Source organism: Meriones unguiculatus, chromosome 2, assembly GCF_030254825.1.
Source record: "Meriones unguiculatus strain TT.TT164.6M chromosome 2, Bangor_MerUng_6.1, whole genome shotgun sequence".
NCBI lineage: Eukaryota > Metazoa > Chordata > Mammalia > Rodentia > Muridae > Meriones > Meriones unguiculatus.
In genome coordinates, this window is record NC_083350.1 from 190,575,921 (window position 1) to 190,648,009 (window position 72,089).

At 44.0% G+C, this 72,089-nt stretch overlaps 1 protein-coding gene and 1 long non-coding RNA gene across 3 annotated transcripts; one reads left to right on the forward strand and one right to left on the reverse strand.

Moving 5' to 3' along the window:
- The first annotated feature begins 7,959 nt into the window (after positions 1–7,959).
- Positions 7,960–27,243, forward strand: LOC110559543 (Fc receptor-like protein 5). The gene is made up of 12 exons (XM_060378539.1): positions 7,960–8,084; positions 11,962–11,982; positions 13,796–14,041; positions 15,241–15,498; positions 17,403–17,687; positions 19,117–19,398; positions 20,014–20,292; positions 24,421–24,528; positions 25,169–25,196; positions 26,541–26,623; positions 26,820–26,882; positions 27,197–27,243. Exons 1-12 carry the CDS (start codon positions 8,015–8,017, stop codon positions 27,241–27,243), a joined length of 1,770 nt encoding a protein of 589 aa, XP_060234522.1. The 5' UTR covers positions 7,960–8,014.
- Positions 27,244–53,556: 26,313 nt separating this feature from the next.
- Positions 53,557–69,264, reverse strand: LOC132652496 (uncharacterized). 2 transcript variants are annotated; one of them, XR_009590139.1, is made up of 4 exons: positions 69,078–69,264; positions 68,534–68,749; positions 67,394–67,455; positions 53,557–53,834 (listed from the first exon to the last, which is right to left on the reverse strand). It is a non-coding gene; the product is annotated as an uncharacterized LOC132652496 (long non-coding RNA). The 2 variants fall into 2 exon arrangements; XR_009590140.1 differs by lacking the exon at positions 53,557–53,834 and adding an exon at positions 66,922–67,037.
- Positions 69,265–72,089: the final 2,825 nt, after the last annotated feature.

Sequence of the window (72,089 nt, forward strand, 5' to 3'; positions counted from 1 at the left end):
AGCAGTGAATGAAATACAAAGACATAAATATTAAAATATAAAATACCACTGAGAACACAAGCAACAATACCAAAAATAAACAACATCATACCCATGGCTAATATACACACTTCAGTAATAATTTCAAATTTCAATGGCTTCCATTTGTCAACCAAAAGATACATACTGACCAAATAGATTAAGAAACAACATCTATCTTGTCTACATGTTTTCTATATGAAACACATCTTAGTTCTAAAGAGAGGTACCAACTTCAAGAAAAAGGATGGATAAAACTTTCCAATCAGAGAGGCTGCAGAGGGAAGGAGACAAAGGCCCACCAGCCACTGTGTGGCCTGCCTGCAGCTGGGGTCACTGTGACGTGCAAGTATGTAGGGGAGAGATGGGAGAGAAAGAGAAGAGAGAAGGTTTGAACACTCTGAAGAGAGTCAGAGCTGGAGAGGCAAGGGTGGAAAGGAACTCATGCTCATAGGGTGGTAGAAATAACATTGTGAAAATTACCGTTTTCCTGAAAGCTATCTACAGATTCGAGGCATGCCAAATAAAACTCCTATCTCGCTCTTCACACCAACAGAAAAAATTGTCATAAAATTCATACAGAACAATAGAAGACCTCAAACAAACAAAACAATCCTAACCAAAAAGAACAATGCTGGTGAGATTACCGCCCCAGATCTTAGTATATATTACAGAACCAAAGTAGTAAAAATGCTGTAGTACTGGCAAAAAGCAGACGGTAGGGAAAAATCAGAGTTATAATCATAAGTACACATAATTTATAATTAAAAAAGATGCCAAAAACATAAGCCAAAGAAAAGAAAGCATCTTCAACAAATGGTGCTGGAAAAACTGGATGTTCACATGTAGAAAAATAAAATAAAACTAGACCATGCATAAAAACTAACAGTAAATGTTTCAAAGACCTAAACATGAAACCTGAAACATTGAAACTGCTAGAATAAAGCATAAGTAATAACCTGTGTTGGAGAGGACTTCCTGAACAGGCCTCATTTGCTTTAGAATTAAAGCCAACAAATGACATTTGGGACTTCATGAAACTAAAAAAGAGCTGCACAGCTAAAGAAGCAATCAACTGGGTGAAGAGGAAGCCCACAGAATGGGAGAGAATGATGGTTATTCATCTGGCAGTGTTAATGTCCAGAATATACAAATAACAACAACAACAACAACAAAAAAAAAAAACCCACGTTCACCATCCCTAGAAGATGCAGAAAAAAGGAAACGTTCACTCACTGTTGGTGGTGTTGCAAACTGGGGCAGCTACTCTAGAAATCAATGTGGAAAGTTCTCAAAAGTCACCACATGACCCAGCTAGATCGCTTCTTGGCCCAGAGGACTCCCAGCCTACTTCACAGATACTTGCTCATTTGTGTTCCTAGCTACTCAAATGCTAGGAAATGGAAACCATGTAGGTGTCCTACGACTGATTAATGGATAACAAAACTGTGGTACACATTCACTATGAAATACTAGTCACAGGTAAATAAAAATGAAATAATGAATTGTTCAGGTAAGTCTATGGAACTAGAAAGATCATATTGAGTAAGATAATCTAGACCCCAAAAGACAAACATCAAATGTTCTATCTTATTGGAGGCTCCAAATCTTCAGAGGTGATTTTTACATAGCCTGTAGTAATTACAGAAGCCAGGGAAGAAAAACTGGACCATTGCCAGGATAGGGGGCTTCAAGAACAACAGAGAGTGGGCCATAGGGTGTTAGTGACCAGATCAGGGAAATGGGAAGAGAAAGGGCTCTTAGGGAAGGGGAGGGAGGTAAACACAGAGAAGAGAGGTAGGTAAAATAACAATATGGCCATCTGAAAAAGCCACAAGGTTTTATACTATTAACCATTTACCTATTAAGTAAAGCCTTATAATGCATGTAATTCAGTGTATAAATATAGATATATAGTTTTAGTAAACTTTTCTCATCTGGGATGATGTTGCTCCCTCCAGGATCCAAAGATCATGTAACAAAACCCACATTACCAGAAGCCCCTCTCCCTTTGTTTGGTTTGGTTGGTTGGCTAGTTTTTTGAGACAGGGTTTCTCTGTGTAGCCTTGTCTGTTCTGGACTCACTTTGTAGAACAGGCTGGCCTTGAACTCACAGCGATCCACCTGCCTCTGCCTCCCGAATGCCGAGATTACAGGTGCCCACACAGGCTCAGAAGCCCTCGGTTGTAGGTGACTATTAATATTTATTGTTGATATCTTTTAGTAAAGTTGCTGTTAGTCCTAAACAGCTGTATAACCAAGTCACCACACAGAGACTATGATTTATTTAATTTACCTAGAACACAATGCTGGGCAATAGTTACTCCATCCTAAACCTCCAAGCCCTCATAGTTTCCTAACATTTAGATTCATCCATTGTACTTGCTTTTTGTGATATATTAGATCCAGTCCATCTCTCCACGTCCATTCCAAGATCTCTCTCTCTCAGCTCTGCTCTCCCACTTTTTCCTCTGCCTCCCACCTTCCTGTCCTCTGGCTCCTCCCTCTCTTCCTGCTTCCTTTCCCTTGCTCAACATTGTGGCTGGTTGTTTTATTTTGTCATGTTTACACAAAGTTGAGACAGGTGATGCTTAGAATAAGTTTCAGGATGCAATGTCCAGATTGAAACCAGAGAGTGGGGGAGAGAAATCAGCATTTGAATGAACAAGGGTAAGGTGTCTACATTCCAAAAGAACGTTCTACCAGCAGCCCTCTTTTCAGCTGTTGTCCAGGATGCCGGAGATTCCCAAAGTGTGCAGCCTACTGTCATTGCCCTTGGTTGCCTCCCAGAGGTAGATGTTAAGCTCCTGTTGCTGAAGAAACCGTGTCTTCAGACACAGGTTTGATCTCTAACTAACCTGATGTCTGCGACATCATGGTACCACAAACCACCATACAAACTTCTGAAGGAGGGAGGCAACCAACAGCTGTGATCAGCATGACACACTCTTGTTTGCCAGCAAGATTGGCACATACACCTACAGCTATGATCAGCATGACACAGTCTTGTATGGCTGCAAGATTGGCACATATACCTACAGCTATGATCAGCATGACACAGTCTTGTATGGCTGCAAGATCGGCACATACACTCTGGCAGTAATCAATAGTTCTCTCATTGGACTTGAGACCTACACAAGAAGGTATACCGTGCCTAGTAGTACTGAAAACCTAGCTCACCACTCAGTACAGGTGAAATCATGGTTATTGGAGGAGAATCCACAGCCACTGATTTACTAACCAGCACAACTGCTAACAATAATCTTTAAATATTTGTCTTTTATACCCACAGATACGTGTAGTCTTTACTCCCCACCAAGGAACTTTCTCTCTGTAACAGATGGAGATCACTACAGAAAACCACAACCACTCAAAGTGCAGTGTTGGTGAGCCCAGTCCCGGTGAACACATCTGCAAAACACTCCCCCAGCAGAAAGTGGGACAGAAGGACTGTAAGGGCCAGAGGACCAGGGACTTTGCTGTGAGACTGTGTCTCTACTAATAGCAGAAGCCTGCACCCATAGGTCTCCCAACCTGACCAGACACACCCACATGGATGGGGAAAGCCCAGGAGCTACAGGCAAGTGAGTAAAGCTGGGAGCAGAGACATGGTCTCAGAGACAAGGCTCAATGGGCTCTACTTTGGAATATATACATGTATACATATATGCATACAGTAACAATTAATGAAAAAGGAGACTGAATTTGAAGGAGAGTGAGGAGGGCCTGGAGAAAGGAAAGGAAAGGGAGAAATGATTTGATTAAATTATAATCTCAAAAATAACAACAAAAAAATACATGTCAAACCTCCAGGAAAAGTAACTATTTTAAGTGTTTCACATTTAACAAATAACTCCAAATTTTAAAACAAGGAAGACTTATAAACAAAAGGAAAGCAGAAAAATTCACAATTATGGTGAGAAGCTTTAACATAATTTTCTCAATAATTGACTGATAGTAAAAAAAAAAAAAAACTGAGCACAGGATATTGGAACAATGCCATATACAATAGAGGATAACATGATTGACAAATAAAAATCTGTCCCAATGATTAACCCATATTCCTCTAAAGAAAATACAGACTATTTTAGAAAATCTGACTGTATGCTAGTCTATAAAGCAAACTTTGATAAATTCATAAGTTGAAATTATAAAATGTTTTCTCAGACCACAGTAGAACTGAACTAGAGATCAATAATAAAAGGAAAAGTCCTGTGTTATAAAATGTAACAATATGTTCAAATTATCCCATTGACTAGAGAAGAAATCTGAATGAAATTTAAAGTATTTTGAAGAAAATGACTAAAGAAATATGACATCTCAAAACTGGTAAATTGTAATTTAAAGCCACAGTCAGACAAAAATGTATAGCATGAGCACATATATTAGAAAAAGAAAATTGATTTAAAAAAACAAAGACATGTCTCTATATGAAGTTCTTTAAGAATAAATTAAAATTTAAAATGAAGAATTAGGAAAACAACAAAGATCAGAAATTAATGAAACAGAAAATGAATACTAATAGAGTAAAACCACAAAGCCAAAGGTTCTTTATGAAAATCTAATTCAACTGATGAGTCCCTACAGAGACTGATAAGAGAGATTTTTAGCAGACAGCTAATCAAATGAATGAAAAGGAAAATCCTGATGTGTCCTGTGGAAGGCTGTGGACGTCGTAGACACTGAGGACACAACATGACAGTGAAAACTGCGTTGTGATTCAGAAACACAGTCAAGCAAATTCCTGTAACATGATTTACCAAACCTACACAAAATGAAATAAAGTATCTGAATAAATACATATTACTTTTCAGATTCAAATCTGTAAAAAACTATTTTCTACCTCAATACCAAGAAAATAAAAGTCTAGTTAGGTGAAACAGTAAAATCTTCCAAATATTTAAGGGATAAGCACAAAAACTCTTCAAGAGAATACAAGAAGTATCTGTTTTATGAGACCTCTATACTTTTGATATAGAAATTAATACAGAAAGAAGTATAGGTTCATCTTTCTCATGGGCACAAATGGCAAAACCCAAAACCAAACTTAAAAACCAAGGTCAGTAGACATATCCCACACAAGTTAATTGCAGAGTTGACCTTACATTTGTAATTATCAATGTAATTTGCCATATTGACAAAACAGGAGAATTGTATAGCCATAACGTAAGTGTGAACCTGGTGGGTGTTAACGAAAACTCAATGTCCATTATTGAGGAGAAACTAGTGAACTAAAAACAGAAGTCGATGTTCTTCATTTGATGGAGAATATTTATCGAAACGCCGTGGTCTGAATGTGAAATGTCTCACTGGTCCAGGTGTTTGGACATTCATCCCTGGCTGGTAGCTAGTTTTGGAATGGATGTGGAAACCTCTGATGTGGGTGACACAGCGGAGGGAGGTGAGTCACTTGTGCGACACATGTCTGAGGACTGTGAAGCTCCACTGTATGCACTCTCCGAAGTGCCTGGCCCAGGCCGCGCAGCTTCTTCCCCCCAAGCTGTCCACCCACCCAGGTGAAGCTGTGCTGCCACTTCTATGCACTAAAAATAAATAAACTTGGTACACACAAAATTTAACTATAGTGATACAACAGATGTCTAGAGACGAGCGGAGAATACCCTCATGACCTTGGAGTATACAAAGTTTATGTAAGAATCCCTAGGCATAAATGGAAAGACTGATGGATTGTTCTATTCCTAATCTGAAATGATAATTCACAAAAAGGCACTGCAATGACCAAGAAGGGAAGCCAGAGTAAAAAAGGACATTTCATGCATGTGTCCAAAAATTTTACATCCAGAACTGAAACACCTACAAAACAGGCTGAGAAAGGCTGAGAGATTTGAATAAACATTTCACTTTTTTTTTAAAGTGACCTAAGATACCATTTAAAATATGAAAAAGTCTTCTAGGCATAGTGGGTCACACTTTTAATCCCAGCACTTGGGAGGGAAAGACAGGCAAAGCTCTGTGAGCTCAAGGCCAGCCTTGTCTGCACAGTGAACACCAGTCTTTCATACAATATGAAGAAGTTAGAATCCCATACTTCAAGAGAATGGCTACACCATACAAGATGAGCGTACTTCTGAAGGTGAAGGGCAATGAGGCCCCTGTGCTGCTCGGTGGGATTCCAACTGACTCAGTCACGTCAGCGCTTTCCAAACTGGATACAGTATTGCACAGTCTACAAGCCAGAATTCTCCCCCAAGTGTTTGCCCAATAGAAACGTGTGTGCCTATCCACAGGAGACATGAGGATATCCTCAGCAATGCTGTCTGTCTCCTCTCCGAAAGCATACTAACACACTTCCTTTGAGAGTCTCCTCCTGAGCTGTGACAGATTGATCTGTTTATCCTGTATGTTTTTCTGAGGGCTATTGATATTGATGTGACATAAATTGCCACGGACTGGCCCAGTCGGGCTCCTGGCATCCGCGGGAGAACAAGGCTTTGGACAGGCAGACACGGATTCGGCGATGGCTAGTATTTTTATAATGATTTCACAAAAGGCACCTTAAAGTTGACATACTTCCCAGAACATTCAGACTTTTACCAAGAATACAAAGTTTATATTTTAACTCAAAATGCAGTCAAACATAAAGCAGTACCCACAAGTAATCTTGGCCTAAAAACTTTTTGATCAGAGCAAACAATGAAAAAGAAACCTCAAATGTAGTTTCATTATTGCTAACCAGTGAAGAGGAAAGTCATGAGCTAAGTCAGATGCCTGCCAAAATCTTTCTCTGTATCAAAATCTAACTACACCTTTGTTAACCATCCTCCCATATGTCCTGCTAAAGATTTATAATCTTCCTTAGAAACAAGGCACTGAAGGGAGGGGAAACTCCCGCCAGCTGCACCTCTCATGCTATTTTTTCTTAAGAAGGAGCCTATTATTTTTTCACTATTCTTAATGCCTATTAATACTAAATCTAATTCAATACTTTTCTTAAACTTATTCCTTTTACATTTTATTTTTATTAAAGCCTTTAATAATCTACTAATAATAAATTTCTTTATAAAATTAGTTGTGCTGTTTCAGGAGTCACAGAGAAAGATCAAAGAATTCAAAATTCCATTCCCAAGACCGTGCCCGAAAAGCACAGAAATCTCAGAATACGTCTCTTTTTCAAGTGGGATGAATCTGCCAGGGACCTTCCAGGGAGCGAATTTCCGAAGAAAGTGTGTTTCCCGCCCTGTAGCACATGCTACTATGGCGACACTGGCGTGGGTGTGGCAATAAATACCCAAGGCACTGACAAATATAAAATTAAATATCTCTTTGGAAAGACCAAAGTCTGAGTATAGAAAGAAACCATGGGGAAAGTTGTCTGTAAGTAAGAAACCATCACTTCTCATTACAGGGAATTTGGTTGACACATTGTCAGAATAAAAACTCTACTTTTAGAAAATTAAAATTAAATTTATAAGCAATCCACTCACATAGTAATTTGAAGGGGGAAAACAGTACAGAAAGACAGTGAAATGTCTATTTCCACCTTAACTTCTCAAATACAGCTGTTGATTAGTACCTGCTCTAGGGGAAAACGTTTCTTACCTCTTCTCCGTAAACTGCAATTCACACCTCACTTTCTTTTTCCCACCAGCTGAAATGGTCTTTCCCTTTGCACATGTGTAGCTTCACCTCATCATTAATGGTGTCATTGCACAATCCCACAGCCATGATCTTATATGATGCTTATGTGTTCCTGACAAACATCTTTTATATCTCGTAGTTTCTAAGGGTAATTTCCCCAACAGCGAAAATGTGTGTTTGGGAGCATGTGATTTTTAAAACCCTGACTTTTTCACTCTGGCTGTAGGGGAGAAAACTAATTAATAGTTAAATATAAGTACTCCTACTTCCTTTTTTCTGGTTCAGGGTACACTCTGCTGTTTTAGAAGAGCAATTTCCTAGGCATTCTCATTGGCGCTGGCACAAGCTGCATGCTGAGCCCTGTCAGAGGAAAAGCAAACTTCTGCTAAGTGAGGAAATGCCGGGTCTAGACTCAGCCTGGGTGGTCTTCACGCTGCTGTGGCCGACGCAGATGCTGCTGGCTGTGGGTGAGTAGAGGGCCCCACGCAGGTCTGGAGTGAGTTGGGCAGCATCTCTCTCCACCATGTCCTGGTCCTCTCGGCTCCTCGAGGGAGGCTGTGTTCCCCAACTTTGCTACACAGCTCAGGATTTCCTCTCCTGAACCCAAGATAGTGGCAGGTTGAAAAATCCTTCAATGGACAGAGGAGGAAACTATAACAACAGAAATAATCCAGCTTCACTCACTTTTTTCTTTAACAGATACTTTATGAAGCAGAGAAAGCAAATCACACTTGCTTGTTCACACCCTTTTACTAACATAAGAGCTCTGTTTTAATTCTTTGTATGGCAGCCTATGCCCTGGGCCTTGTGCCCAGGATGACAAGGGCTCTACATAGATAGTCCTCTGCACATTAGCGCAGCCATAAGAGGGTCTGGGCCCCACGAGAACACACGTGAAAGGCATAAAGTAAAGGCACTCACAGCAGGTGACTGTGTCACTGCCCACAGATATGAATGCATTTCATCAGTTCACACCTACAAAGTGCTTGCTTTTACTACGTTTCAAATATTAGAGTTAAGTGTGGGTCCACCTATTCAAAAAAAATATTGTAGAGCCATCTCTGCACAGCATTGTACCCAGGGCTGAGGGTAGTGGGCTGTTTTGTGCCTACAATGGGAGCTACAAAAGAGCTCTCAGCAAAGCCAGTGTGCATGAAACAGCTGGGAAGCACAATTCCGGTTAAACAGACCCCAGTGGACGGCACAGACAGATAGTTATCTACACACAGGACAGCTGGCAGATAGCTGCTTGAGACTCGAGTTCTGAACAGCAGGTGGGGCAATGTCCCCATAGCTGCAATGAACTGTTAGCTCAGAAACAGAGGTACATCCAAGTATAGTATACAAGAGGAACAGGGGAGGGGGAGGAGGGGAGGGAAGAAGAGAAGAGGGGAGAGGAAGAGAGAAGAGAGGAGGGGAGGGTGTCAATATGGGGCACTGAGTGTGAGGTTGGAGTTTAGATTCAAAACTGTGTGCTACCTACTAGCCACTTAATCAGCTTTCTTCCTTCCCTCCCTCCTTCCTTCCCTCCTTCCCTCTTTCCCTCCTTCCTTCCTTCCCTCCCTCCTTCCTTCCTTCCTTCCCTCCTTCCTTTCTTCCCTTCTTTCTTCCTTCCCTCCTTCCTTCCTTTTTTCTTTCCTTCTTTTTTCCTTTCATTCTCTTTATTGGAAATAAATTCTCTTCTCACATAATATACCCTGATTATGGTTTCCTTCTCTCTACTCCTCCGGTCCCTCCCCACCTCCCCTATCATGTGAACATATTCTCTTTCTGATTCTCATTAGAAAAGAACTGGCTTGTAAGAGATAATGAAATACAACAAAATACAATAAGATAAAACAAAAACTATCATAACCAAGTTGAACAAGGCAAACCAGCAGAGGAAAGAGCCCCAAGGGCATGCACAAGAATCAGAGACCCACTCATTGACATACTCAGGAGTCCCATAAAGACACTAAGCTGGAAGCCATCCTGTACACTCACTATGGCTCAGTGTGACCTGGTGCAGAGCCATGTAGGCTCTAGCTTGCCGCTTCCGTCTTTGTGAGTTCACACAAGCCCTGCTGGTGTTGATTCAGAGGGCCTTGTTTTCCTGAGGTCCTCCCTCTGGGCTCTTACACTCTTTGGCCTCCTTTTCTTCAGGGTTCCCAGAGCTCTGAGGAGGGGTATTTGATGGAGACATCCTATTTAAAGCCAAGCATCCCAAAGTCTGCCTGTCTGTATCTCTCTGTCTATCTCTGTCTTTCTCTGTATATCTCTGTCTCTGTGGATCTGTCTGTCTCTATCTCTTTTTCTCTGTGTATATCTCTGTCTCTGTATTTTTTCCCATCTACTGCAGGTGGAAACGTCTCTGATAATAGCTAAACAATGCCCTTATCTAAGAGTATAGCAGAATATCATTAGGAGTCAAGCACTCTATTTTGTTTGTTCTTTAAGACCAGAAAGACTTGGCTTTCAGTCTCTGAGCTGTCTATTCTCTGGCTCACGGTCACCCAAGTAGTGTTGGGTACGGGTTCCATCTTGTGAAGTGGGTTACTCCAAGCTCTGTGCCACCATTGCCCTAGTGTATCTTGCAGGCAGGACATATTGTAGATCAGAAGGTTTGTGGCCAGCTTGATATATGGTTCTCTTTTGGTAGCACGCAGAGTACCTTCCTGGACCAAGGACACTAGAACATGGGAATAAAAACTCCATGCAGGCAGCAGCTTGACCTCTCCATGTTCAGTGAGCTGTCTAGTGTTGTCTTAATCAACGGAGCCTTGCTGTTAGCTTGTGGAGAGCAAACTATGTACAGTCTTGGCAGCAGCCTGGGTTGTTTGGGGATTCCCACAGGACCCCTTTAGCAACAGCTCAATTAGATGTAACCCAATCCAGTACTGGAAGCTGCTTGGTGACAAGAGATGGCTGTGGGACTGACCCTGCCTCCCCCATTATTTGGTGACTTCATTTAGATTTCCTCCATATATGTATACATATTGTTTCCATACTGCCCTTCAAATACCCCCTTAATTTTAGCTGTCTCTCGCTGTATTTCTTCCCTCAATCCCCTCCCCACTTGATCCTTCCATCCCAGCCCCCCTCCATCCATCCACAATTATATATTCTATTTTCCTTTTCTAAGGAGATCTGTCTGTCTGTCTAGCCCCTTGCTCTATACCTACGCTCTGTGCTTCTGTGGATTGTAGCCTGGTTATCATTGACTTAACAGCTAATATCCACATATTAGTGAATACATACTAGATTTGTCTTTCTGGGTTCAGGTTACCTTACTCAAGATGATTTTTTTTTGAAGTGTCATTTATTTGCCTGCAAATTTCAAAATGTGGTTTTGTTTTGTTTTTGTTTTTAATGTCTGAGTAATACCCAATGTATAAGGGTACCACATTTTCTTTATCCATTCTTCTGCTGAGGGACATCTGTTGTTTCAAATGTCTGGCTATTATGAATAGAGCAGTACTGAATATGGTTAAACAAGTATCTTTGCGGTAGGCAGAAGTACCCTTGGGTGTCTGTCCAAGAGCGCTGTAGCTGGATCTATAGACAGGCCGGCCCGTCTTTCTGAAGAACAGCGCACTGGTTTCCATAGTGGCTGTCTGTGTTTGTGCTCCAACCAGCAGTGGAGGCTTCTTCCTCTTATTCAACATCCTCGACAGCATGAGCTGCCACTTGTTTTATTGCTCTTAGCCATTCTGACATTCTGACAGGTGCAAGATGAGCTGGCTAGCCTATGTGTCTCTCTTTCTCTCTCCCTCTCCATCGGGCTGGCTAGCCCATGTGTCTCTCTCTCTTTCTCTCTCTCCATCAAGCTGGCTAGCCTATGTGTCTCTCTGTCTCTCTCTCTCCATTGAGCTGGCTAGCCTTTGTGTCTCACTATCATTGCATCTCCCTCCCTCCCTTTCTCCCTCGCTCTCTGTGTCTGTCTCTCTGTCTCTTTCTCTCTCTCTCCACATTGAGCTGGCTAGCCTGTCTCTCTCTCTTTCCATGCTGAGCTGGCTAGCCTATCTATCTCTCTCTCTTTCCACACTGAGCTGGCTAGCGTGTCTATCTCTCTCTCTCCACATTGAGCTGGCTAGCCTATGTGTCTCACTATCATTGCATCTCCCTCCAGCATTATACTTTTTTGTTAGAAAGTAACATATTAAAATTTATCTTTAAAGTCCCTGGGTAATGTTTTCATACTTAGAGACATTTGACAAACAATTGTGAACATTTTTATAAATGAATTTTAATGAAAAGTAAATGGTAAATGGATATGGAAATATCTTTTTGAATAAGAAAAAGTCCGTACTCTGTGCTCTCATTGTAACTTTTAGGTTTTTTTGTTTTGTTTTGTTTTGTTTCCAGATGCTGCCAATGGACAATATGGTGAGTCCTTTCTTCTGCTTTGGGAGTCCTTGGTCAGGGTTTCTCTCTAATGTCTAAAATTTTCTACTGAGGCCACCAGTAGAATTATCACACATTTTCTCAGTCCTGGCTCATTACCAGTGAAAGTGATGGTTGGCCCCTTGGCACTGCTCCAAGCCGGAGCAACCTCATGCTACCCTCTATCACTCCCTGGGTGAGATGGTGAATGCACAGCAGGCCCGCCGTTCTGAGACTCTGAACTGAATCCTATGGCCACTGGACACCACTGAGCAATGAAAATCATCTTTGTCTCTGTGGTAAATGTGAAGGACTCAGGATGGGAACTTTTCCAATCCATCAACTAGGCAAACTGTAAACCATTACACTAACAGATGCCAACAGTAACATTGTTTACCCGGATATAACATACCCCAGGAAGTGCCTGAGAAGTAAGAGGGTGTCCAGCAGTTGGAGCCTGAAAAGGCAAAGTGTAGAGTATTTTAGTCAGGGTTCTCTGGAGGAACAGAGCTATGTAACTAGATATAAATTCACCTAGTTACATAGTTCTGTATATATGCATATTCATATAGATCTCAAAACTTATTGTGAGCTTTAAAATAGTAACAGCAGCTAAATCACACCTGAGAAGCTGAGAACCCGTAAGTTCTACAGTCAGAGTAGTACTAGGATGGCTGTCTCTCACTAGGGTGAGGCAGGAGTGACTCAATCCACAAGGCAGGGTGCCTCAGCATCCCCAATCTGGCACCCAAGGTCTATAAGGTTCCTAGAGCCTCTGGTGTCTAGTCCATGACGAAATCTTGGGACACTGATTCCTCTGTCAGTGGTGGAAGCAGCAAGAAGCAGCTACAGGGAAGATCACCTCAGAGAGAGGGCCAAAGAGCCAAAGGCAGGATCATCCCCTCTGGGTTGGTGCCCACAACCAAAGTGGGCATTCTTATACCAATCAGGACAATCTGGGCAGCTCTTCAGGGGACACCCCCACTCAGGTGATTCCAATTTGTGGCAAGTTCACACTAAATCAAAGAGGAATTATCACACATTTTCTCAGTCCTGACTCATTACCAGTTTCCTGGGTCAGAGGGGTTTTAGATATTTGAGGATCCAAAGTAATATCAAGAACTGCCCCCTTTCTGTTCCCAGCTAGCCACAGAGTCATGAGTGCGTCTAGCTCCCCTGGGGATGTCAGCAGATGAGCTACCCATTTCTTGTTCTGACATGACTAATGATGGCGGGTTTTCCAGTCACTGAAATCATCATCTATGAAACAAATCATTTAAGAACATTTAAGTACATCTCTCAAGATTTTCCAGTGTCAACGCCTGATGATAAAATTATTCATTATTTTAGGGAAAATGGGAAGTTGTGGTGTTAATGATTCTGGGGTTCTTTGAGGGTTAATGAATGATGAGATGGCAAAGGAATCAGAGGTGACTTTTTTAGGACCCAGGGCAGACTCACCAACCTTTCAGTACTACAGGAAATCCTGCTGGCACCTTGCAGCATTGTCTTGCTCGTTGCCATCCCCGAGCAATCACTTGCCTGTGGTGAGTGCTCCCAGATGATGTGCAGCCTTCGTCCATCAGTGAGCCTCTGGGTGGGACGGGGTGGGGTAGATGGGCCAGGAGACACAGGACAACATGGGGGTGGGGGTGGGACAGGACGGACACAGACATGGCACAGGGGGACAAGGAAGGGACACTGGGCTCTTGGGAACTAGCCAAAGTGAGGTCCTTCCTATCTGTCTATCCCACAGGGTTCTTCTGGATTTGAAACTGTGGGCACCTCTGCTACAAACTTTTTTTTTTCTCCTCAGAAACTGCACCCAAATCTGTGATTTCCCTTCAGCCTCCATGGACTACTTTCTTTCAAGGAGAGACAGTCACTCTGTCTTGCTATAGATTTGGGTTCTCCTTACCCCTGAAAACAAAATGGTACCAGAAGAGAAAACCACTAAAGGAAATCCAAGAGAACACCTTAAGGGTCCATGAGTCTGGAGAGTACTGGTGCCAAGCCGACAGCTCTCCTCCCAGCATTCATGTGCACGTAGAGTTTTCTGAAGGTGAGACAGAAGTGAAAGAACTAATGCTTCAGGCACCATCTCAGTCCAGTTTTTTCTCTAGATTTAATTGCTATGCACCACAGACAATTCATAAACAATCCATTCTGTTCACAGTACAATTACACAGAGATTAAAAATCCCTATGTAAAACCAGATATGGAACAGAATTAGCTTATACTTAAACATAAATTTAATAACATTTGAATAGTCTGATGCACTCACCGCAGTAGCAGTGACTTCAGCCAGTGCATACAGAAGCTCAGGAGTGCGACTAGTGGCTAAGTTCTGGGTGAGTCAAATGCACTCACTGCTATCGCTGTGCTCCTGAAAGTCTGGCCTGAATCAGACTTAGGCAGCACTGACCACACAGAGACTTGGGCTCCACCCTCTATTTACAGACTCAAAACTTGAACCCCAAGAAAAGGTAGTGTTTACCAACTGCTCATCTAAATGAAATTTGAGAAGCAATTTATTTGAATGGTTTTGAATCCATTTTGTTTATTAGAAACAATAAGTTCCATGAGGAGTTTCGTGCATGCGTGTGTGTGTGTGTAAATGCTAGATAAATAGAAATAAATAGGTTGATTTTTATGAATACACAAAGATAAGAAGAAAGGGAGGAGCATTTTCTTTTTTGGTCTTGAAGCTTTCTGTTCTGAAATTGAAGTTGAAGGCTTGTGAAAATAGCCTTTGCTTTGTAAGCAAGAAAACAGCTATTAGCAAGGAAGGGGGTGGGGAGAAGCCATGCTCTTTGACCTAACAATCTCCTTGAACATTTAACTACTGAAGCACACAAATCTACACACCCTAAAATGAAAGACCCTAAATGAACAGGAAACCTCATTAAATCACCTTGCTGGTACTGAGGGAAAACTATAGCTCCTGAAAATCCCCTCGGAGATGATGCTGCTGAAGAAAGGCAAGCTAGCAAGGAGATATGATTAAAATCCCCAAAGTGAGAAAAGACACCCAGAACTCTGGTACACCAACAAGGGAGAAGGAACTGGAGGGCTGCGTTCGGGCAGAGTGGGGTTTTTACTAACCTTCTGCTGCCCAGTGTTTCTCAAAGTGCAGGTGTTTGTTTTAAACTTAGAAAAAGAATTAATGCTTTCCTCAATCTCCCTTCCTGCCAAGCCTGCTTGGAAGGGTAATGAAAAGGGAAGACCAGAGAATGAACCATGGCTTGGTATGTTTCACAGACCCACTGGTGCTGCAGGCTCCCCCTGCTGTGTTTGAAGGAGACTCTGTGGTTCTGAGGTGCCATGCAAAGGAAAGCATACTACCAGAGACCTTGAAACTCTACAAGAACGATGAAGCTCTGAGCTTACCTGGTAAAAGTTCTGAGCTCCGCATTCCTCATGCGAATCTGGGGAACAATGGCGAATACAAGTGCAGTGGAAAGAAGGGATTTTTTAGGACCAAAACTTCTTCCAAGACGTTCAGAGTTCAAGTCCAAGGTATAGCTTTAATTATTCTTTTTTTTTTTTTTTTTTTTCAATGCAGTTTATTCAGGAACATTGAACAATCCTCGGACCCCGGGGAAAGCCAGCCCATAGCTTAAATAGCCTCTGGGTAGCCAACCCAGGCGTGCCACGGGGGCAATGCAGATAGGTCCACATACATGGAAGCAAGCCAGATCCTCAGCCTTAGCCAAATGTGGAATTGTTCATGACAGAGAGCACTCACCATCGGGAAGGTGGAAGGCGGAAACCAGCTCCATCTTTAAGGCATAGCATTCCGCAGCTCTCTACAGTTCCCCCTTTTTGTTTTAGACGCATCAGGCAAGAGTAGAGGTCTGATCTCTGATATTAGAAATAAATTGGGACTTTGTACAGATGTTCATTTAGGTGTCATCCACCCAAAGAGCATCAGACCGTCCGATACCTTTTTCTCAGAGGCGGGACCTGGGGCATCAACCCGCATGCAATCAGACATGCTCTTCTCTGGGTCCAAAGCGGCTGACCCTGAGTGCAGTGCTTAGCCTCGCATCCTGAGCGTATCATTTTAGCTTTTTATGGTATCCAACCATGCTTGGGGAGAATGTCCTGCTTCAATGGCTGTAAAGGCCTGAATGATCATGGCTGCATCACACTGTTGTGAGACTCTAATCTTGCATATATACCACAGGCAAACCAAGGAGACCAACACCAGAAGGCCTGCTAACACTCCCATGCCCGCCCATTCCTTCAGATGATTCATGGCTGCAGCAATCCATGTTGATAATCCTGTGGCTAGTCCTGCGTCCACTCCGGTAGAATTTACTGTGACAATGGCCACTCTCAGCTGCTCCATCGTAGTATCGAATTCTCCAGTCCAATTACCTAAAATATAGCTCGACAATTGTTTAGACAGATTTGCAGCACAGGAAAAATTCTCATGTTGTATGCTAGTGACACAAAGTCCAGCATACTTTCATTGACAGCCAGGTTGAGTGATTTGCCATAGGGTATCAATTTGCTCCTGCAAGAGGTCAATCCTCTGATTGACCACGTCAAGCTTCCTTTTAGTTGAGCATTAATTCCTTTATGTACAACTAAGGCATGAGCTACATTGGCTAAATGATTATTCAGGGTCTGAGCAGTCTGCCCAGTATGACTCATGGCTAATGCCCTGGTGGTAGCTCCAACAGCCTTCAATGAGATGGTAGTAACAATGGTGGCTGTAGTTCCAAGATCCCTTTTCTGTCTGAAGAGAGTCATAGCGTGAGGGGCATCAATGGGCATAGGCACCCAGTGAGGCATGCGAGTAACCAGGGCATACCTAACTTTACTAGCATTCCAGCATTGGGCAAAAAAGCAAGTATCATTACCACAATTACTTGGCTCTATCTGGCTAATAATGAATAAAAATGGGGGATATAGACAAACAGGTGTGGGCTTATAGGAAATATTATGAGAAGCCTTAACCCCTCGTTGGAACATCCTGCGTCAGTTCTAGAACTAGCAGTGGTGGTGTCCAAGGTCTGAGTAGGTTCAGGAGACCATTGCCCCCAGGGGCGAGACGTGCATCTAAAGAAACTAAGCAAGAGAGAGGACCCTAACTAAAACGTCCAATCCCCATCCAGAAAGGCAAAGAGGATGGACATCAGAAGAAGAAGAAAACAGGAAACAACCTAGGAACCTACCACAGAGGGCCTCTGAAAGCCTCTGCCCTTCAGACTATCAAAGCTTTAATTATTCTTAACGCATTAGTCAGAAACAGGCTCCGTGTGGTTGTGGAGGTAGAATAGGAAGGGTGGGCTGGCAGTCCACTGAGCGGGAACGCGAACAACCCTTGGGTGGAAGGGTGCTGGTAATCAGAAGCAGCCCCTCCCTCTCTGCAGAGTCCTGAACCGCTCCTCGGATGATTTGATCCTTTCTAGAGTTATTCCCTCGTCCTGTGCTGTCAGCCAGACCGTCCCAACCCATAGACGGAAGCCCGGTGATCCTGACCTGTCGAACCCAGCTCCCTGCACAGAGGTCAGCTGTCCAGCTCCGGTTCTGTTTCTTCAGAAACCTCCAGGCTCTGGGGACAGGCTGCGGCAGCTCCCCGGAGCTGCACATTCCGGCCATATGGACTGAAGAGTCAAAGTGGTACCAGTGCAAGGCAGAAACAATGAGTTCCCAAGCTGGAAAACAAAGCCTGGCCGCCAGGATTCCTGTGCAGAGTGAGTGTCATTCTGCGGTTCCCAGGCATGGCCTGCAAGCTATGCAGAAGCACATAGCAGTTTGGGTCACTAGACTCTAAAAGAAAGTATTCTTCCCGTGCCTGTGGAAGATGTATGGGAGAAAAAATTCAACACGTGTGGCTATCCTTGATGAGCTTAGAACCAAGATAGGAAAACAAAACAAATCAACAACAGCAAAACAGGTTTGGTTTTTCTCTCGATGCCTTTAGATAAAGCCACTTCTTGTCTCCCCCTGACCTAAGTTTTCCTTCCAGCGCTGCGCTCCTAAACTGTGGGCTGTGTGGCAGCCGGCAGCCCTCAGGCTGGGCCCAATGTTCTGCTCAGCTGAACAGGCTCCTGGAACTCTAGGTTCCTGACGCAGACTGCCTAAGGACAAGAAAGCCAAAGGATGAAGTCTTGGGGAATAAATAGTTCCGTCTTGATGCCCTTAGAGATGGCACCACAGACTGTCGCTTTCTCCGAAGGTTCTAAAATAACATCTTTCTTAAGCACGATTGCCAGCTGTGGCTTTGCCTGACTGAATCTGCTCCTTCGCACAGGAAATCTAGTTGGGCAGTAGGGGACACAGAGTCTGGAATGGCCAGAGCCTGGGTGAGGTGGAAAGGAAAGTGAGAGTGTCACCTGTGAATTTGCTCACTCTGACTGACTACGCTCTATCAGCTTATCTCTGCTTCTTGGTTGTAGGCAACGGGCACTCCCATGGCTACTGGTTAAAGATGAATAGTTCAGAGAAGGCAGGGAGTGGGGTTATCCAGCAGTCATGTCACAGTTAGTCCTGCACAGTCTCTCCTTCAGCTTAATTGCTGAACAGAATGTACTGCTCACCCGATATTCAACTATCACATTTTGTTCTTCAGGACTGGAGAATAATTCAAAAGGCACTGTCCTAAGCCCAGTATATCTAAAACTGTTCCCGGATGGACAGCCTCTCCTGGACTTACTCTCTTTGTCCCCTGACAGGTACCCTAGAGAAGTTTAGAAGTGCTGACTCGAGGCCAGCTTATTACGCAAGTCCGCGCCTCATTTCCAGTCAGCTGCTGCTGGCACTGTACTCGGGTCCCACCGCCATGTTTGAGGCCACGTCTCCCTTTCCCCTTCACATGCTCACCACTTTCCCTAAGTGTCCAGCCCTGCATGACATCTCTGGAATTACTCCATCAGGATGGGGTAGACATGAGCTCAGGTTGGGCAGAATAACATCTTCCTGGTCCATATTCCTGACAAGGCCACCAAGGAATGCAGGGCCCTTTCAGCAGGCAGGAAACACAGTCTCCGCCTCCTCCCCCTTCCCAGAGGGAAGCCTAACTCTACCCTCGAGCCACTTGCCACATGATAGAACAGGTTTCCACCCTTCATCCATGAGCATCCCATTGCCAAAAACCCACGCATGTCATTCTTATTCGTTTAGGAGCCTTTGCGGACTTCCAGATAAACATTGTCCCAGCCTCAAAGTTGGTGTTTGAAGGGCAGTTGCTGTTACTCAACTGCTCAGTAAAAGGGGTCCCAGGGCCCCTCAAATTCTCCTGGTACAAAAGGGACAAGCTGAATAAAGAAGCAAAGACTCATAAGTCCTCAGAAGCGGAATTCAAAATCTCCACAGTGAACAGCAGCGATGCAGGGGATTATTACTGTGAGGCTAACAACAGCCGCCGAAGCTTTGTCAGCCGGCCAGTTCCCATCACCATAAAAGGTACGTGCTGCCAGGTGTCGTCGGAGGAGTGGACCCCAAGACTGCCGGAGATCTTTAGTGAAGAAGTGAGACAGTCAGGTGGAAGTAGACATTGTCAGTTACCAATAATTCAGTGTTCTGAATAACCTGCCAAGGATTAGTCAAAGACCAACAGGAAAGACTTAGAAATAGACGGAAGGGGCTGAGAACAGAAAGCCGTGTTGAGGAAGTGCTCAGTGATCAGGAATACATCCTCTGAAATTACTCATACACAGGAAAGATGTAATATATACATACATATATATATATATAGTATGTATTTAGTTATATATATAATTTATATTATATATATACATGTTTGTGGTAATGAAGAACTATAATCCCAGCACTTGGGAGGACTACAAGTTAGTGTTCAAAGCCACTAATCAGACTCTCTGTCAGAAATTAAAAAAATAAACTAAACCATGGAAGGAGGGAACAAAGAAAGGGAAGGGAGGAGATTCATGAAATACACAACATAATCTCTACAAAATGGAAATAAATGACAAAGCTTCTCATTGCTAACTTATTTTTTTAATGAGTTGGTTTTGTTTGAGAATAAGACCCTGGTGTGAACTAACTGGTTTTCTTCCTTAGTTCCAGTGTCCCGCCCCATCCTCACGCTCGGGGTCCCGGGGGCCCAGGCTGTGGTGGGTATCGTGGTGCAGCTTTCCTGTGAGGCTCTGAGGGGCTCCCCTCCAATCCTGTACCACTTTTATCACCGAAATGTCACCCTGGGGAGCAGCTGGGCCCCTTCCGGAGGAAGAGGATCCTTCAACTTTTCTGTGACTGTAGAACATTTTGGAAACTTCTTTTGTGAGGCTGACAATGGCCTGGGTCGCCAGCGCAGTGACACGGTGACACTGAATGTTATACGTAAGTTGGCTCTTCAAACTAGCAGTGCCAGGTCGGATCATTTCTACTGTGCCCAGAAGGCAAGGTTGGGGCACAGAAGCAACTAGTGTGTGCGGTCACAGCAAGCCTCTGCCCACACAGTCTCTATGGGGAATTTCGGGTTTTACCTGTTGAAGAAGGGGCACCTTCCTTCCATTGGCTGTATCCAGCCTGAGCGCATCACTCCTTATCCGTTGTAACCAAAGCTACCCTCTAATATATTTAAAGGCTTCTCGAAACACAAACTGTACCTGGTCCACAGTGGTAGATGAAAAGCGCAGCCCTGGAGTTCAGTGTGTGCCACTGTTTGCTGTACCTTTTCTTTAGCTGGACCACCCAGCATCTGTAGCTGGCCTATCTGTTCATGATGCTCCTAATCTTTTGTCCCTGAAGACTTCCCACCTGAGGGCCCACTTGTGTCATGTTCCTCTCTTCCTGAAAGCTCCTCACCCAGACATCTCTAGAAGGAAACACTGGCATGCTACTCTGGCTTATAGGTGTCTCTGTCCTGTGAGATCCTTTCTCTAACCCAGATCCATAAGGAAGAGTCCCAGGGGTCTTCCTAACAGCTCCTCACAGCCTGCCCTATTCCCTGGTGTTCCTGGATCTTCTCTATTGCTCTGCCATCAATAGTCAGATTTAGCATTTCTTCAGCTACCGAAGTGGCACTCAGAGGCCCACCTGCTCCACGCTTGGCCCACTTCCATCCAGCCTCTGCATTTCCACTGTTTGATAAAAACCAGAGCTTTAGCAGCACCTGTCTGAATCTCCAGGCTTTTCTTTCACCACACTTACTGGGCCCTTCAGAATGCTACCCTACCTGCTGCAACAGTTCAAGTGGCCCAACCTACAGCCCCATCTTCAGCCTTCACACAGTCCTTCTGTGCTAGACCTGGCCCCTGACCCATGGTGGTCTCTGCACTTTCTCCCGGCCTGCTCCTCCTTTTTCTAGCAATACACTCCTGTCTCAGATGCCCAGCTTCTCTCAGATTCCTCAAACATGTTTGCATTTGTGTGTCAGCTACCTCAAAGCGTATATAATACTACACAAACATTCTCACGTCCCAAGACAGCTATAGCTGAGTTCTGAGGAATCTGAGAAGGCCACTCAACACCAATGAAAACATTTTGCAGTCAGAAATGCCTTTAGTGTGGAGAGCTGTGTTCAAACAGAAGGAACGGATGGCTGGTTTCTCCTCCGTTCCAGGGTCCCGCCCTGCCCTGATCTTAGCACTTCGCTGGAGCCCGGGCTGTGATGCAGCTTCACCGGGAGGCCCTAGAAGGCCCTTCCTGATCTTGTACCATCTTCACCACGAAGGTGCCCCCTGGGTGCTGCTCGGTCCTCTCTGAGACAGGAGAGCCCTTCAACTTCTTTCTAACTATGGAGTGCTTAGGGGACCACAGCAGTGAGGCTGGCAAATCCCTGGGTCCCAGCACAGTGAGGCGGGGACGCCGCATGGCAGAAGAGTGCTCACAGCAGCCCGGCTGCACCTGCTCCCTCAGCAGCCAAAAAAGCTGTTTCTGGACCTGGTCTCAGCAGGCCCCTTCCACAGAGCCTCTCTGATCTTCTGGCCCCTCTTTTCTTTCTCCTCATTCTTTTTCCCAATGCCACCTTTCGACTTTCTTGTATTCATTTGGTTTTTGTTTTGTCCCAATGAATTTAATTAGGGTTACTTGCATAAACATGAGTTGGGGTAATTTACTTGAACTTACCAGATGCTGCACTCATGAGGAATAAATCATAAAGTATTTTAATAACAGGATCATGTTGTGCATTTAGCTATGAAACCTCTGTTTTTAAGTTTAAAATAAACCCTCCACACCTCATCTCTCTTTTCTACTTCTTTACCCAGTCTATTAGGTTGTCTCTGGGTTTTATTGTGTTACAGAAACATTGTCATAGAAATTCTGCACCAACTATATACATGTAGTTATACATATATATATATATAATACAAATAATCATACACTATATATAATACATATTTGAAAATATGTTTTTTCATACATGGTTCTGATCATGGTTTTCCCCTTTCAGATTCTCCCCATATCCCCCCCACCAAACTCCATGCCCTTTCTTTCCTGCTCTCTCTCTTTAGAAAACAGGCAAACATAATAAAAAAATACAGAATAAAAAATAAATAAATACACACAAAAATCACAAGAAATGTAAACATAACATAAATTCACACATGCTTACACACACACAAAACATAAAAACACAATCAGATAAATAAACACAATCAAACCATAATACACAAGAGAAAATAATAATAATAAAAATGCTTAAAGCAATTTGAGACAAAAAGTCTAGAAAAACACCACTGAGCACTTTTTATGCTGGCCATCTGCTGGGCGTGGGGCCTGTCCTTGAGAGGGGTCTTACTCACTGCCCTATTGCTGTGAAGGGACACCATGGCCAAGGCAACCTTAGGAAAGTACTTAATTGGGGCTGGCTCACAGTTTCAGAGGCTCAGTCCATTCATGGCAGCAGGCAGGCAGGCTGGAAGACACCATTTGCTTGCTGTCAGCCATCTCCTCTTACAATCTTTTCCTCCTTCCCATAGCTCCCCGAGCCCCGAGTGGAAGGATGAAGACATCCCACTTAGGAAAGAGTGTTCCAAAATCTCTCGTTCTCTGCATGTTGCCAGTTTTAGGTCTCTGTGTTCATTCCCATTTACTGCAAGACAATTCTCTGATGGCTGAGTGGCTATTTATGGCTATAACAGAATGTTCTCAGGAGTCATTTTATTGAATAGTCTTTGCTTTCCTCTCAGGCCCGCGCCCATCTGGTCTCGGGCTCTTGGACACCAAAGCAGTGTCAGATAGGGTTTCGTCTCATAGAGTGGGTCTTAAACCCAGTCAGACAGTGGTTGGTCCCTGGCACCGTTTTTGTGCCACTGTTCCAGCACAACATGGAGGGAGGTCACCATTGTAAATCACGGGCTTTGTAACTAGGTTTTTTCCCTCCAGAAGCACTGAATGAACTTTTTTTTTTTAACCTACCTTATTCCCCAAGTAGATTGTGGGCTCCAAGTTTATATGTGTCTTTAATTTTGTAGATATTGTCAGACTACAATTCAAAGGAACGTCCTCAGTTTTCACTGCCACATCTTCCTCAGTATTACCAAGCTATGTAAGCATGAAAGGACTGAATTTAATTGTACATTTAATTAATAATGAAAATGAGTCTTTTACATATTTATTGACAGATGTTTTCAGTGACTTGCATAATATTTTAAACTTTTCTACTGAATATTTTTGTACATGAAAAGCTAGTTATGGATAAAGTAATTAGCGTTCTGTATCAAATGCTTTTATTTCTTTTATTTGCTTAGAATACCACTTTCCCTTGCAAATGTAACAAGTATGTTAGAAGCAGAAGCTTCTGCTACAGTGTTATTCTCCTTCTGTTCCAGTGTCCCTCCCTACCCTGATGCTCAGGGTGTGGGGCGCAGGCTGAGGTGGGTGACATGATGGAGCTTCCCTGAGAGGTGCTAAAAGACTCCCCCAAATTCTGCTCCAATTTTATCACAAAAGTGTCATTGTGGGAACCATCTCACCTTCTGGAGAAGGAGCCTCTGTCAAATATGTCTGACTACAGAACATTCTGGGGACTTCTTCTGTGAGGCTGACAGTGGCCTAAAGGAACACACTTTTCATCACTGGTAAATTTCTTATGCTCAAGCCAGATGGGGCTAGCATATTGCTTTAATACATAGTGCTCATGATGGCTGACCAGGTAAGGGCTTCCCAGAGACAAGCCTATGGAGCTGATGGTTCTCTAAACAGTTATGTTCTGAAGCTGTTCCCAACTGGCGCAGAAGAGGAGGCTTTAGAGAACATCTCAGAATATAAAGCTCATCAGCTGTGCCTCTTCTGTCTGGCCATAATCTATCTTCACCCTCGGCCTTTTCTTAGGCACAGAGACAAGCTTTCTCACAGACAAATGGGCCACCTTCTGTGCCACATCAGTCACCACAAAGCCCCAGGGCTCCTGGTCACAAAGGTCCCTCTCCTCCCCAACACCAAAACATCAGGTCAAGACTCAGAACCACTCAAAACTGCATACCTCTTCCTGGGTTTATGCTTGGGTATTCTCTGCCCCAGACATGACCAAGAACAGAAGTGTTGCTGTGGTCACTGGACTCACAGGGGGACTGGCTACCATGGCTGCTGGAGTGCTGCTGTTTTACTGCTGCGTCTCCAGAAAAGCAGGTGGGTGGCTCCCTAACCATGCCCTCCCCATTTCTGCTCCTGCATGCTCACACTGACTTTGGGACCATCCTCAGCCCTCAGGAGCACCTGCCCGCCCACCACATGATCCCTCGCCTTTCCCTCTGGGTCCCTCAAAGTCCTGTTTACCAAATACAAAGCTACTCCAACAGCCACACTGAGTGCGCCACTCCTTGATGAGCCTCTGAAGGGCAGAGGCTCGCCTCTGTGTGCTCCTAAGTTTCCCCAAGGGATGAGGAGAGAAGGACTCTAAGAAACAGGAACAAATAGGATTTGGTAACTTACTGACTTTTAAAATGTATAGCACTTTTATAGATGATAAGTCTATTTTCCTGTCTAAGTTTATTAAGCTATCTTTTATCATTAAATTTCACTGTCTTTTCAAATCCAGGTTAAAGGAGTATGAATTGAGGTTAAAGGAGTATGGGTTGAGGATGCCCCTTTTACTTGAGGCCAACATGAATAACTCAGTGGTTTTACCTTTCTCCACCTCTGTCAGCATAGCAAAGATTCAGATCTCAGTAACACAAGTTCCTGGCACTCTCCTTGCGACCCCATCTAAGCTTCCTCCTTGTTCCCATGAAGGTCCCCTCTTCCTGAAATCCAATGCCTTCCTTTACAGGAGGAAAGCCTGCCTCTGATGACTCCAGGTAAGAACTTAGCTGTACTTCTGGAAGTAATGAAAACATCCACAGGACAGAAAAATTAAATCAAATCTTATTATTGGCAAGATCACAAATTCTACACATGGAGCTGAGGCGGGCTGTACTTGATTGATGCTACCCCTCCCTGGACTGCCTCAAGCCAATTCCCAGAACTTCCACCTTAGCTACAGAGAGCTAAGCTTCTTTCTCAAATCAAGTGGTAATTGTTCTGTTGTTGTTTTGTTTTTTCATTTATTAAGTAACTTCCTGTACCACGGTTAGCTTGGCTGTCTACGTGACTACTTTGGCAGGTAACAGGGAGCCTGAGGTTCCCTTTGGAGGTTCTTGATCTCATTGATAAAAGAATTTAGAAACAGGCTAAAAAGGAAGCTCAGTAACAATTTTATTAGAATTTAAAAAAGAAAGAAGAAAACATAGACAAGTTAGATGAAAATGGCACCAATGAGGAAAGACAAAGAAAAAGTCGTGCCTTTTCAGTTGAGCAGCATGGAAAGAAAGGGTTTATTGAAAAGGGAAATGTCACTCTTGAGAATGGAAGTGGGCTCGCAAGCTGCAAGCTGAGAAAAGAGCCCAAACATCCGGCAACCGTGTGGCATGTGATCTTTACAGAAGCACCCCTGCTGCTCCCCATTCGTGAGTCCTGGGCTTTGTTCTGTGCTCTTAGAGGACACTGAGGTGAGGAAAGGCTTACGGTCTTCCTCTGCAAACTGGCTTTTTCCACATTAACCATGAATGTGCCCTTTTAGGTCCTCTCCTTCCATCACGCAGATGTTGAATTGATCCATATCTTGAGATGATGTAGCTTAGTCAGTCTAGAAATCTCTGGGCGTGGCCAGCCTAATCAAAATCTGTTGCGATGACATCTGTGAAGATGGAACCCTGTACCTCACACACCTGAAGGAGCCTCTCTGTCAGTAAATGGTGTCTGTGAAGGATCCGCCACCATCTTGCATCCTGAAGGCTCCCTTTAAGAGTTGTCTCACAGCTCACAAATTGGGCCTCCTAGAGCTGCCTTGGGGCCCATTCGCTCTTTGTTTCTCTGAGACTGATGTCTCTGAGAGGGGTCTGGGGCCTGTTCTAAACTTGGCTCTGTCCTTTCTAGTTTAGTGGTGATGGTAAGCCACTCCACTCTATAGAACACCCATTACTTACACATATAAAATGGGAGCAAAACACAAGTATCTTTAAGCATTAGCACGCTTGCCTCTTCCATACCACAGGGCCCTAAACCTAGAAACAGAAATGACATTGATTGAAACCCCCTTAGGAGTGATGGCCATGCCCTCCGTGTCTCTTCCTGGGACGCATCAGTGTCTCTACATTTCACAGGAGCCCTTCAGATGCAGAAGCCCAGGAGCCCGCCTATTACAACGCACCAGTCTGTATAGAGCTGCAGCCAGCACACAGCAGCGGTGAGGACCAGGGCCCTCTGGTCTCTGCTTTGGCAGAGATCACAGGATACATGCTGGAACTGGGTCAGGAAGGAGGTGAAGCCTGGAAAGCTAGAATCCTTCCAGAGGACAGACTGGCCAAGGGAGGAGAAAGCAGCTGAGAAAAGGGGCAAGTTTACCGTTTCCTCCTCTGAAACTTCACTTTCTTCCTAAACAGACACTAAAGAAGACGTGATTTACACGGAAGTGTGGAGTACTCCGCAGAGAGGTAAACACACAGGTAAAAGCAAGTCTCATTCCTCTACCCTTGCTCAGCCGCCACCTCCGCAGCAGGTCTGGGCCAGCCAGGCTCAAGGCCCCTCTTCACCAGAAGAGTAGGATTTCTTAACGACGCTGTTGGTGCGAAGCTACCACACAGCACTGCCTTCTCCATTCTCTGTGGATGAGCTCAGGATAACCCAATCCATCACACAGCTGGCTCTGAGCTTCTGGGTCAGCATCTAAAGAATAAACTAGGGCTGTCGTCCCTGATTTCCTGGTTGGGGCAGCTAAAACAGAGCCATGTGGATAGGGCAGCTGCAATAACACGTTCAGTTCAGAAGTCTCGGAGCCCAAGATCAAGGTGCCAGATGGCTGAGTGAAAACGGAGGACATCTCTGCTCCAAGGTGTGGCTGAGGAGAAGGTTGTATTGCAGATATTCAGGAGAGAACAGCCAGAGGCATCCGGAAGGGTCCAGACTGAATATGGCCAGCAGACTGAACTGGGCCATGGGGAAGTAGGATTCATGAACGGAGAGATTCGAGATTTGGGAGTGAGCCAGGAGGACTGGCATCAAGGGCCTGCTTTGACATGTTAACTAGTAAGCACCTAGGTTAGCCATTTGACCTGAGTTTCTTTGAGATTTAACATTTCAGCCTTTTTGTTTATGGTAAGGGATGATGTAATCTTTTCAGTAACTACCTCCTGCTGAAAGAGGAGTGTCGTCGGGAGTGGGGAGCAAGAAGGCTGGAATATTGGTCAAAGCCAGGAAGGGAGAGAGCAGTAAAGACCGGGGAACATCTGTTTGACTTGTTACCCAGGTTCTGAGGGGCAGCCTGGGGCTGGGGTGCAGGCCACTTTGGGCTCGGAACATCTGGAGCTGGCACGCTGCAGGCAGTTTTGGAGTGGTCTGCAGTTGAGACAGAGACACAGCAACAAAAGGTGAAGTTAAGGAGTGCAGGTGAAATTGCTTATCTTGAGTGTGTACTTAAAACTTCCAGGCCCCTGGTCCTGGCATCTGGGGGAGAAAAGGAGCCCCCAAACCAGGGGTAGGCAGTAGGTAGGAGAACTTAGGCTATTGATTGACAAGAGTACTTACCTGGAGTCCATCTGACCTGTGACAGGTGGGTACAAGTCATGTCTTCCTGAAGCTTACAAGAACTTTTGAAGCTTACAAAAAGATAAACGGGTTAGACATATTAGCATCACCACTCTCTGTAGTCCTTACTGAGAGCCACACTGTAGACAAAGCAGTACCCTCATGCCTTTGGATCAAAGTAAAAGCTTAGGGACCCAAAGATAGGATTTGGGGTTAAAAGCATTAACACCTTTCCTATGTACCAGAGGCCTGGATATGGAGATTCAACAGAGAAGTTTTAGCGGGACTGAGAAGGCTTTTAAGCCTATATTCAGAAGACAGTCTTGAGCTTGTGACCATCATAATAGTAGCAGTGCTTTGCCAGGGCAACCTTAATAGCTTATCAAAACTCCATTGATTAATGTTAAAACTTTAGAAGTCTTTCTATCATGATAGCATAAAATCTGAAACATTTCTCATTATTTTAAATCACTTTCTTATACCTTTATAACTTGCACTTACACATCTTAAATTACTTCCTTAGACCCTTACAACTTAAGTTTGACATCATCACAACTTGCAGGTAATATCCAAAATTACTTTCTTAGGCCCTCATAACTTATATAAACTCTGATCTTTTTCTTTTCATCTAATCATTTACCATGAGACACAAATGGTTGATTATTCAGAGCAGTCATTGCAAAAGCAAGTTCCTTTAAATAAAGGAATTGTAAAGTTACTTGAAACTTGTATTTCTCTATCAGTGTGGTAAACTGTGTCTTTGTCTTTCTTAGCCAGAGACCTAATAGCTCTAGAAGAGTGAGGCCTGCTGCCTGATTTTACATATGGAATGAACTGAAATGGCAGCGACAGCCTTGTGGGGAGGAGCTGGGTGCCTGCCACGGACATAAAGTTACAATTAGTGTCGGTATCATCACAGGCCTGAAAAGGATGAGTTACAGCAGGAAGAATAATTCAAATGTATGTACAACAACAGACTTGCTGTTACCCTAGGCTCCTGCGGTCTCAGTGGCTTCACTGAGGGCAGGGCTAGTCAGTCTTTGGCTGTCACATGGACAGACAGGGTTACATCTTCACTGCTACCCAGAAGGTCTAAGAGATTCTCTGTGGAGCAAGAACGTGAGAAGACTGACCCACTTTGGCAAGACAGAGTGGAGCAGTCAATCCAACAGTGTCCACAATTTGTACAGAGCCCTGGTGGCGAGTAAGACACGGGGCAGTTTTTCCCAGCAGTGAGTGGCACAGCGATCGAGGTGAAGTCCTCTGCGCCCCATTATCTTCTTCGGAGGCCTTAGGGTTACCTCTAGGAGCTTGCAGTTCTGTCTATCATGGGAATATTTTTCCATTAAATTTTTTAAATGAAATATTTAGCAGATCTCTGAAGAATTTGAGGATCATTATCTGTTATGTATACCTGAGTTAAACAAAATTTACTTGCTTTTAATTACTAGTTTTAGGCTTAAACTTGAAAACATATCAGATACTAAATAAAGCTTACATTTGTACTCAGCATGGCGATGAGCTTAGTTTTGAATACATCAATGAGGTGGTTGGGCGTTAGATTGCATGTCTTAACTATCTGTAACAGTTTACAAATTAGTAGCTTTATAAGATCAAGATTTTAAAACTTTATCTCTGTTAACTTTGATCCTTAAAACTTTTTGTTGAAGATTTGATTGGATACCCTTTAGCATCAAAATAAAACTTTAGGCCATAAGTGTAGTCCATAGAGAGACTGGAAACTTTACAAAACCATAAATACAGTTCACAAACTTATTTTTTCATCTTTTTGTAGTGCTCCATTACATAATATCATAGTTTCTTGTACAACTCCATTTATACAAGTAGCTAGAGCTTAGAAAAGTCAGCAAAGACGAGGAAACTCAGTTGAATCCATGTTGCATATACAGAATATCCTAAACAAGTGTCTCATATATAGTGTGTTATATTAAGATTACCCAGGCATAGATTTTTTTTTAACTATAAGCCCTGCTATTACAAGTGTTAAGCTAAATTTTGTTACACATTTTTAACCATACCCAATGAACTTGCAAATCCTGAGATAGTTTACAGTATGGTCTTAAGAGGTTTGTGTTTTATGTCTTTGTTTTTCAGGTTTGTTTGTTTGTTGTTTTGTTTTGTTTTGTTTGCTTTGTTTTGAGAGCAGAGAAGCCATAGAGATAAAAGTTGTTTAAGAGTGGAAAATAAATAAATAAGAGTGGAAAATAGAAAAACCTTAGAGAGATAAGAGACTTTTGGAAGTGTAGAGCAAAGTTTTTTTGTTGATGGTGGTAGTTTGGAGTTTTGGTTAGTTGGTTTGGGATATGATGGTAGATGTTGTTACCACAGGAGAGAATTTTAAATATATTTTCTTTTTAAAACATATTAAATACTCTCAAGCATGCATGATGTATTTGAACCAAGTCCATCTCTGTTCCCTTCCCTCCAGTTCTTCCTTTTTCCAACCACCACCTTTCAACTTCACTTGCTCTCTTCTTTTAATCATGTTGTTTATTTGCTTTTTTTTATGTGCATGTGTGTTTTGCCAGCATGTATGTCTGTGTGAGGTGTCAGATCTTGGCATTACAGCCAGTTGTGAGCTGCCCTGTGGGTGCTGGGAATTGAACCTGGGTCCTCTGTAAGAGCAGTTAGTGCTCTTAACCGCTGAGCCCTCTCTCCTACCTTTAGTGGTGCCTGTGTGTACGGGTGTGACATCATCTGCTGGAGAATGGGTGCCCTCTCAGGGCCTGTTCCAGAAGAAAACTGACTCTCCTCCCCAGCAGTCAGCAGTTGCCAATAACAACAGTGAGGTGTTTTTGGTTTTGTTTTCCTAGGTTCTCTTTGCATAGACCTGGGTGGCCCAGAACTTGCTAGGTGGAGGAGGCTGGCCTGAAGCTCACTGATACTCACCTGCCTCTGACTCCTGAGAGCTGGGATTAAAGGGTACAGCACTGCCCTAGCCTGTTAGGTTTCTAGTGGGAGGTCCTTCCTGGCACGCAGACAGATGCTTCTCTCTGCGTTCTTGATGGAGGATGGTCATCATTCTCACGCCTCAAAAAAGTACCAACCACATCACAGGCAGATAACTCTAAAGGCCCCACTCCAAAAGCACCACACTGCAAGTCAGAACTCAAAAGCATGACTCTAGAAACAGGCCACTTAACCTTACACACCCCTGTGTAAGCACTGTTTGTCCCCATTTTGTGGATGATAAAACAGAGAACATAGAGACCACAAAGTATTGCCCTGCGATCATATAACTAGAAAATCACCATAAAGAATGTTTCCAGGGTAAAATTCGATATAGTTCCAGGAAATCTTGATGCTCCGGCAACATCACAGTGACACATGCTGAGCAGTTTTCAAGTACTGGGTTCATTTCTAAGGCCCATAAGGAAATACATATTGTCACCCTTAAACTATACCTGTGTGTATGACTCCAGCATACATGAAGACAGTGAGAGAGAGCAAAGACACTGTCCACACAAGGAAGATGGCAGGCACTATACAGATACAAACATACAACATGGCGGACCTGCATGGAAATGCACACATCTTCGCAGTAATTCTGTCAGCACACAGTAACATGGCTCCCATCTCTCAGCTCACTAGAGAAGCTGAGTGAGCTGCCTCAGCCACAGTGGTGGCAAGGCAGACCCAGGGCTCAGGCATGGTACCTCAGCCTCTCCACGATGTGTGGCATGGATCTAAGACAAAACAACTGACAGGACAGAAAGCAAGTTTCCTTCCCTTGACAGCCCTTGGCAACATGGTGAAGTGCCGCTGGGGAGGCTGGCTGGAAAGAGGATAGGGCAGGGGGCAGAGGGTGGCCTCACTGTACAGCAGAGGGCCCTTCAGGCAGCACCCACATTTTACTTCTCCCGTTCTTCCTACAGAGGCCTCAGAACTCGGGGTCCCCACAAACACAGTGAGTCTTCTAACAGCTGAGGCTTTCCCTTGGGGCTGCCAGCCCAGCTCTTACCCTAATGCTTTTCCTCCAGGAATCTCTTGTCGTCTACACTCAGGCAAAGCTCACAAGCACCCCAGCCCCCAAGCTCCAGAAGTTGGCCTCCTCGGCACCTCACTGATGACCCCACAACTCCTGCCTCAGCTGGTGCACCCCAGCATTGTCCTCGAGAGAGGGGGTGCATTGCAGTGAGACTTAAATGCATCCAGCACTCTCTGTGCCAAGCAGCTGGGACTCAGGACCTTACTGGGATAAGTGCTGCACTTATGGGTACTTTTTAATTCTAATTATAGTCTGCTCTTAGCCTAGGAAAGTCACATCTCCTGGCTTCCTCGGTGAGCTTCAGTTTGGATGGCTGCCATCGCCCCTCAATTAGGACTGTTTAGCTGCAGCTGGAGTCCTGCTCTCAGCATCCATGGTGCCAGCCTGGTGGCTCTCTGTACCCCTTTACCAAGTGGGAAGCACAGCCTTTGGACAATGGACTGATGAGGAACTCCTTGCATCTCACATTCTTAATTGTCCAGCATAACGCCTCCTCTGCTCAGCAGCTAGCCACCCAAGTTAAGCAAGCACCCAGTTCCCCTGGTCTTCCCTAAGCTGGCAAGAATCCCACAAAGTCAAGACAAGGAGCACCAAGGACAATGTAATGCATCTTGAACTACAGAAAGTACTATGTGAATGTGAATGCACAACAAGGAAGAAGCAATTTGGACCCTACATGCCTCCCAGGAAACTCAAACGCACCCTGTCCTTTCCCCTGAGTGAGAATGAGAGAAAATCTGGGAGGAAACCCCGTTCACCAAGAGCTAGGGCCTCAGCCCTCCATGCACCTTATGGACCTGCAGGTCTGGGCATAGAGCCTGAGATTCTGCACCTTTAAGAAGCTTCCAGGGGTGCTGGTCCTGGAGTTGGGGGATCATCCTGAGAGGTGAGGCCCCGTAGGTCTTGGCAGAGACTAGTCAAGCAGATCTGGTTACCCACTGCCGAACTCCACAAGGTTGTCCACAAGGATCACACTCACTCAATGCCCAGAGCCATCTTTTAAACAAAAGCGCTGTGGAGGTTCAAAGGAGAATGGCCCTTATAGGCTCTGTACCTGATGCTTGGTCATAAAGTAGTGGCACTACTTGAGAGGGATTAGGAGGTGTGACCTTACTGGACAAGTGTGTTGCCTGGGGTGGGCTTGGGGGTTTCAGAAGCTCAAGCTAGACCCAGCGAATCTCTCTGCCACTGGATGTAGAACTCTGAGCTCCTCCTCCAGCGCCATGTCTGCCTGCACACTGACATGCTCCCTGCCATGATGAGAATGGACTAAACCTTCAAACTGTAAGCAAGCTCTAATTAAATGCTTTTTTTTTTTCATAAGAGTTGCTGTGGTAATGGTGTCTCTTCACAGCATCAGAAGCTCTAACTAAGACAAGCATGCTCAGAGAACTCTGAGACATCTTGGGAAAGTTTTGCCAACTAGTGTCATACTCTGTGAATAATTTGTGAATGAATATGCCCTCTACCTTCAGGCAGCTCTCCACTCCTGAGGCGGTGTTTCCCTTTCATCATGCTTGTCATACCTTTTCTCGGTCTCTAACCATGTTTTAGCCATTGTTCTCTAAAGAAACAAAACCCAAAAAATGTAAGTTTGTGGGAGGAGAAGACAGGGAGATGGGAAGAAAGGTGTGAGGTCCATGTTCTGATTCCAGGAAAAGACTAGAGATTTTTAAAGACATGTAGGTAGATAAAACACACATGATTCACTCAGACAAAAGCTGCTAAACAGGAAACTGCCCACAGGCACCCAGGCATGGGCAGGCACACATGGGCTGCACACAAACAGGTGGCACACAGGACTCAGCACGTAGCTTGCCAACAAACACAGGCTTGCTGTCAAAGAGGGACGCTGAGGCCTTTGCCCTCTGCCTGCAAGGTCGTATTTTCACACAGAATCCATACAGAAGTGGCACTGTAACCTGAATAGTTTTATACAACAAATTACATCACTGTTCACTTTGGGGTTCCCAGAATGCTCAGCATCAGCCATGTTTTCGCTGACTCATACTATATATCCATATCACCACCATGTTTTCCAAACAGAAACTGATGGCCTCTGTTCCCTACAAAAGGGAGAAGAAGGAAAAAGTCACCTATGAAGATAGACAAGTCACAGGATCTATAGTTAGCAAATTAAAGCCCTGGAAGAGCCATTTTTTTTTCAGTGTGAATTTGAAGTTAGAAGGCCTGTGCCCAATCAGGCAGTCAACCAGAGGCTCTCCTCCTTGCCTGGGAAAGGTAGGCCTTTCCAAGCTAAGCCTTCAGCTAATGGGATGCGTGGTAACTCAATATTCTGAAAATATATCTTATGTTCTAAGAGACTGGAACTTTTGCTGGGCCTCACAACCAGTTAATAATAAACCCTCAAGTCACTTTGCTACTGTGCACTCAGACTGTTTAACCTTTAAGAGAACACAGGACCAGTCAGCCTTATTCCCTGGATTCCTCACGTGATACAAGTTTACAACCTAAGCTAATGTATAGCTACAATCCTGTTACCTACTCTTACAAGTCCCTGGTCAAGAGTAGTGGATGTGTATCATTTGCTGAAAGCAGCTAGCATAGAAATTGAAAGTAACTTCCATAAAGGTTAAATGCAATCATTTATAGATATTGATGATAAATAGTGATGTTTGTTATAAGGGTCAGCTGGGATCATTTGGAGTCGGTGACTCAATCCCTTATACAATTCTGTTTAAAAGCTTTGTAGAGTACCCCATTTCTTCCCTGTGTGATGCTTTCTGTGTTGTTAAATAAGTAAAAAGTGAGGGTGTTTACTCTTTGGTGTTTGGGTAGAATAGTCTGTAGATATTTGTTAAGTCCATTTGATGTATCATATCAATTAATTCTGATGTTTCTCTGCTTCTGTTTTTGTTTAAATGACCTGTCTATTGGGAAAATTTGGGTATCGAAATCACCTACTTTAAATTGACTGATGGCAATTTTGGGGTTTCAATTGGGTGTTGAACTCACCTACTTTGAATTGATTGGGCGGTAATTTGCAGCTTTAAATGCCTTAGTACATTTTATATACCATTGGGCTCCCTGATTTTGGTGCATGAATGTTTAGAATACTACTATCTTCTGAGACAACTGTTCCCTGGATTAGAATAAAGTACCCCTATTTATCTCCTCCAATTAGCTTTAGTATGAAGTCTATTGTATCAGATATTAGGACAGCAATTCCTAATTGCTTTCTGGTCCCATTTGATTGGAATACTATTGTCCACCCTTTTCCTCCAAGGCAGTAGGCTAACTTTAAAACCCAGAAGTGTTTCTTATAGACAACAGATAGACGGACTTTGTTTCTTAATCTGTTCTGTGTCTTTTGATTGGAGAATTAAGACCATTGATATTAAAATTATTATTTAAATATGTGGGTTAATAGTGGTCATTGTGTTTATTTGTTATTGTTTGACTTCTCAGTTGTGCTTTGTTTTTAATAATTATGGGGCTTTATATGTCTTTCCATGAACTTTTAGCTTTGTTAATTCTTCTCCTCAGCCAGAAATAATGCTTTCTGTATTTTCCTTAAGGTTTGGTCTGTTGGACATGTTTTCTTAGGCTATTTATATCATGGAAAATTTTCCTTTCTCCTTCAATCATGTTAGATAGTTTTGCTGGATATATCATTTTAGGTTGGCTACCATAGTCTTTTAAGACTTGAAATGCATTGCTCCAGTTTCTGCTGGCTTCAAAGTTCCCACTGAGAAATCAGCTTGTTCTGATGGGTTTTCCTTTATATGTGACTTACATTTTTTTTCTCTTGCAGCTTTCAAGACACTTTCTTTATTTTGTAAATGTAATGTTCTAACTATAATAAGCTGTGGGGATTTTCCTTTCTTGTCTTGTCTATTTGGTGTTCCATGTGCTTCTTGTACTTGTATAGGTGTGTTTTGTTCTTAATTTTGAGTTTTTCTTGTATGACCTTGTTGAAGATCTGGTCTATCCCATTGACTTGGGATTCTTCTCCCTCCTCTATGCTTATAATCTGAAGGTTTGGCTTTTTCATGGTGTCCTACATTTCCTGTGTGATTTTTCCTGTTTTGTTTTGTTTCTTTTGTTTTGTTAATTTTTCATGTTCCTTGCGTATTTGGTCTAAATCCTCTGCTTTATCTTTGAGACCTGATAGTCTATCTTCTGCTTGATTTATTCTACTTGTAAAGCTCTACTGTGAGTTTTCTGCTTGAGTCTTCCTCTATGTTTCCATCTCCTGACTGAATTCTGTTCTCAGACCTTGGATTATCTTCATCATTCAGCCTTATGTTTGTGGTTTCTTGAACATCAGCCAAATATTTATTTTTCTTAAGCTCTTTTCTTCTTGATTTCATTGAGCTGTTTGTATTATCTTTAAACTTCTTGAGCTCTTTGAGGAAGTTTGTGATGATCTTTTAAATATTGTGTCCTGGTGTTTATACAAGATTGATACATTTTGGAGAGAAGCTGCTGCCTTGGTTTTCCATATTGTTCACATTATTGGAGTGAGTTGGGCATGTGGACTTCCTTTGTTAGTTCAAGTTTCTTATGGACAGAAAATGTCGGGACAGAAGAAAAGACGTGGGGGCAGGTTGGGTCTAGAGGTTGGAGATGGGTCAGGTGGAAAGTGAACTAGGCTTGTATGAAGAATGTGTCTCCTGTTCCAGTCATGGGGTGATGGGGAGATATGTCTGGGAGGAAAGGTTGGATATGGCATGTAGAGTCCGTGGTTTGGGGGATTGGGAGGGGGGTCCTGCCAAACCTAGAGATCCTTTGCAGTGGAAGCAGGAAAAGCAGACTAGACTGGCATACTGGTTGACAGGCTAAATCTTCTGGATTGTGGGGAAATGGGGAAGGCAGGGATATCACGAAGCTAGACCCTGGAGGAGGGCATGGGAAGTCTGGATAACTATTGGAGTGCAGAGTTGACCTATAAGGAGCTGGAGGATTGAGTGGGGTGCAGATAGGGCAGAGTCCAGCAGAAGCCTAAAGCGTGGCTGAGGTACAGGTGGGCTAAGTCAGAGTAGGCCAGGGCATAGGACGTGAGGCTGAGGGCGGAGCCCAGAGGAGGACGTGGCAAGTCTGGGTACCTAGCAGGGTGGTGGAGGAAGCCCAGAATGGACTTATGGTTGCAGGTAGAGCAAGTCTTGACAGAAGCCTAGACTTTGGCAGCAGTACAGGAAGGAGTTTTCATTTTCCTTTCGTAATCTCCCAAGCCCAGTGCCCTGAAGACAACTTTGAATATAACTAGAGTCAAGACCAGAGGCCTAGCTAAACATTCCGGGCTCAGCCACGTGCCCCAAAGGAAGCCAGCAACAGTAAGGTGAGGGGCAGCTATTTGGAGAATGTACAAAACACCGCAGCCCACCTTCATGGTCCTGGGAATTTTGTTTAACTGTTTCTTCTTTATTTTTATTTTATATACATTGGTGTTTTGCTTGTATATTTATCTGTGTGAGGGTGCCAGATCCTCTGGGACTGGAATTACAGACAGTTGTGAGCCTGGCGTGAGTTTTAACGTTAAATAGAGGAAGTGCTGAGGCAGGGATGAGAAGCATGCTTAAATAATCCATCTGGGTCGAAGTGTGTTCCAGTTGCTCAGACTCTAGGTTCAGATTCAGCAATGTGACTCAAAGAAATCCTTATTGATTAAGGGACCAATCTTGTTCCCTGTGTGATGATTGCTCCTGTCTGGGCAGACTCATCATAGGGTGATCTGCTGTGTCTGGAATCCAAGATGAACACAGATTTAGGCTCTCTATGAGGGTGTGAAACAGAGCATTGTAAAGGCTGATAGCAAGAGTCTTTGATTACTCTCATCTCTGTTCCTTTGGTCTTGAAAAGAGCTAAGTATCATTGTTTTCTTAAAAGCCTGCCTCCTGACTGCTGATTCTCCAGCCTCAGCTTCCCATGTCTAGAATCATAGATCTGCATCACGTGTCTGCTAAGACAGACCTCCTTTGGCAATTAGCATGCCTCTGTGCAGAACTAAGCACCAAGTCTGTCCCAGCGTTTGAAGCAAAGGGGAAAATCTGATGCAAATTGAAGGCAAGAGTGGCAGGCTTCCATTCCGCTTCTAGCCACCCTGCAGGTCCAGGAGAGGACTCAGTGATTTTCAGCAAGAAAAATTTCTAAGAACCTGCTATAAATTCTCTTTAATATATTTCTGCAGCTAAATGGCACTCCAGAAATGGAACACTCTCTGTTTTGTCACAAAAGCTGTCTACTTTAAATGAAGATGAAGATCTCAGTGTTCATTCAACAGTCCTGTTTCACAAATGTGCTCTGTCCAGTCCACCAAACTGCATGGAATCTACTGAAAGTCTGCAATTGGCTGCAGTTCTTAATTAACAGTCAAAGCCTTCTCTGCCATTCGGTCCATGAGATCTTACCATTTTATTCCTTTATTTTTTTTAAAATTTTCATACAAGAGTATATTGTATGTTGAACATTTCCCCACCCCACCCTCTGACTCAATGCTTCCCCTTTGTTCTCCAGATGGTTTCATTTCCCTGTTCACACCACGCCACACTCACGAGCACTCACGAGCACACACACACAATTTGTGCATCTACATAAAATCTAGGGATCACAAATGAGAAAAAACACAAATTTGTCTGAGGGAATTTTAATTCATGTTACATGATTATACTCAACTACAACCATTTCCCAACAAATAACATAACTTTGTTAGTCTTTATGACCAGAAAAAACCGTTATGTGTACACCCTGCATTTCCTTTGCCCATTTGTCTATTGTTGGACACCTAGCTTGGTTCCATAGCTTAGCTATGTGACAAGTACTGCAGCACGCACTGGTGACAAGTGTCTCGTTCACTCGGAGGCCTTCTGGTGAACACCAGGAGTGGCATAGTGAACCATATACAAGACATATGTTCAGTTTTTGAAAACCCTCCATACTGACTAGCAGCTGGACCAGTTTACATTCCATCCAGCAGGGTATAAGGGTTCCCTTTCATTCCCATCCTTATCAGACACAAATGTCATCTTTTTAAAAATGCATATGGGCATTTTGCTTACATGTGAATGTGCCATGGATGTGTGTGCAGTGCCCACAGACGCAGAAGACCTCAGATCCCCTGGAACTGGACCTACACATGGTTGTGAACCACCATGTGGGTGCTGATTCTCAAACCTGGGTCCTTTAGAAGAGCAGCAAGAGCCCTTTCCTGCTGGGTCATCTCTCCAGCCCTGCTATTTATCATCTTCATGGCTGACTTTCTCCCTGGGGAGAGATAGACTCTGTGAAGACCAGAGATTTGCATTTCTCTGGCACGTAGTGGGGTTGAACAGTTTTTAATGTTTATTGGCCATTTGCGTTTCTTCTTTTGAGAACTGCCTCATATCATTTTAGTAGGCCATTTGTTCACTGGGTGGGTCGTGGTCTTCTTCCAGGCTGTTGAGTGCCACAGGTGGCTAGGAACGTGGCTCAGTGATAGAGTGCTTGTCAAAAGCTTAACATAACCACATTTTATTTGCATAGCATCTTTTAGTTCTAGAAACTGTTTGTCCTTTCATAAAATAAGGGTTTCATTCAGTTTCCAAAATCTTCGTGATGAGAATCTGAGCTCACTGGGAGCTGAAAACTCTCCTAGACAACAGTCACACCTGTCCCTTTAAGCATCTTACCCCACAATACACACACTCCCGAAATGGTTCTACATTCCGGATCAGTGGTCACCTCCTCTGTTTTCTAGGATTCTTCCAAGGACCATTATAAAAAAAGAGTTCCACCTGAGATCCCCAGGGCCAGGCAGCACCTCAGAAAGGAGGGAAAGGCAAGGCCCGTGAATGACAAAGATCTTCCCCCACTGTTCCTCTCATCCAAAGGCCAGTTGTTTTCCATGTTTTAAAAGAATACTGGCAATAAAATTCTGTGCACATATTTAAGATGCACCCAGACCTCTAGGAGCCTCTGCTTACTGAAAGCTTGCTTGAAAGGAGCCCCCAACCCAGAAGAGGAACGCACCCTAACAACTCGCCTTGCTCAGCGAAGCCCACACCAGTGCAGCTCCTTCTGGTCTGCCTGGACCCCTCTTCCACAGGGCCGCTTCAAAGGCAGGGTGACCGCCTGTATCCCAGGCATGGGTGTCACATCCTCACTTCCCTGCTCCTGTTGAGAAAGCATGGCGCCTGTGGGTGGACCCTCCCTGCTACAGCCTAGAGTGCCTCAGCTTGGATCCTCAGCCCCCTCTTCACCATAAGCCAGTGTCCTGGTTTTGTAAATTATAACAGAATGTGGGTCTTTCTTTCTTCTCCCTTTTGGTTTAAGACATCAGCACTACCAGCTCTCCCAGGATGAAGGGCACCACTTCCCTCATCTGGTTGCCCTTCCTTCCAAGGAGCCCAGGAGCTCACTAAGGAGCCTGGCAATACCCAAGCACCCCAGAACCCAAGAACGCAGCAGAAATGAGGATCTCCAGAGTGAAAGTTCATCCCAGCTGCCTTCTGCTGTTCCGATGCAGAGGAAACATCACAAGACGGCCTAAGAGAGGAAGGAAAGGTCCATGCCAGGCCTCCAGGACAAAGGTGGAGCCGGTGCGGGGGGGGGGGCACCCTGCTCTCTCCTATACACAGTATAGATGCAAGAGGAACTGCAGAAGATGGGCAGGCCACCTAGCTCTGGCATGTCGTCTCCTGGGAGCATGTCCCCTACCTCAGGAACTGTCACTTTGTCCAGTCTCTGCACCTGGCCTGCCGACCCTGCTCGATTGGGGTAAGGACTCCTCCCCAGCATCACTGCCACTCAGTACCAGCCTGTGACCAAGCACAGAGTCATGTCCTTACAGCCCACTGGGCAAAACCCTCATGCCTTTGTGGCTCCCTCTTCTTACCTCATTTCTTTTTCTGATTTCCAGAAATACCAACTAGAATTGACAAGGAAGCCAAAGGGGAAGTTGTGGGTGCGAGGGCCTCTGTATGGACAGTGTTGATAATCAAAGCTACAGCAAAAAATACCGACATTGACCTTTGACGCTGACATTAACCAAACTCTGTGTAGACTCGAGCAAAGACAAGCCCGAAAAGAGACTGACAGGCTCCTGCAGCCCGGGAGCCAGCAGCTGCCCGCTAAACCACTGCCAGCTCCATCCTGTGGCCCAGAGCGTGACGTGACGTGATGGAAAGTCACGCTGCTCCTGGCTACAGCAAGGCGGTCTCTCGCTCCCCACCTTGGCTTCGGTGAGGCACAGCCCCCGACTCTGGTTCTTCCTTCCTACCTAGACACCCCACAGCAAACCTGAAGTAGCAGCAGAGCATTCTACCTCAGAGCAGTGACCTTTCCCTCCTTCCAGCTAACCCTGCGGCTGCCCAGTCGGAGCCCCTAGCCTTGGCTGCAGGACTTGGTCCCGCCCTCGGGGAACCTGCCCCCTCAAGAAGCAAGGGGAGCAGCACCAAGTGAGAACAAAGTTCATCAAAGCAGAGTGGAAATGAGCACGTGGGAATCATGCGGTTTTGCTGTCCAGAAAAAGTGATCAAAATAGAATCTGAGGGGGGTTGTTTTAAAGGAGAGAGGAGCGGGGGGAGGAAGGAAGGGAAGAAGGAGAAGGAAGAAAAGGAGGCGGAGGGAAGAAAGGAAGGAGGGAGGGCGAGGGCGGGAGTTACTGCGCAGAGGCAAGTGTGCAGCATCCGCTCCGCGCGTGCTGAGCTTGGCAGCTGAAAGCCTGGCCTGCAGGTAGGAGGCGCTCTGTCAGAAGCAAGGAGACTGCAGCTGTGTGAGTTTATTTCTGGGCACACTAGTCTATATGGTTGCTTTGTGTGCTTTTTGTCAGCTTGACACAAGATAGAGTCGTCCGGAAGGCTGGAAAATGTCTCCAGGGTGCTGACCTGTAGGCACGCATTTTCCTGGCCGGTGTATGAGGGCCTGGCCCACCGCGGGCGGCGCCACCTCTGCGTAAGTGACTCGGAGGTGTTTAGGTGTTTAAGCAAACCAGGAGGAGCAGGCCCGAGAGCAGAGCTCCTCCATGGCTTCTGTTCCCATGCTTGCCTTTAGGTTCCCTGGATGACAGACCACAAGCTGCAAGATGCAATGAACCCTTTCCTCCTCAAGTTGATTTTGCCCGTGGTTGGATTTATCATGGCCACAGAAGCCCTAATTAAGGCAGATTCTTGCTGGTTTTGTTACTTTGTCTCTAATATAATTTGAGATAAGGCGTTGTGATGCCTGTAACCAGTGATTGCTCGTTCTGATTAGGATTGCCTTGGCTGTTCTGGATCATTCTTTTTTCCTTAAGACTGTATTTATTTGTTGATAATTACGTAGTTGTATACAATGTCTGCTCCCAAGTTCACACTCCCTCCAGAGGCCCCTTCCAACACAGCACCCCCTACCTTCGTGGCTTCCTTTTGTGGAGGGAGGAGGGGTAAGGTGCTGAGTCCAGTTAGTGCTGACTGGCCTTGTTGGCTTGATCCTGTGCAGGTAACGACAGCGGCGGCAAGCTCACAAGGTCAACGGCCAAGGTCACAGCTCTCCTCCCAAGCCTCCAGCTCCTATATTCTTTCTACCTGCTTCCATCATAATAACCCCTGAGCCTGTGGTGGGGAGGGGTACCATAGATGACCCATTCAGAAATAAGCTCTCAGCAATCACTTATGCTCAGCGCTTTGGCTCATTAGGAGTCTCTCCATTAATAGCTGCCTATTGCAGAAGCTTCTCTGGCCAAGGTTGATAACAGCACTAATCTATGAATAGAGGCAAATATTTACAAGACCGTTTAACAACATCTTCATTTAGCAACAGCGGTAAGTTGCCGTCCAGGGCCTGTGACTTCCAAAGTCATGAGCTTTTGACCATGTTTGCATTACTAGTGAGGGCGCCCCTTCTGTGGAGCAGGCCTCAAGTCCAAGCAGAAGCTTTTGGCGAACCCTGTAACATTCATGCTGTTCTCACTCCAGTGGGCACACCTCAGCTGACATGTTAGCAGGACAGCATTGCCACTGACTGCCTTTCCCCCCCAGTGTCCTCCACCGCGGATTCCAGCACTGTGAAAGCTCCCAGGAGGGAGGAAATCTTCAAATCGGTTATGGCTTAATTTCTCCTGTGTCTTCAGCAATAGGGTCTTATCATCTAGTTATCGTGGAAATGACAGTAGCCTGTGTTACTGAGGGTACCTCTTGGGCCTTTTTAATGCCCATAAATCATAGAGAGGTACCCTGTCCTTGACACTGATTTTTTCCTTTATGTGTCTCGGGAGAAGCTTTGCCCACTCATGACAGATACCTGCTTTTAAACTCTTACTTTTTAAATGTAATTTTTAATTATCTTACAAAGTAGTGAATTTCCATAAGGGTTTTTCACACATACATAAATTTTGGTTAAACCACCCTTCAACCTGTTCCCCAAACCCCTTCCTCAAACATTTGACCCCGATCTACTTTCATATGACATATATTCTACTGTTTCATCACCCCTGGAGACTTCTCCACAACTCAAAAACTCTCTCTAGACTCTTGGCTTCTAATGACATTCCAAAATAAAATACAATCTAAAAACTTGAGTATAAGGTCCCCGTGTCGTAGAGAGTGTATAGGCTGATATTTCACTGACTGACAGTTTCCTTGGCTACGTAAGCTTTTCATTTTATGAGGTCTCATTTACTGATTATTGACCTGATCAAAATGTCCTTACCTACACCTGTATCTTGAAGTATTTTCCTTACTTCACTCACTGGGAGTTTCAGCATTTCCGGTTTAATACTACAGTCCTTATCCATTTGGAATATGTGTTTGTGTAGGAGGAGAAATGAGAATAAGTGTCATTCCTCTACATGTGGAGACCCAGTTTCCTCAACACATGTTAAAGATGCCACTGCAGCTCTGTGGTTTTGAGACTGACCCATGTTGTTTGCTACTATGGCTCTGTAGTATAACTTGAAATCAGGAATAGTGATACCTCCAGAAGTATTTCTTTTGCTCAGGATTATTTTGGCTACTCGAGGCCTTTTATGTTTCATATTAATTTTAATTTTTTCTATTTGTGTGAATAATCACAAAGAACTTTTCATCAAGGTTGCACTGAATCTACATACGGCCTTTAGTAAGATAGCCATCTCCACAATATTGAGTCTTCCAACCCATACGCATAGGACAACTTCCCATCATGTAGTGTCTTGCTCTATTCCTCTAAGTATTTTGCAGTTTTCATTATGAACGTCTTTTACATCCTTGGTTGAGTTTATGCCAATGCTGTATTTTTGGGGATAGTATAAGTGGTATTGTTTCTGAGTTCTTTTGTTTCCCATTGGTGTAAAGAAGGCCAAGTTGGGGCTGGAGAGATGGCTTAGAGGTTAAGGGCACCAGTTGCTCTTCCAGAGGTCCTGAGTTCAATCGCCAGCAACCACATGGTGGCTCACAACCATCTAGAGTGAGATCTGGTGCCCTCTGCTGGCATGCAGGCAGAACACTGTATACATAATAAATTAAATAAATATTAAAAAAAAAAAGAAGGCCAAGTTTCCATGTTAGTTTTGTGTCCTGACACTTTGCTGAAAGTGTCTGCCAATTCTAAGGAATTTCTGGTGGATATTCAGGTCGTTTGTGTGGAATAGTATCATCTACCAATAGAGACAATTTGACTTTCTCCTTCCTTATTTGTGTCCCTTTATTTACTTGCCTTATTGCTCTCATACTTCAGAACTATACTGAATGGGAGTGGGAAAGTGGGCACACTTGTTCCTGATTTTAGTAGAAATGTCTTCAGTTTTTCCCCTTTTAGTATCAGGTTAGCTAAAGGTCAGATACATTTGTCAGATATAGTCTTTATATGTTGAGATATTTTCTTTCTTAGTCTGTATTTCTTCAGAACTTTTAACATCAAGAGATATTAGATCTTGTCACAAGAATTTTCTGCATCTGCCGAAATGACCATATGACTTACGTCCATGAGCCTATTTATTTAATTTATAATTTTTATTGATTTATTATATTCTGAACCACCCTTAAATTGCTGGGATAAACTCAGCTTGACCATAGTAATGACCTTTCTGATGTGTTCTTAAATTTGATTTGCAAGTATGTGTTGCATCTAATATTGTCAGGGAAACTGGTCTGTAATTTCATTTTATGAATCTTTATCTTTTGATATTAGAGTAATACCAGCTTCTTTAAAGAGTTTGGTAATATTTCTTCATTTCCTATTTTGTGAACTATGAACTAGTTGGAGAGGCATTGATGTTAATCTTTGAAGGCCAGTGAATCCATTTGGACATAGACTCTTTTAATTAGGAGATTTAAATTTTTGGCTTAATATAGATTATTTTCATTGAGTCTAGAAATTTTCCTTCTTGATTTTTTTCATGGCCCCATTCATCATTCAGTGTTGTTTAGCGTCATGAGTTCGTGCATGCTCAGGGTTTCTCTTGCTGTGGATTTGTAGTCTTATCCCTGGAATAGGAGATTAAATATTAGATCTGTTGTTGCGGGCTATTCTCACCCAAGAGAAGGAGGCTGGGAGGAGCTTTCTATGAATCTGAAGTTTGTATCAAGCCACACAGACCTGGCCAGGGCCACACATTCTGTGATACAAGTCTATCGGCAGCTCCAGAGCCGGGTGGGCAGGGCATTTATAGAGGTAAAAACCACGAGTTTTGTACCTCCCATTGGTGTAGCTGTGATGACTGTTGGCAAGCGTGACAGGATATGAACCTTTAATAAGAACAGGGCACACTCGTGTCACCACAGCATTCCTGTTTGTTGGAGGAACAAGGAGCATTGTAGTTACAGAAGCAGAACAATGCAGGTCAGCAGAAGTGCCCGAGCGTCAGGCTGACTCAGGTTAGCATAAGGTCAGGTCAGGATTTAGCAACTATGTTCTTCTTCCCTCACAGCAACCGTAGCTGTTTGGTATTGCCACTGTGGAGATGTCCTGCTATCCAATAAATACCCACGCCCTGCTGGCGTCACTAACTGCTGTGAGGTAAACGACCAAGGATAAGACGGGGGGGAGAGCAGATCTTAGTTAGTGAGATTGCGAGTTGGACGAAATAAAAATCAAATAGCAGACTAACTTTGAAATGCAAAAAAAATTGGTGGGTAATTTATTGAGGAGGGGAAAGTCGGGATATTGTTAGCGTCCACAGATTTTAGAGAGTTAGCACTATGGAAGGTTATAATTAAGAAGTAAATAAGTAAGGGGATAATAATGAGAAAGAGAAAAGAAAATATGTGGGAATAAAAGGAGTGATATTTAAGCTGAAGAGTAAATAATGGCTTACAGTTTACTGGTTGGAAAGCCACAAACAACAGTTCTAAAAGTTAACTGAGCAATGTGCAACAGAAGTAAAACCATCATGAGACATGTATGAGAAAGTGTTAATTAAATAATAGAAAATAATAAACAAGAAGAATGTGTATGGAGTTAACTGTTGGCACAGCTGTGCTGACTTGAAGGTTGACGTGCTCAGACCCTCTCATTCTAGCAATCTCTACATGGTCTGGAGGATGGTTCAAGCAAGGATCACTGATGTCTGAAGCTTCAGTTCTGGGGTTCTCTATTCTGGGTCTTTTGTGCTTCAACATTAATTTTTTCTAAGCGTATGAAGAATGTTATTGAGATGTTTAGGGGGACTAAATTAAACTTATGGATGTGTTGGGCAGAATGGCCATTTTTTTAAACATTGATTCTGCCAATCCATGAACATGGGAGGTCTTTCCATATTCTGATGTCTTTTCATTTTCTTCAGTGTCTTAAGATTTTCTTTTATTTTCTTTTTTTTTGAAGCATAAAGGCAGGTTTATTAGGAGCAGCTCTCAGGCAGGTTCTCTGGTCCCCAAAACTGAGGCCAGAGAAGTAGCCATGAGAGGGCGAGAGACAGAGAGGATGGGGAATAGTGTGAGAGAAAGCCCGCACACACAGGGAGGAAGAAAGTGCAGAGAGACCAAATGTCTGCACTGTGTGGGGAAGGTCTTCTGGCGGGGGGAAGCCCAGCCCTTGGCTGGGAAGCTCAGGGTAGAAGGTGGGGTGTGCCAGCCCTGCACTGCAACAGACAGGGACTGAGGGATGCTTGGAGAAGCTAAAGGCCAGGTCCAGGTTGATATGTTAAGTGTGCACCTCAGCCATTTGTCCAGATCTGAAGCCCACATCCCAGCCTTTTGTTAACAAATGGGTAAGGGGTGACGTGATCATCTATGACTATTTCCTGCTGGCACTGGGGCACTGATATTGGGGGAAGGCAAAAAGTTGGAATGTTGGCTATGTCTGGGAATAGCAGGCTGTTTTACCTTCTGTCCAGGATCTCTGGGACCATATGCAGCTGGGGAAGCGCAGGCCCAGTTAAAGCAGTCTTTGAGGCTAGCCAGGACTACCAGTTTGGGGTGCAGATCTCCAGAAACACCTGGATCAGGCAGGATGCTCAGGAGGATCAGAAAAGCAACTGGTTCTGGCAGCCACTGGGGCAGGAGCAGGTGTGTGTGTGTGTGTGTGTGTGTGTGTGTGTGTGTGTGTGTGTGTGTTGAATGCATCAGACAAAAGGTTTGGGATCCAAGTCCTTAGAGGCAAGGGGGTCTGCTGGCATGACCATCCCTGCTAGTAGGACTTGAGCTGTAGAATACTGGCCAGATTCAATCTTGTCAAGCAGAGAGAGGGAGAAAAGAGGTCCCCAAGTGACCAGGGGCCTGGCCCACTGGGCTGGGGGCTCAACTTCTTAGATAATAGGTTTTCTCCACTGACAAAATGAGCCAGTTCAGACAGATTAAATATAAAGCCAGGTTCTTGGGATTCTGCTCTCAGGCAGGTTCTCTGGTGCCAAGAGAAAAGGGCAGGAAGGCGCCATGGGGAGGAAGACAGAGAGAGAGGAGGGAAAAGAGAAAGAAAGAATGTGCAGGCAGGGAGAGAGAAAATGCAGACTAATCTTAAGAGTTTCATTGAAGAACTCTTTCACCACTCTGACTGGGTTTATTCCTAGGCTGTTGATTTTTTTAAGCTATTGTAAATGTTTTGGTTTTTTTTTTTTTTTCTCCTAGTTTCTTTCTCAGCAAGTTTGTTTGGTATACAGAAAAGCTGCTAATTTTGCATGTGTTGATTTTATTACCTCCTATTTTGCTGGGAGTGTTTATTAGGTCTAGCTGTTTCCTGGTGATATCCAGGAGTTTTTCAGATAAAGGCCATGTTCTCTACAAAAAGGGACAGTTTGACTGCATTTCTTTCTCTTTTATTTTTTTTCTAAGACCTCAAATACTATACTGAATAAATAAATATCCTTGTCTCATCTTATGTTTTAAAGGAAATTCTCTGAGCTTTCTCATTTGGCACAATGATTGTTAGGGGTTGGGAATTTCGCTCAGAAGCCAGGCAAGAGCAAGATGCTAGATTCAGTCTCCAGCTCCAAATAGTAGCAGTAATGATAACGATGATGATAATGATATTGTCATATTTGTCATGTGTATGCTTATTAGGATAACATATGTTCTTGGTATTGCTAGTTGTCAGGACTGTTGTCAGGAGGGGATGTTGAACTTTATTAAAGACCTGTCCTTCATCTAAGGAAATGATCATATGATTTCTGTCCTTTAAATATATTTATATGCTGAGCTACTTATTTACCATGAATCCCTGGAATGAAACTAACTTGGTCACAGTGCAAGATCTTCCTTGTGTATTCTTGAAGTCAGTTGACAAGAATTTTATTAGGAACTTCTGCATCTATGTTCATCAGGGCATTTGGTGGCATTTTCTTTCTTTTCTGTGTTCTATTCAGTCTGGAGTAGTAGGGTAAGGATGGCTTCACAGAACGCACTTGGTCCCCTCCCTCCCTTTCCTGTTTCATAGAACAGATCGGGAAACACTGATGGAAGCCTGTCTGTAAAGGTTTAGTATAATTCTGCAGCAACTCCACCAGGCTTTCTTTGTTGAGAAGTTGTTTTTATTACTGTTTGATCCTCAGTGATCGTTATGGGTTTATTTAAGTTTTCATTACCCAATTGAATTTTAATTTTGATATGTTATATGTGTTTAGAAATTATCTACTTCTAGATTTCTCGGGCTATTTTACTATACGTCCAAAGTTGTCTTTAAATAATCTCTGGAATTCACCGGAATCCGTAGTAACCTCCATTTCATCTCTAATTTTATTAAGTTGGGTTTTCCTCCTCTTTCCTTTCATTTGCCTCAATGCTTATCAATCATGTTTTCTCAAAGAACCAATTTTTTTATAGACTGTGTTTTGGTAATTTTATAAATGTTGTGTACTACTCTGTCTCATTACTTTCAACCCTGATATTTATTTTTTCTTGCTATCTGCTGGCTTGGTGATTGGTTGCAAATGTTTTCCTAGGATTTTGAAGTGCATCAGTAGATCATATTTTTAAATCTGTCGAATTTTTTAAATATAAGCACTCATATTTATAAATTTTCCTCTTAAAATTACCTTAGCTGTATCCCAAAGGTTCTGATAAGTCATGATTTTATTTCACCTAGTTGAAAGAAATTTTTAGTTTTTTCTGTTTCTTCATTGAACCCTTGCTCCTTTGGTAGTATATGTTCAGTCTCCTTGCGACCATATAGATTCTGAAGTTTCTCTTGCTATTGATTTCTAGTTTTATTACAGTATGATTGGAAAGAAGATATTGCCAATTATTTTATGTTTAATAAGACTGGATTTGTGCCCTAGAATATAAGGTATATTTTAGGTAAGATTCCATAAGCTTCTGAAAAATGTGCACTCTGCATCTGTTGGATAAAATATTCTGTATATATCTGTAAGTTCATTTGATCTGTGGCATAATTAACTCTGAAGTTTTTTTGTCAGCTCTTAATTTGGGTGACCTTTCCACAGATAAGAGTAGTGTTGAAATTGATCATATCAATTCCTAATTAACTTTTTAAGTCCATTAGTATTTATTTTATGAAACTGACAACCCAACATTTATATATATATATATCACCATATATAGCTTCCTGATTAACATTAGCTGTATATATATATATATACGTCACCATATATAGCTTCCTGATTAACATTAGCTATATATATATATATATACGTCACCATATATAGCTTCCTGATTAACATTAGCTGTATATATATATATATGTCACCATATATAGCTTCCTGATTAACATTAGCTGTATATATATATATATATGTCACCATATATAGCTTCCTGATTAACATTAGCTGTATATATATATGTCACCATATATAGCTTCCTGATTAACATTAGCTGTATATATATATGTCACCATATATAGCTTCCTGATTAACATTAGCTGTATATATATATATGTCACCATATATAGCTTCCTGATTAACATTAGCTGTATATATATATACGTCACCATATATAGCTTCCTGATTAACATTAGCTGTATATATATATATATATGTCACCATACATAGCTTCCTGATTAACATTAGCTGTATATATATATATATATATATGTCACCATACATAGCTTCCTGATTAACATTAGCTGTATATATATATATATATGTCACCATACATAGCTTCCTGATTAACATTAGCTGTATATATATATATATATCACCATATATAGCTTCCTGATTAACATTAGCTGTATATATATATATATGTCACCATATATAGCTTCCTGATTAACATTAGCTGTATATATATATGTCACCATACATAGCTTCCTGATTAACATTAGCTGTATATATATATATATATATATATGTCACCATACATAGCTTCCTGATTAACATTAGCTGTATATATATATATATGTCACCATACATAGCTTCCTGATTAACATTAGCTGTATATATATATATATATATATATATCACCATATATAGCTTCCTGATTAACATTAGCTGTATATATATATATATGTCACCATATATAGCTTCCTGATTAACATTAGCTGTATATATATATGTCACCATATATAGCTTCCTGATTAACATTAGCTGTATATATATATATATATATACGTCACCATATATAGCTTCCTGATTAACATTAGCTGTATATATATATATACGTCACCATATATAGCTTCCTGATTAACATTAGCTGTATATATATATATGTCACCATATATAGCTTCCTGATTAACATTAGCTGTATATATATGTCACCATATATAGCTTCCTGATTAACATTAGCTGTATATATATATATATATATATACGTCACCATATATAGCTTCCTGATTAACATTAGCTGTATATATATATATGTCACCATATATAGCTTCCTGATTAACATTAGCTGTATATATATATATATATATACGTCACCATATATAGCTTCCTGATTAACATTAGCTGTATATATATATGTCACCATATATAGCTTCCTGATTAACATTAGCTGTATATATATATATATATATATATATACGTCACCATATATAGCTTCCTGATTAACATTAGCTGTATATATATATGTCACCATATATAGCTTCCTGATTAACATTAGCTGTATATATATATATATATATATATATCACCATATATAGCTTCCTGATTAACATTAGCTGTATATATATATATACGTCACCATATATAGCTTCCTGATTAACATTAGCTGTATATATATGTCACCATATATAGCTTCCTGATTAACATTAGCTGTATATATATATATGTCACCATATATAGCTTCCTGATTAACATTAGCTGTATATATATATATGTCACCATATATAGCTTCCTGATTAACATTAGCTGTATATATATATGTCACCATATATAGCTTCCTGATTAACATTAGCTGTATATATATATATACATCACCATATATAGCTTCCTGATTAACATTAGCTGTATATATATATATATATGTCACCATATATAGCTTCCTGATTAACATTAGCTGTATATATATATACGTCACCATATATAGCTTCCTGATTAACATTAGCTGTATATATATATATATGTCACCATATATAGCTTCCTGATTAACATTAGCTGTATATATATATCACCATATATAGCTTCCTGATTAACATTAGCTGTATATATATATATATACGTCACCATATATAGCTTCCTGATTAACATTAGCTGTATATATATATATATGTCACCATATATAGCTTCCTGATTAACATTAGCTGTATATATATATACGTCACCATATATAGCTTCCTGATTAACATTAGCTGTATATATATATACGTCACCATATATAGCTTCCTGATTAACATTAGCTGTATATATATATACGTCACCATATATAGCTTCCTGATTAACATTAGCTGTATATATATATATATGTCACCATATATAGCTTCCTGATTAAAATTAGCTGTATATATATATGTCACCATATATAGCTTCCTGATTAACATTAGCTGTATATATATATATATATACGTCACCATATATAGCTTCCTGATTAACATTAGCTGTATATATATATATATATGTCACCATATATAGCTTCCTGATTAACATTAGCTGTATATATATATATATGTCACCATACATAGCTTCCTGATTAACATTAGCTGTATATATATATACGTCACCATACATAGCTTCCTGATTAACATTAGCTGTATATATATATGTCACCATATATAGCGTCCTGATTAACATTAGCTATATATATATATGTGTGTGCATATGTACATATATACACACACATACGCATATGTGTGATGCTATAGCTTCCTAATTAACAGTTCCCATTATTAACACTTAGAGGCATTCTCATCTCTTCTGACTAATCTTGGTCTTAAGCCTATGCTTTTAAACTATCAGAGGACTTATGCAATTTGTTTTATGCCTTCCATCCTCCTGACAGACTGACCTGCAGCCTCTGGCGCTCGACCACTGTCTTCACCAGTGCGGGTGTCTTTAGAGGACGAACAGTTGGGTATGTTGTTTAATCCAGTCTGCCGACTTGCACCGCTCTGTTGGGAGCTGCGACTGTTTACATCTAAGATTAGCGTTGAGAAATAGTAAATCCTATCATTTCATTGATGGTTTTCTCTGGTTGGCTGGATTCTTGTTTGTTCTTTCCTTCTCCATTATTAGTATTAAGAGTTGTTTTTTAGATCTCCTTTGCTCATCTCGTCCTTCCGTGACGTTTTTCAGTGCTCTCGTAATCGAGGCTATCTTCTTTTCTATGCTTAGGTTTCTTTACACATTTTCTACAGTAATTCTTGTGGTCATGAATGGTTTTATTTGTGTTATATTTTTTAAGTCCTCACTTCACCATCAATTTTTAAAGATAGTTTTTCTGGATACAGCAACGTAGCTTGGCAATTATTAACTTTCAAGGCTTTAAGTATATTATTCCATGCTTTCCTAGATTTTAGAAACTTTTGATGTTATTCGGTTGAGTTTGCTTTTGTAGAGAAATTGGTATTTTCTCTTATAGCTTTTACACTCTTTGTTTGTCGTTTTGGTACATGGAGAGGTTCTTCTCTGGTCATGTTTTGTCTGATCTGGAATTCTGATGCTTTTCTGTTGATGTCTCCTTCTTTATCTAAATTCAGGAACTCTCATTGTTGTTGCTGCTGTTATTGTGGTTTTTTTCTGTTAATCACAGCACTGGGTGTTGTATACAGAGCAATTAGGCAAGAAAAATAATATGCATTCAAAATAGAATGGGGTGAGTGTTAGAATCCTGTGGAAGAGAGTTACATGGCGGGTTCACAAATCACGCGACCGGTTTCACGTAGTAGGTTTATTAGGGGAAGGGGAAGGGGTCCCAGAGATCGTCTCCGGACGAGGAGAGAGAGAGAGAGAGAGAGAGAGAGAGAGAGAGAGAGAGAGAGAGAGAGAGAGAGAAAGGAGGTGCTTTGAGTTTTCTTATAAGGCGACCCAGAGCATGGACACATAGTTTCCGGTGGTCAGCGGGTGGTCTTCTAGGTGGGTGGCCTTCTAGGTGGCCTCACAGATGCCAGATAACCAGTTCATCAGGTCCCTTGGGGCTGGCCGTAGAGATGCCTGCTTACAGATCCCAACAGTGAGATTATCTACTTTGCATATTATACCATTTTATGTGTAGAAAATGCTGATATTTGCATTTTTAAATCTTACTAGAACTAATCGATCAAGTCAGCAAAGTTGTAAAATAAAAAATCAGCTGCAAAATCAGTTGTTTCTATGAGGCTGGCAGCTATCTGCTATGCTAACGGGGTCGCCAGTTGTTTTTATACACTAAAATTTATCTAAAAAGAAATCAAGTAAACAATGACACTTATAATGTCAGAGCACAACAAGGTAAAAAAGGTAGTGAAAGATTGGAACTAAGACACAAAGAAACACTTACTAGAGAAAAATAAATGGAGGATTCTTTAAAAATTTCATGATTGTGGATTGTGATGGCTATTCTTGATTGTCAATTTGACAATATCGGGAATTAACTAAGATCCAAATGTCCGGATACACCTGTGAGGGACTTTTTCTTAAACAATCTGAAGTGGTGAAACCCACCTTTAATCTGGGATGCACCTTCTGTTGGCAGCCTATATAAAGGACACGGAAGAAGGAAGCCAGCTCTCTTTGCCTGCTTGTCCTCACTGGCATTCGAGCGTACTTCTTCAGGATTCCAGCATATACTGAAGGCAAGCTGAGACACCCAGCCTCATGGACAGAAGAACTACTGGATTCCTGGCCTTCCCACTGATAGACAGCCACTGTTGGACTAGCTGGACCACAGCCTGTAAGCCATTCTACTACAAACCCTTTCTGTAAATGGTTGGTAAACAGACATACAGACAGACAAATAGATGACAGATTCATTCTATCACTTCTGTTGCTCTAGAGAATCCTGAGAAATACGTGGATTGAGAGGCTTAATGACACTTAGATGCCAATGCAATAAAAAACCATATTTGGTGTAATATCTAATAAAATTCAATCTTTTTCCAGAAAAAAAAATACACTTAAAATGTACATGGAATTTCAAAGATCCTGCCTTAGCTCAGGTGTGCTGACTTGAAAGGATATCTATTACTGGACAAATTATTGTTGTGTGGCAGTTTCCCCTGAATTGAAATGTCCCTTCCAGGAGTGGGGAGAAAGATAGTGAGACTCAGGAGGTAAACAAACTTCTTGTGTCTGGGATATCTGAAAACCCCAAGATTTACAAGAGGCCCTTGGCAGGGGCATGATGTGGTACACACTGCTGGGCAAGGAGGCTGATGGACGGACCTGAGAGCCGCCTGCGAGTTGTGCAGAGCTCCAGAAATGCAGCTTTCATGAGTCACCGCCCACTTTGGGGTAGGATTTTAGACAATGCAGCTGCAAGTTAACCCTCACCAAAATTGCTGTCAGTGACTCCGATAAAAATTCACTGGTCCACTATGTTGGACTCGAGAGATGTTGTTGCTTTGGTGTGTTGTGAGTTGCCCTTCTCTGGTGGGTAGATGTTGAATGAGTCTTAAGCCCAACTAGAATGAGCAAATGACAGTGACATTTAAAAAGTGACAGACGCATGCACACAGAAAATCTGGGGCCAAGTTGACTTTGTGTATACTAACGGAGCCATAGACTATGGCCACGATCTGGAACCTCAGTTTGGCTGTAAACAGCACAAATGGAGGGGTCATCTAGTCTCAGTAGGAGATCTCTGTAGGCAAGCAGTGTCTGGATGTTTGCCAGGACTCTCTGGACATAAACATCTGAGAGAAGAAAGGTGCAGCTGCTGGGTTTTGCACATGGGCTCAATTGTTCATAAACACTCCTACTAGAGCCAGAGAAGGAAGGTTCTGCCAATCCTGAGCAAGCCTGACCTTTATCACCAACATCCATTCATTCAGTACTTACTCACTCAAGGCTTCCTCCACTCCCTAAAGAGAGGGGAGAAGGAATAAGCTTAGAGAAGAGAAATGGAGAGAATGAATCATGGGAGCAGAAAAAGAACTGACTATTTGAGGGAGAAAGGGGGCAAGGAAGCAGGGAAAGGCAGTGGGGAAGTGAATGAGAACAAAGTGTAATGATTTCATGCATAAAAATGCCACAGTGAAACCCATTACTTTGGACACTAACCAATAATAATAATAATAATTTGAAATAAGTCCCAGCTTGGCCAAATATTAACTGTGTAACCATGGGTCTCACCAGTAAGAAAGACACCCATGGAATATTAATTGGCCTTGTTTATGCGCCCGTTACCCCCAACTGCAGACTCTGATGTTGCCTTCCTAACTGCTACACTCCTTAGTAGAGCTCAGATAGCCATATCTTCTCAGCCCTGTCCACAGTGGCGCTGAGTAATTTCCCACAAGTCCTTGGGCCTCTCAGCAGCAAATATTAAGAGGCCACACTAAATGAGAGACAGGCCAGTTCTGCCACAGGAGTAGCTCCTCTCTCCACTGCCCACATGATTATGGTAGCCTGTGGCTGCATCTTAGCAGTTCTGGTTTCAGGGCAGTCTTAGACCAACCGTAGCCCCTCCTTTTAAACTCACGGCCAGAGGATCAGGGAGTTTTGTTGTGAGATTGGGTCTACTAGTAATATCAGAAGCTATACCCACAGTCTTATCCACGTTACTACCCAAACATGAGCTGAACAAGGACAAGAGACGCCAAAGTAGACGGAGAAAAGTACAGGAGGCCTTAACCCTACACAGAGAACTACAGGCAGCCAAAGAGTGCTGACTACAAGAGACATAGCCTTCTCCAGGGAAGAGCACACCAGTGGTTATCAATACCAATGAAAACATTCAAGTAACATACAGACTGAGCAGGGTATATTTAGGAATATACATGTGTGTAACATACATACATGCATGTGATAACAATTAATGAAAAAGAGGCCATGAATTTAGAAGAAAATGAGGACGAGTATAAGGGAGAGTTTGAAAGGAGGAAAGGTAAGAAAGAAATGTTGTAATTATATCTCAATTTAACAAATAAGTTTTTATAATTTATTTAGTTTCAATTTATGTGCATTAGTGTGAAGGTGTCAGATCCCTTGGAACTGTGGTTACAGGCAGGTGTGATCTGCCATGTAGATGCTGGGAATTAAACCCAGGTCCTTTGGAAGAGCAAACAGTGCTCTTAACCACTGAGCCATCTCTCCAGCCCAACAAATAAGTTTTAAAAAAGCAATTCTAATGATGACCCAAAGGAAGAGGTAGGAATTATAAACCTGTGGGTGTGCAACTCTGCTCCTGCTGTTGAGGCGGGAGCCTCTTGCTACAGTAACTGCTTAACACTTGACTTTGCAGAGGATGAAAGGCCTGGTTTCCTGTTTTTCCAAGTTCTGTGCTATAAATGCCACCGCTGTGGCTGATTGCAAACTACCAGCACTATAACTGAGCACAGAGTTTGGAAGCAGTGTATAGATCTAGCTCTCACAGCCAGTTCCAGCTGGCTCCAGCACTCAGGGGCTGCAGGATGCTAGTGTTTAAATGTGGAGAGTACTTATTTTCTTTTCTTTTTAAGACTGTCTCATTATGTGTCCCTGGCTGGTCTGGAACTCACTATGTAGAGCAAGCTGGCTTCAGCCTCCCAAGTTCTGGGATTAAAGGTGCCTGGCTTACAAGGAGTCTCCTTCATATAGCATGGACCCTAATTAACTGCTCCTATTTTAAAAAATATTTGTATTAATTCTTTGAGAATTTCACACATGAATTCAATGTGTTCTTATTGCATCCCGCTTTTCCATACCCACCACCCCAACTTCATATCCTCATTCTTATGTACCACTGCGTCCAGTCTGGGCTGAGCCTGGTTGTGCCACCAGGGTCCACACACACCCACACCCTGCAGCTATCAGCTAGCATAGCCCCCCCACTCTGCTGGACATGCACTGGCTTGATCTTGTACAGTTCTAGTGCACGTCACGAAAGCTCCTGTGTGTTCATGAGCACACTGGTCCAACTGTACCCAGAAGACAGCTTTCCTCTGCTCCTCCCTGACTTCTGGCTCTTACCCTCTTGCTGGTCCCTCTTCTACAGTGATTCTTGTGTCTTAGGTGGGGTTGATGTAGCTGTCCCATACGTAGGCTGGGCACCCAACAGACACTTATTCCCTGTACTTCCACATGAGTTTCTTCATTAATCGTTGTTCACTGCCCAGTGAAACTTTCCAGATGAGGTCTGAGCACTGCGCCAGTCTTTAGGTATAGAACTATGAATTTAGAAACCGCCCCTATTTCATAGGAGGAAGTGACAGTCTGTTCTAAAGCAGGAGGGAAAACAAGCTAGGAGAACTCATTGCTTTCCAATGTGGCAGCACCATTGTGGAGTCACAAGGATACTTTTAACTGTATGATTTCTACCTGAAAATCGTAACTCTTCCTTTCAGTGGCCTTGGGAAAGGATTAGGTACTACCCAAAGAGTCCCTCAGGGTAGGGTTAGGGTTGCAGTATCACAACAAAAGACCTTTCTAATGTAAGACTTTTTCCTTCACTGCCACGCTTCACCCATGCTAGTTCTCCACAATCTATCTTCCCTAAGGAATGTGCTCTAAACGCATTTGGATCAGACAAATGAATTCATTTTCCACTTCTACTACTAAGCTGTGCAGTCCTAAGCATGTCCTTGATAGAATATGATTCTGGAAAAAGAAGACTTCCTTTGAAGATCTGCTGGACAAATGAAATAACTGTGGTGGAAAAGCAGCTACCACAGCTCAGCACCGCAACCTTTCCATGTCCACGAACAGACATGCTGAGCCGTAGGCATGCAATGTCGCCATCTCGTGGCTTCTCTCAGCATTGCCCCAAAAGCAAACAACTTTTGGAGGTCCGCAGGAAACCTAATTGGGGTGTGTGGGGTGCAGTCTGCAGTTTTGATGAGATTCAAAACTGATTTATGAGAAGCCAGTCAGTATCACAGGAAGATACTGACCCCTGCCAATCACTGTAAAATTGATTTGTTTTCTTCTTTTGACAATTATCAGCTGTTTGACCCCAAAGACAAAATTATCTAAATGGCCATTTCCTCAACTGTAAAGTGAAGATAATGGTTCCTACATCATTTACAAAACAGTCGTTCGATATCAGATGCCCGATATCAGATGCCCTTCATATTGCTCTTAAGTCCCTCCTCCCTTTCCCAGAGCCCAAAAATTACACGCCTGACTCCTACAGCCTACACACACACACACACACACACACACACACACACACACACGCATGCGCGTAGTTCTGGCCACATCTTCTCAGTTTTCAGGAGGGCGGTGTAATGTGCCCCAATACTTCTAAAATTTCACATTATTTAGTAATGGATTTGGTGGCATACTGCTGACAAATTTAAGTCAAGAACCCCCCCAAAGTAAAATAGCAGACTAGAAGCTCTCTCTATCCTATCCTCATAAGAAGAGCCATAGTAAGAAAAACAGACTCTTCCGAAGAGAAAGAAAGAGGAAGAGTTTTAACATGCATCAAGACGGTGCTAAGGTTTCCCGAACAGTGGAGAGGAAAAGACCAGGTAATGCGTGAAAAACATCCAACCTAAACACAGATTCAGGAGCATGGCTCTCTGGCAGGGAACGTGGAGGGGCTTCTCAAAAGGTAAGAGAAGCTGCCCTGGTGAGAAAGAACTGGCCGTGCTACCCTCAGAGCAAACCCCCAGCCCTCCCAGCCTCAAAAACAGTGGCAGGTTCTATGACAGCAGTGTCACCAGCGGTTCAGAGGAACCTCACTCAGCAGCTCTGTGTGACCCAGGTCAGCAGCAACCTGCTTTGAATGAGACTGTCTTCCACAGGCTTGGGGATCTGAAGTCTTGGTCCCCAGTTGCCAGCACTGTTTTGGGAGGTTAAGGAAGCACTAAGGGGTAGGACCTTGCTGGAGAAAGCACGTCCCTGAGATAGACTCTGAGAGAGCGAATGGCCTCCACCCACTTCTAGGTCACCCTTAGCTTTCTGTTTGAGGTTGGGGATTTAATTGGCCACCAACTGCCTCTGCCTCCTGCTCCATTACAGACTCTTCCTCTGGAACCAGAAGCCAAAATCAACGCTTTCTTCCATAAGGTGCATTAGGTCATGGCATTTTTATCACAGCAATAGTAGCTTTTCTGTACAGAAGTCGGCACAGAAGAGTGGATGCCGCTGTGAAGAACCTGACACGGTTTTTAGAGGGATACGGAAGACGCGGGAAGGTTGGACTAGAAAAGTAGTAGAATGCTCTAAACAGAGTTTAATACGCCATTCTAGTTGGAGCTTGGCGGACGAGAGTGCTGAGAATAACGCAGATGCTGGAGGCGTGTTCCTGAGGTTTCGGGGGGGGGGGCAATATTAGCAGTTATGCCGAAGGCCATTTCTGTATTTTGGCAAACACTCTGACTGTTTTCTGCCCATGTTCTGAGAATGCATAGTAGGCTGAATTTAAAGTAATGAACCAATTTTTGGCAAAGAAAATATCGAGCAGCATATTGTTGAATCTCTGAAATTGCCGTCACTAACAACTTATACTGGTCTACAAGGAAAAAGAGCGAGAGGAGGCAAATAATACAAAACGTGTAGTTATGAGAAAAAGAACACTAGGAAACAATGTTGCCCCCAACACATGTTTTGGAAGCTGTAACCATGTATGAGAGGTGCACTGAAATAATAAAAGGTGCCCTCACAGCAAGACACCCCACCCAACTAAGCTTCAGATTTGTGAAAGGAGAAAGCCTCAGGGCTGTGTGATCCTAGGAAGCAATTGTTTCAACACTGATTGCCTGTAGTGTGGTTGAAGGGGTGAGGGTCCAAGCCGGCGGCCAAACTTAGCATCTACATGGTGCTGGCATGAAAGCAGAGTGTGGTGGGGCAGGGCCCTCTAAAATCCCAGACACGGGACGTGGAGCCACAGACTCCACTTTCTTAGCAAGACCACCATGCTGTGAGGGCCACTCCTCCCCTCCTCTCCTACGACAAGCTATTCCTGCCAGCAAAGCTCCTTCCCAGGTTTTTAACAGCTGGCCCCTTTACCCTGGCTGCCTCTGACAATCCCATAATTCTAACTGTGTTCCCACTTCCAACTGGATCATAGACCCCCGGACTAGGGCTTTCTCTCCTAACCAGTCTCATCTTGAAAGGTCATTTTGTGTCAGCTCCTTTGCTGAACCAAGCTACCTCCGCAGCTCAGCCCTGATTCTTAAGAGAGATGAAAGGGTAACCCCACATGTTAAGACTGCTGAGCAGCAGACTGCTTTCTCCCACTTCCAGGAGGAGTCAACCAAAGCATCAGACGATTCTGTCTCTGGGACAGCACTCAACATCCTTACACAGCTGAAGACGAAGCTTTTCCTGGCTTCCTGTGAAATGCCCCTGAATTTACTACTTTCCTTGTGTTGGTGAAAAAATACTTCACAAAACAAATTAAGTGTGGAAAGGCACAGTCCACCATGGTGGGAAAGGCACAGTGGTGGGAAAGGCACAGTGGCAGGAACTTACGGCAGCTCAGCACCTTGTGTCCACCATCCCCCAATGACCCCCCTCCAGAGCAGCAAATGCCGGTGCTCAGTTTACTCACTCCTCTGGGCTTGGTCCAGGACTCCAGCCCATGAAATGGTGACATCCTCATCTAGGTTAGTTCATCTCACTTAAGTGAGCTAAATTTACGAAATCCCTCCCAGACATGCCCAAAGGTTTGTTTCTAAGGTGATTTTGGACCCTGTCAAGTTATCAGCAATACAAAACACCATAGCCACTAATCCTATTCATGAGGCCTCCACCCAACCGTGACCTCATATCCCAAAGGACCCACTTCCAGTGGCACCCACACTGGACATCACGTTTTGTTATATGAATATTGGAGGTAAAATAATGCATACCAATTAGCAAATTTTCAAATGCCATTACTTGTTAAATGGTCATTATTTCTTCTTCTTCTTCTTCTTCTTCTTCTTCTTCTTCTTCTTCTTCTTCTTCTTCTTCTTCTTCTTCTGACGCTTCATTGTCTCCACTCTTCTGTTCACTGTTTTTTTTTTTTTTTCTTTATTGTAAAGGCTCATGATATACTATGGAAATTAGCCGTCTGTCTGCCCTCTGTGTTAGAAATGTAAATAGAGATTCTGGGCAAAAGACCCAGTTCCCGGAGTCCTAGCTGCCCAACCCCATATACCAATTAAAGAGCTAAGTAGAGATAAAGGGCAGAAAGCATGATTTAATCAGTGTTCACTTTGAAGAAAGGAATAGATAAAGGGGTCAGGTGACCCTAAGTCTGTTTTCAGAGTACTGACATGAGCTTTACATTGAAAACGAAGAACTGGGAAGAGGCAACCATGAGGAACTCAGCAGCCCTGTCACGGTGCAATCTGCTGTCACTGTCTCTGGTCTTGTTCTTCAAGGTGCTCCTGGAAGGCTCTGTTACTTGAGAAGACATCTGGTTCTCAGAAGAACCAGAACAGCCTCACCATCAGAGATAACTGGCCACACCCAAGGGCTTGTCTACCCTGTGAGGCTCTGCTGTTCCCAGAATCCATGGTTGTTTGTTTAGGACAGTAACTTTAAATGCCTCTTGGATGTCTACAACAGAATTGTGACAAGCATGCACTAAGGTGCCTGTCCCTCTTATCTTTGTGTCTGAACCTTGAAAGAGAGCTGGTGAATTTGCCCAGCTTGTGGACAGACCCCACCCCCATAAGTGATTAACATGCCTACATGCAGGGGTGAACAGGTGACCCAAAGCAAAGGAAGCAGATGTAAAAGGCAAGCCAGACTTCCATCCTGCCTCTAGTTACCTTGTGGGCCCAAGTGCAAAACCAGAGCTTTTCAACAAAAGCAGCTTCTAAGGACCATGATTAATACATGAAAGCACTGTCCAATGTATCCTTCTGTGATTGGGGCTTGCTATCCCCTCGGGCCTTCAAGGTTCTAGGTGGCCATCTCTGACAGGGCGGGGACAGGCGGTAAATAGCTGTGGGTGGACTGCAACCATCCCTGCCTCAAGCATCTGTTGCTCCCCAGGAAATACTAGGCCCCATTACAACCATCCTGACATTCTGAAGACACACTGTGCCCTCCCATTGCCTGTTGGAACAGTGAAACCCAAACAATTTAAATTTCACCAAGAATTTCATAATGAAAAGAAGAAAAAGCTAGAACTCTGGCCAATCAGACTCCCAGAAAAGATTTCCCGCAGTTCTGGTGACTAGAGCGGGGACAGTGATGAGACATTAGATCACAATTGACTGGAACTGCTCAGCTATGAAGGCCTCTGGCCTTTTGCTCAAACTGAAATCACACGTTAGGAGCCCAGATATGGACACAGGGAGTCACTAGAGCTTTTAGTTTTGCTTCCCATTAAATAAGCCTCTTTTTTCTGTTTTTCACTATTACATTGTCTCTGTAATTAGCCTTTTGAGGACATGTGACCTACCTTGGCTTATTAGGGCTGCCAGTGCCCAGGTTTTGACCTTAAAAATGCCGTTAACACTGTTGTCTCCTCTCTTGTGGTGAGATGCCAGGGTTTGCGAGTGGAGAGACTAGAGAATCTGAGGGGCTGAGGAGGCCACAAAGAAAGGGGGAAAGAAAGTTGGAGAGGAGAACACACAGTACCAAACACAGCTACTGAGAGCTTCCGACTACTCCATGACAGGACACACACACACACACACACACACACACACACACACAGCCCGAAATGCAGGTCCCCTTGAACGCTGAACACTAGAGGGTAGGCCCTGGCTTAGTGACTGTGGCACAAGGGCCAGAAAGGCCAGAACAAGGGGGAGCACTGTTGGAAAGAAGCCAGGACTCTTTAAAAGTACTGGGAGCTTGCCTAGGACAGGAAGACGTTCCCTGAGAGACTAAAGGGTGTGGAGGAAGCCATGAACCACCTCTACCTCCAAGACAGAAGAAATTCCGGCTAATGGTTCTGGGATCTGCCTCTCCCTCCCAGCTTCTCAGGATCTGGCCAGTTTCACTCTCTTCTCCCCTGAGATCACTCTGGAAGAGAGAGGGACACACTGTCCCTCCTCTGGAGCCAAGGCAACCCCTGCCAAGCTTCCTCACTGCAGCTGGCAGGACCTGGGCACGTTCGCCATCTGGTGGCTGACAACCGAATTGCCAGTGGTGATTCCCTGACAGGAAATCTGCCTTCGGTCACCACTGGGCAAACCTATAACAAAGGTTTGCCTCTGCCAGCCTGGGCACAATGACAGAAGCAAGATCATTACATTGAGAAGCCTTCAAGCCAGTGAGAGGCAGAAGCAGAGGTCCATTCCTGGCAGGCTAGGAGCTCCCGTGCACAGGCCCCTGGAGGCGTTATGCACAGGGAGACAGAGCAGGCCAAACCATGTGACGCCAGGATGATGCTGTCCTGGAGGGCAGCAGGTGACTGCAATGGGCAGGTGCAGCCCACACTGTGGGAGAAGGGTGTAAATGTAGCCTTGAGGCCAGATCTTCTGCTCCTGATTAGGCCAGATATCCAGAGACTAAAGAAGCTGGCCTCATTTGGGTGGGACAAGGGCTCCTGAGGGCTGGGACAGACTGGCCAAGGCAATAGTCTTAAAATTAGCTACGCAGAAAAAGCAAAACGGCTCCTCCTAAAAAGCTATAGAATTAAGACAAATGATCTCTAGAGACTAGGTTCCCAAGAGGGATTCAGAAAAGGAGCCCCCCTCCCACAGGTAAAGGCCTGAGTGCTCAGGCAGCTTTTCTCCCAGGAAGATTCCACACAGTCCCCTCACAGATGCTCCTGTCTGCTGGGAACTCTGCAGCTCGGCCTCCCAGACACCAAGGTCCACAGACAGACCTCCAACCACAACCCTGACCTCTGACCCTGAGAGAGGAGATGCCTTCCACCCTTCACAGCCCCTCTACAACTCCTGCCAAGCATGCAGAGAGGAACCAATGCCAAGCGGAAACTGACAGGGACTGTGAGTCACGTGCCCTGGTATGTCTCTCAAATCTGAGCACACTCACCTGGCTTAGTGTCCTAGTCACTGTTCTATTGCTGTGAAGAGACACCACGACAAAGGCAACATGTAAAAGTGTTTAGCTGGGGGCTTGTTTACCATCTTGGAGCATTAGTCCATGATCACCATGGCAGAAAGCAGACAGGTATGGTGCTGGAGCAGCACCTCAGAGTTTTACAACCTGATCCATAGGCACCAGGCAGAGAGACTGGGCCTGATGAGGGGTTTTAAAACCTCAGCCCATTCTCAGAGGCATACCTACACCTCCTCCACGGATGCATCTCCTAGTCCTTTCCAAACAGCTCATCAACTGGAGACTAAGCATGGAGATATACACACTTGGGGGATGAACATTTTCATTTTCATTCCAGACCCTGAGCTAACTACTCCATCTGACATCACAGGTTGAGTACTCCTCCCCTGAAAAGCTGAACACTGACAGCATTATGGGTTGGAATATTTCTCTTTACTTAGGAGTGTTTGTATCTTAAGTTGGGAACTAAGCAGACATGGTATTTATTTTCGTCTATGTGTACTGAGCCCACGATTTCATATACAAAGTTATTGTGGACAGTGGCCTTAGAGACTGTGCGAGTTAGATTCATGGTGCAGAAGTCCCCACTTGTGGCATCGCCTCAGCGCTCACAAACTTTCAGATTTTCATATGACGGAAGTTTAGCCTGTGCCTAATTACCTAATTATTATGCTTCAGAGACTCATTAATGCATATTCTTTCCAAACCACCACAGTGAGCATGTTCAACCATGTTCCAAGCCTCCGTGGGAGCTAGGAGCAGAACTGGATACAAACAGGAACTTGGTCTGTTCCCTAAACACACCCCAGCAAGTACTGGGGGTTCAGTCTCCTCCTGGGACAGTCTGCACCCCACAATGCCACTACTGCTGTTCTCCAAGTGAGAGGACTACAGATTCCCCTCAAGTCCCTTTGTCCCCTGTGACTAGACCTCTATAACTCTTCTCCCGTCTTTGGACATGTGGAGCAATAACCTGCCTATCTCCTTGCTGTGCAGGCTTGTCCAGTGAAAAAAAGACAAGATGTAAGAGCAGACCCCCTCTTCTAGACATAGCAAATCTACAAGTTGATGGGGGTAGGAGACAGCAGTCATAATCTTTCTTTCCCTTTGCCAGTGTCTCCTGGGAATTCTCACTAAATCCTGGCCATAAGCCCACACGAAATTCCAGACTCTCCTGTGACCTGAGGCACCAAGATGAATGACCACTATAAAAAGACTCATTTTGAAAAATGGTACAAGCTTCTGAAACTCAGAACTGAGGACACAAAGGTTACTTTTAAAAGAGCAAAGTATAAAGGTCTTAACTATCAGTGGACTCCAAATCTTCCAATACCAGCCTGCCAGGTAAAGCCTTACTTATCAGCACAATGGTGTGTAACTGCTGTGGTGCTAACCAGCTACTTTCTGGTTGGTTCTGAGGCCTGTTCTTAGGAAAGTCATTCCCGGCACTGCGTGCTTGGTCAAAGGCCCATGGCTGCAGAGGTCCTAGGCCTTGCAGTGAACCTACTTTTGTTTTGCTAAATGGATGTATTTTTTGTCAAACAGCCTCCTATTTCTTTTTATACTTGTATACATGTGCTTTTCTCAGCGTTGATTAGATGCAAAAACTCATGGCTTCTTAAGGTGCTGACAATTAGTGACTGTTGTGTGCTCATCCCTGAACAGAACAAGTGTATCATCCCATCCAATGCTCAGGGAACATAACAAAGGACAGTGCAGACAGAACGTAAGTGCAGGAGTGGAGAAGGAGGGGTCTGTGGGCCACTATCTTCTGGACCTGACATGGCTGTTGCAATCACAAATTCACAGCAGCTGAGTTTGCACTGGGTCTGTGCAACACCCAGTAATATATGGGGAGGGACTCATGGAGCCTTCCCCCTCCCCCAAAGAGCCATTGACTGTGGAAGGCTGCTGTGAAAAGGGATAGTCATTGTATTAGAGGTGGTCATGCTCCAGCTTCATGGAGGAAGCCCTGGCTAAACTCAGTGGGTCACAAAACAAAGCAAAAAGACATGAAAGTGGAAAGGAAAATTGTTGGCAGGAAGGGGAAGTTGTTTGGGTGGAAGGAACATAAGAGAGGATGGAGGAGGAGAATAATCAGATTGTGTTACATACATGTATGAAACTGTCAAAGAATAAATTTAATTAAAAAAACAGAACATAAAATTATAAAAGTTTCTAATTGTTTCTTCAAATTCCATGATGCCCACAGGGAAGGTGGAGAAAGACATGAGGAGAGACAGACTTGGGTCAGCATGGCTGCCTTGATCTTGTCTGGGGAAGGCGGTCCTAAGTGGCCCTCGCCAGCAGAGTGAACTGTGTAGACAGGGCAGAGAATAATGCAGTCAGATGGGCTCTGTCGTTGAGGCCCCAGGGGAAGGGGTGGGGCTCGAAGGCTGGTGACAGGTTGCTTGGGAGCAGGAAGACAGATGCTGCGTGGAGCAGGGAGGATCCTGAAGGACTGTCAGTGTCCAGGAGGACGGAAGGAGCCTATGTTAGCACCCACGACCACAGAATATGCAACGCATGCGGTCAGCTGTCTCCCTCTACCTAACCACAGCAACAGAACGAGGCTGGTGGTGTTATAGAACTTGAGGGTCCTGGCTTGTGCCCAAGACAGGTCCACCTCCTCAATAAGTCAATTAAAAGGCCAAAAAGAGGAATTTACTCACAGTGATCACATTGAAAAGAACAAAGAGATCCGAGGAACCATCGCAAGTCTATCTTCCAGGCCCTAAAATAAAATTATATTTTAAGTAGAGGCCAAGAATATGAACATCAAAGCAGGTGTGGTCAAGGTGTGGCCCTGCCCATCGCTGACACGACTTTCCAGGCTTCAATCTCATCCTATAGATAGAACTGTGTAAAATCTCTTTCTGGGGGAGACAAGTTCCCCCCAAAAGGCTTTTATATCTCCCCACATGAGAAACCTGGGGAAACTCCAGTTTCTTTAAGTCCGTTGTTTCAGTCCTCTCAGAGGGTAGTGAGAGGCACAAGCATCACTGTGGAATATCTTCACTTCTGTTAGGCCTGGCACAGTGGGACAGAGTCCCGAGGTATTGAGTGAAGGTAGCAAGGGACACAAAACTAACTGCCCACATGTAGACCCAAACTCAGACCAAGCTAAGCTGCCATGTTTATGACTGCATCCGGGGGTGGGGGGAAACTCTAGAAAAAGTGGCTATTAGGGTACAGTTTATAAGGGATGCGTACCCCCAGCTGCGGCAGAGGCCTGTGCCCTGCCTGTGGTCCTGGTGTACTAACTACTTGTGTTTAGGAAACTAAGCTGTGCCTTTAGTTTCAAGCCCTGTGTTATCTGCACAGTCAGATGGCCTTTACATAGACTGTGGATAAGCAGAGTGCTTCTGAGATCCTGATCTTCTTCCTTAGGGTTATTCCTAGGTATAGCCCCAGGAGTTCGCACAGCACTCAGTGTGGCTGCTTCCCGAGTTGTACGGCAGCATATCTCACTGTTGAATCACTTCAATAATTGCCAGGAACTTCGTTCATTCTCTGGGCATACCTTCTGTTTGTAAGTTACCTACATATATTCCTAGATATCTGCACCTTCCTCCACCAGCTGTAGAGAGTCCAAGAAGGGCAGTCCCCTTTCCAATCAAGGGCTGGGGACCTAACATGCAGAATATTCCACCAGGGGGTGGTAGTGGCTCAGAGATATGCATTCCTTTTAAAGCACACCCATAACCACATTCTGTGCGCCCCCCCCCCCAGGGTTTAACACGTAATGACATGGACTCCAGCCCACCCAAGGTCTCCCTCATACTCATCCTCCCCCTTTTCAGCATCCTTACCTCTGCTCTGGATTAGATGCTGGGAGAGCCTAGCCTCCAAGAAGAGCTTTAGAGAGTAGGAGACTCGAGGGTGTGGGTGGCATGGCTGGCTGATGGGACAAGGAATGACTGTCACCAGGGTTTTCTGCTCCATCTTCCCCAAGGGCTATCGCTGGCTCTTGCTCTTACCCTGTTGTGTTTACTGCTGTCCCCAGGGGCTCATTTGGAGCTGGAGAACTATGAGAGTCATGGGTAAGAACAGAGGAGACTGAGATTCAGTGAGAGTCAATATTGACTATGAGGCCTTCCCTGGAAGAAGAGGCTTCCTCTATCGCCTCATTAACAGGGCCATTCCTTCAAATCCAGCCTCACCACAGAAGGGGAGATGAGACGCCAGAAAAGACCAGTTTCCAGATACCCGACAAACCCAGCTTCACTAGAACCACAACTGGAATTTCTATCTGCATGAAGGCTGGGACGCTCATGTCTCCTTATCAGCCCCAGGATCTCCCCTGACACGTGTCCAGCTCAGGAAAGCCAACCACCCAGGAAGTCACCAGCCTACATCATAGCACGGACAGCAAGCAGGGGCAGCAAAAGCAAGGCCTGGGAAGACAGAAAGGGGATCAGTCTCTCCTGTTGCTCTCCAGCTCCATCCTCCTCTGTTTTCTTCCCCTGCACTTGGCCTTGTCCTCCAGCCTCAGGGTCCCAAGTCCCCAAATCCAGATGAGTAGAGGTCAGTGCGTGTCCCCGGCTGACCAGGGAAGCAAGCCTCTCCCCTGAACTTTGGTCTTGCTTAGTATCTGGACAGCAGCCAAGAGTCAGGCTTTCCCTCTCCCAACTCAGACTTCCTGCTACTGCAGGCTGGGGAAATCCCAGAGATTGAGCTGTGCCTCCCCACCCAGCGCTGTCCCTAAGGCAGGGAGGGCTGGGGCAGAAGGGTTCCTGGGGAAGGGCACTGGGAAATAATGGGTTCTGGGGATTACAGGAACCAGAGGAAAGGAAGCCCAAGGTGAAGACAGTTGGCCTCCTTCACTCCTGACTCTTGTCAGGGTTCTATCCCTGTCAGCCACCTCAGGGGAAACCATGAGAGCTGCTGTGGGCCAGTGGAGGAGGCAGATGGCCAGGAGACACAGGGAGGCTGATGTGCCTCTCAAGACAGAGTCATGTCTGTTGAGGAAAAAGAAGCTATGCAGACTGGCTGAGATGAAGGCTCAGGCAGCTCCCTCGGTCCTCCCACTGGGAGCTGCCCCTGCTTGACAGCGATGGAGTAGGAAGGAGAGGCAGTGTCACTCAAGTGCAGACACTGAAGAGTTGGGCTGTGGAATGTCCCTGAGCATGTGAGGGCTATTCTTTTTGTTTTCCATACAGATCTTAGTCTGAACACTCACAGCAGCTGTGATAGGCTTTTTCCCATGGTCCTGGGATGGATTAGTGGACTGTGAGCCCAACTAAGGGCAGCACCTCCTTCCCCGCTGCCCACTGCTCTGCAGTTACTGCCCCTCTGGCCAAAGCCAGGCTGCTTGCTCTTCCAAGAATGGCCTGGCCCATGCCCCACCTCCTTATTCTCACCACCAAAACCAACCTTATCACTGTCTGGCATTCCCAGGGAGCTGTGCAAGTGTTCTCGCAACTGTGCCTTCCTAGGCGTCTCAGGCCTCGCCCAGTACAAGTCCAGGACAGGGAATCGGACCTGGGGTCACAAGGCAGTGCACAGGAAAGGGACTAAGCAATTTCCTTTCAGTTTGAAATCCCAGCTCCATCTCCCCCACTGAACCTATCTGAAACCTACCTTCTCATCCTCCCTTTCCCTCATTTTCTGTCAAACCCAAGCTTTCCCAACCCCCATTCTCTGCCTTCAGATCTCCTGTGCTCCTGGTCATCCAGACTTGAAGCCTCAGTATCACCTGTGACACCCAGCACAGGCTCGCAGCAAGGCCCTCTGACCCCCACGCCCTCATGCCTAGTCATTCCTCTCCACACCTCCCAGGGGTCAGCTGGTGTAGGGTGCTGGTTCTGGAGAGGTGAGCGAGACACCAGCCTTGCCTGTGGAGCGAGTTGCCAGAGCACAGCAGACAAGCTGGGAGCACAAAGGCTTCAGAGTGAGAGCAGCAGCTCCAGCATGGGGTGTAGGTGCACTCTGCCTTGTTTCTATCTCTCCTTCCTGGAGAGAAGGAAGGGCTGGCTCTCTGGCTGCTGGCTGAGTGGTCTTGAGCAAGCCCATTCGGCAGGGCTCCGGAGGATTAGCTATCACCGCTAGCACCATTAGCACTCATTATGTACCAAGCCCTGCCCTAAGCGCCTCAGATAGATTGAGCCATTTAATCCATGCAGTTCCCACCTACCCACCACAACAAGGGAAATGACATCATCAGCTCAGATTTCAGAAGAAACTGAGACCTTCGAAGGTAAATAAATTGTCCAAGTTGGCCCAGCTATACAGATTGGAGACAGAGTTGATGCAAGACTATATATGCTTTGTCACCATGCAACTCCATCTTCAAAATAACTGCAAAGGGAGCTAGCTCTAGCTCTTTATTTTGTGTATGGATGTTTTGCCTGCACCTGTGTCTATGCACACATGAATGCTTGGTGCCCACAGAGGCTGGAGAGGGTATTGGATCCCCTTGGACTGGAGTTACAGATGGCTGTAAGTGGCCATATGGATGCTGGGTCCTCTGAAAGGATAGACAATGCTCTTAACTGCCAAGTCATCTTTCTAGCCCCTGTTTTTTGTTTGTTCTCTGTTCTTTCAATTAATTCAATCTACATCTTGGTCAAAGGCCCTGTTTTGTCTTTTGAGACAGGGTTTCAGTGTGTCATGTAGCCCAGACTGGTCTATACCTGGCTCATCAACACTCTACTTGGCTTGTCCATTCTGATTCTGCTTTTCTTATATCTAAACCTTAAAACAACCTGAAATTGCAGCTAAGTACATTGTGAGGGAAAATGGGGCTCTGAAAGGTTAGGTAGTGCCCAAGGTCCTGCAGGTGTTCCCTGTGGAGTTCTCAGGACTGGTCACCCACCCACGCTAGATAAGTCAGGCTACTTCTCAAGGTCACAGTCACCCTTTGTCTCCCTCTTGGTTTGTTGAGACTCCTACCCACTCTACAAACCTCTCCTTCCCAATTCCTGGCCGATATTCTGTGCCCCAACAAAGTATACCAAATACATTGTGTCTACTGAGCATGTGGACCCAGTCAGTTCATTTCTGGGTTCTCCTCCTAATGACAGATAGGCAAATAGCATTGATCACATCTATTTTAAGACTTGATAATATTTGACAATATAATCATATATATATGCTTTTTCTTCCAATTATTATTTTTTTATTTATTCCTCATCAGAACGCAAAATTCCTGAAGGGGAAAGAATCGTGAGATTGCTCTGCCTCCTCTGCCTGCTCCCCTCTTCAGACAGCAGTGACAGCACATGGCAAGTGCATTTCTCCTACAGAGCCAAGAAGCCCCCAGTTACTCCACCTGTCCACACCTCCTGTCTATGCCTGTTCGAATTCCAACATAGTCCTGGCCCCATCTGGAGTCAGCCCAGGGGGTTGATGCCCTCAGAGATCAAC

Bases quoted from the DNA above. Each gene is read 5' to 3' on its own strand.
- LOC110559543 (XM_060378539.1), top strand. From the start codon at position 8,015: ATGCCGGGTCTAGACTCAGCCTGGGTGGTCTTCACGCTGCTGTGGCCG. The intron at 11,983-13,795 runs GTGAGTCCTTTC...TTTTCTCCTCAG, and splicing joins TGCTGCCAATGGACAATATG to AAACTGCACCCAAATCTGTG. The intron at 24,529-25,168 runs GTGGGTGGCTCC...CTTCCTTTACAG, and splicing joins CTGCGTCTCCAGAAAAGCAG to GAGGAAAGCCTGCCTCTGAT.